Genomic DNA, 72,089 nt, shown 5'->3' on the forward strand with positions numbered 1-72,089 from the left:
TCCCCTTTTGAAAAGAATGATTTGCAAAAAAAGGTCATGAGCATTTTTGGGGCACTTCTTAGAGGCTCCTACAAGGAGAAAGCTGCTACTGAAAGGCTGTTTCCCCACTAATACTTAGCTTCTACTTATAGCGCACAGTCACATAAGAGGAACGGGTTTGTACTGGTCGGTTCTCACCCTTATGGGGCAGCAGGCTGGTCCAATAGGCCGGGCTGGTGCCCCACACGAACAGATCAGATTCTCTTGGACAAGACACCCAAATCTTCTGCGGCATGATGGAGGTTCTCTGGCAGAGAATTTAAAGGGGAAGGATCGGATCCCATCAGCTTTTCCAATCAATCTCGCCTCGTTTCCATCCTTGTCACAGACCCTGTTTTGCACGGCTTTGGCCCTTGGCACCCCACAGTCCCCAGCATGGTCACAACAATGGTCAAAAGAATCCCCACCTTTCTCTTTTGCCTCTGAGATTGCAGCCCTAAGATTCCTGTAGCTAGATGGTCAGAAAGCCACTGAGCTATGTAGCAGATCAGTCGTATCTTCTCTGCCTGCTCAGCAAGAGAGAAGCACTGGAGACACAGAGAAAAAGGAGCACACTTTCTTTTTCTGAGTAAGCAGGATCTTTCCTTTTCCACCCAAATCATTTACATTCCAGTCGTTGACAGATTCTCCCCAAAGACCTGCAGCGGCTCCACCCTCCCCTCTGCCTTTCCCAGAGAAGGCCAAACCACGTTTTCAGGTTGTGCTGCTTTTCACTTTGGGCGTCACCTTTCCCCCTGAAGCTCTCAGGAGCACCTCCGATTTCAGAGGAGCTGAAAAGCCGCCTTGCGTGCATCGACCTGCTTTCTGCAGCCTTTGCTGAGACTTGTGAGATTTAGGATTTTCCTCTCCCCATCCTACAAAGCTGCCTGACAGCAGGAGCTGCCAGATGCACCCTGTCCCAGCGTTTACCACCCCTAGTGCCCTGAAGAACTGGAGACCAAAACTACAAAAAAAGGCAGGCGTGAAAGTGAACTTTTATTGGGGAAAAAAACGGTAGCAAATCACCACGAACCACAAGAGGCCCTCTTGAGATTGCTATTCTCAACCCGCTCTGAAGAGCCCCCCCAAAGGCCCACCACCTCTGTTTCCTTATGACAGGATGTCCCAAGTAAGAACCCTCCCCCTGCAGAATAAGACACTGAAAGAAACAAAGGATGGCTCTCGCTTAGCTCTGCCCAGACGCTATTTGAGACCCAAACAAGATTTACATTTCCTGTCGTTTTATTTTTTTCTCTCCATAAAATTAAATACTCAAAAGGAAGTGCAGTCCTCCGCGGCAGGTCAGGAAGACTTTTGTGTTAAGCACGTGTTGATACTAGAAACAAGAAATTAAACTAAGCTAGGAGTGTCCAGTTGCAGCAGAGTTCACGTACCAGGAACAACCAGGGACAGGGAAGCCTCCCCAAAGCTGCCTCATGAGGAGTGTGGTAAGGCAAGTCCTTGAGTCCCCTGCCAATTAATCAGTCCCCTTGTGTTGGTGGAATCAGGTTGGAGCTTCCAGGAACTGGAGCTGCCTCCTTCTAGAAACAGGATGGGTTTGGAAAAGAAAAAAAAAGAGGGGCGGACGGGGAGTTACCATCATTCGGTGGTCTGCAAAGTTCAGTTTCTGGGATCTTCACCGGCTTCTCCCCCTTCTTCTCCTGCACATTCCGCCGTCCATAACGTGAGGTTGTCCCTGAGAAGCTGCATGATGAGGGTGCTGTCTTTGTAGGAGTCTTCGCTGAGCGTGTGCAGGTCCCCCATGGCCTCGTCGAAGGTGGACTTGGCCAGCTTGATTGCCTCCTCCGGGGCGTTGGCGATCTCATAGTGGAAAACGGAGAAGTTGAGGGCGAGACCCAAGCGGATGGGGTTGGTGGGCTGCATCTCCTTCTTGCTGATGTCCATGGCCTCTTGGTATGCTTTCCGGGCATTGTCAATTATCTGCTTGCGGTCATCCCCAGTGGCCACCTCAGCCAGATAGCGGAAATAGTCACCTTTCATCTTCAGGTAGAACACCTTGCTCTCTGGGTCACTCGCTTTCTTTATGAGGTGCTTGTCGAGGAGACCTAGCACGACATTGCAGACGTTCTTCAGTTCACTTTCGATCTTCTCCCGGTACTCATTGACCAGCTGAGCTTTGTCATCTCCTTCCTCAGTCTTGTGCTCAATGCTGGAAATGACCCTCCAGGCAGACCTCTGACAGCCAACCACGTTCTTGTAGGCAACGGAGAGGAGGTTGCGTTCCTCGTTGGAGAGCTCAGCTCCATCCTCCACCACCGCTTTCATAAAGTCAGCCATGTCCTCATAACGCTCAGCCTGTTCGGCCAGCTTGGCTTTCTGCACTTGGTGGTTCCTTGCCATTTTGGAGGTCCGCAAAAGGGAGAGGTGATGGGGCAAGGAGGCTGGCTATGAGAGGATTCAGGCAGCTGCTCCAAGAGCTGTCAGAGTCTCTGCTGAGTTCAGCTCTTGGGATCGGCTTTTGGCTTGGCGTCTCAGCCTGGAGCAAGAACAAGGCGTGGCGAAGAAGCTCTCAGTGAACCCTCCCTCCCAACTTCCTTTCATTCAGCCTCTCCTTAAAAGGAAAGTTGTAATGATTCACCTTGGAGCAAGAGAGTGAACTGAAAGCTTACCTGGTAAGGATGCACTAACACAGCCTGCTTGGAGACATCTTGGGCAAGAGGTCATCACCAGCCCTAGCACAGGCTTCAATAGAAAAGATGGACCACAGTGGAGAAGCTCCAGCTTCCCTCCAGGGGGCAGTATACATACACCTGTCCTGTACCACTATTGATCCAACTCTTATTGTTGGGATTCTTTACCCTGCACTTCCTTCAAGTCCAGCTTATCTCCTCAAACCCTTTGAAATCTATCTCCCTTTCTAATCATAAAGCCAATCCTGATTGTCTGGACCATATTAGAAGAAGAGTTTGGATTTATACCTTGCCTTTCTCTCAAAGAGGCTTACAAGCTCCTTTCCCTTCCTCTCCCCACAACAGACACCTTGTGAGGTAGGTGGGGCTGAGAGAGTTCAGAGAGAACTGTGACTAGACCAAGGCCACCCAGCCGACTTCATGCATAGCAGCGGGAAAACAAATCCAGTTTGCCAGATAACAGTCCACTGCTCATATGGAGGAGTGGGGAATCAGAGTCCACCGCTCTTCACCGCTACACTATGCTGGCTCTACTTTGGGCTACCAGTGGGCATGTGTGATGTTTGAATAATGTTCAGTTGTGGTGGGGGATTTTTTTTTTACACATAGTAATAAACTATCCCCCTAGCCAAATTTTTCGGATCTCAGAAGCTTAATAGGATAGGTGGGTCCCAGTTAGTACTTAGATGGGAGACTGCCGAGGACATCTAGGGTTGCCAGTCAGAGTCAGGCAATGGCAAACCACCTCTGATTATCTCTTGCCCTGAAAACCCTACAGCAGCACTATAAGTCAGCAAATTTATAAACAGCAAACATATAAACAAACAAACCATAAAGGCCAGGATGAAGAGTTCTGCTTGGTTTACTCCTAGTTACTTGGAGCTCTTGTACTACCTTGGCCAGTGAAGGCTATCTAAATAAATAGGAAGAATCTGATGTCCTGAGCTTAACTTCCACCATCTCCAAACATCTCAGGCTGTGAAGCTGGGAAAGACTTTGGGAAGAGTTTCTGTGTTAGAGAACAGGCAGCAGTGAGCAAGCTGGGCAGACCAGCCATTCAATTCAGCATAGGACCCAGAGTCAAATACCTGTCACCTCTGCTACTCAAAAAAGAGTATGCATCTGACTTGCAAAAGATTACCTTTCTGTTGGACAGCTCCAGTAGTGATGCAAACGATGCAGTCACCAAATTTTTGGATTTGTACATAAAACAGCGCTTTAGGAGCAAATCCTGAACATCAGCCTTCCCTACCTGTACATTTATTTTAGCTTCCCTCTACTTGGTTAAGTGGATCTGTGTATATAATGTTGTTATGCCAATAAAGGTTCCTTGTTGTTGTTGAATTCAGCATAAAGCAGCTTCCAAGATCTATTGCAAAACGTTAGGAAAATAATTCTATCTTCAATGCAGCATGGAGCAAATACCCGCAATAAGGCTGCCTTCACGTAAGACCACCGGCAGCAGCAGAAATCCCAGAGAATTATGAAAGGTTTATTATCAAGCCCTACCTGCCTCTATCTGAGCTGCACTACCAGGTGAACTGAGAATCCCATTCCATCTGGAGCCACCTTTCTTGAACTGTTCTAGTGTATTGCAAGCTCCCTTGGGGAAGCACAGGGCATAGATGTCTTTCTGATTTAAAATACATAGAACTCATGTAGGCTTAGGTCACATGTCTACCTGAACTCTTAATTCTGCTTGCCCCCTCCCTCAGCATCAAAATAATTGCCGCAGAGGGGCCTAACAAACCTTCTCTCTGTGTGCTCGTCTACTCGTGGCAATAATTTGCTTCAGCCTATGCACAGTCACAATGAAGTTTCACTCTCAGAATGAAACTTGTTTCCACTTGCTAAGAGATGATTCCGTCCTTCTGACACTGCCAAAAAAGAAACCACACGAAAAGGCTTTATGACACATTCCTTGTGCTGCTTTGTGGACCATGGTGATGCATCCCAGGTTAGCACAAGGGGAGGGGACGGGTGGGGCTGATAACTCAGCTGCTTCAGTTTGTGAGTGAATTGCTCCACGGGATGACTCACTAATCTTTCTTTCTTAGTGTGGGCAAAATTCTTTAGTCGCTTCTCATTCCGGTGATACACAGCTGGATTCGGAACCTTTCTTCTCAGCCCAAGAAGACTGGGTGGGATGAGCAAGGAGGGGACGCTGGAAGAAAGAAGGCGTTAACGGCGGAGCACGCCCAGACCTTCCCAGAAATTCCAGCTTCGAACACAGATAGCCATCTTCTGTATTCTCAGGGGCTTCACCTTCTCTAGACCATAGGTGTCAAACTCGCAGCCCTCCAGATGTTATGGACTACAGTTCCCATGATGCTGGCAGGGGATTATGGGAACTGTAGTCCATAACATCTGGAGGGCCACGAGTTTGACACCTGTGCTTTAGACTCTGATCCAGAGGCCAGAGATGTATGTTGCCAGACAAGCTTCTCTGTCAACGGGGACCCCCAAACTTAGGCTCCTCTGCATGGGCATTCTTCATGCTGCTTCAATTTCTCTTCACGATTTCTGCATGCATGTTTGTGCCTTTAGTTTTCACTTTATTTGTTTTATTGATGTTTCCCCTGAGACGTTTACCTCAATTTCTTTTCCTGGAAGCCAGTTTTGAGTCCCCCCCCCCCCCCCCGCACAGTGTTTCATTCAGTTTTCTTTGTCCTGACCACTCCCACCCACCTCCAATCCGCTTTCTGGATGACTGGATTGTCGTCATTATCAAACCACGCCCACTTGCTCCCCCCCTCTCCAGCCTGAAGAGGTGTGCTTTCAATTTTGATTTAAAAAAACAACACAACAGCCCTTACATCAATATAAGCAGGCACAAACACACACACACACACAGAGTTTCGGTCTAGCAGGTTCTCTGAATTCCCTACTTTCATTTAGAACAAAAAATAAGTCTCTGCCTTTTTTTCCTTATATCTCTGCAAGAAAAGTGGTTGGGGACTCGTTTTTAAAAAAAGGAAAACTGGTAATTCAGAGAACCTGATAAACCTATCAGTACAATGGTGTATCGATATAACGATAGCTTGTGCCATTTAAAAAAAATTCAGAAGCCTTGGGGTGAGTGTGGGCACGGTGCGGGATGGCTACTTCCAGTGCCGGGGGAAAGTGGCGTCGTTTGAAAGGGGCTGAGCGCTTCATATATACTTCATAAATAGATAGGATGCAGAACTGACCTCTTTTTAGGCTTCCCCCTGCAAAGACCAGCAGGCCTTAACCTTCCGTGGTAGCCAGCTGCAGCCCACTGCCATGGGAATGGTACCCGTTCCCTCCAACAGCTTTGTGTATGTCAGTGGAGGCCTCCTTTCCTCTTCATCCCTGAGCATTTGTTCACTTTCAGTTTTTTAATTGGGCCGTGATCTCAATATATCAATATAAGAATGCACAAAAAATAAAAAGGGGGAGGTGGTCTTGTGACACCACCACTGATGACAGAAAGCCAATTGGCCATGCTGGCGGGGGCTGATGGGAATTGTAGTCATGAATATCTGGAGAGCCGCAGGTTGCAGACCCCTGGTGTAAGGCATGTGTGAAAGAAAATAAACAGACTCCCCAACTGTGAAAATGCAGGGGGACGGCAGACATGCAGAAGGGCTGTGCCCAAAGAGCTGATTCCAATGTCTGTGGACTGACTGCAGAGAAAATCAGAAGTAAGGGGAGTGAGCAGAAAAGCCCCTTGTCAGACTGCAACCACTAATGGAACATTGTGAAGAGGTAGTGGGTATCACAATAAAACAGCTGCCACGGGAAGTCATAACCAATCCCAAAATATCTGCCAAGAGAGCAGAGACTGATGATGAAATTTTGGGACATGATGAGCCAAGCTTCCTCCTATGATGGAGGCAAATGAGTGTTCCTCGTAGGTGCAAAAGGGATGCATTCCCATGTGGAGGGAAACCAAGGTTAGCAATCTAATTTGGGGAAGAAGTGGGCTTCCAGCAACATACAAGCAGGAGCCATGATACCCAGGGGCATTATGTGGGATTTATCAGATTTTTATCCCATCCTTCTTCCAAGTTCAAAGCAGTATTCCCTCATACGTGGTTTTATCCCCCTACTGCACAGGCGTCAAACTCGCAGCCTTCTAGATGTTCATGAACTACAACTCCCATCAGCCCTTGCCAGTATAGCCAATGCTCATGTTGGGAGTGACTGATGGGAACTGTAGTTCATGAAATCTGGAGGGCCGCAAGTTTGAAACCCCTGCCCTACTATAGTCTCACAACAACCTTGCTAAGCAAGCTAGGTTTAGGCAGAGGACTATTTGGCTTATGGACACTAGGCGAACTGCATGGCAGAGCAAGAATTTCAATCCAGGTTTCCATTGTAATCAACAATCCCATTCTCAAGCACAGCGTTGAAGACAGATTTATACATTGTGTGTATATCTCCTTATCAAGCTTTAGACGATTAGCATTCTGATGTGGAATGTCATCCTTAAAACTTGACACCATTTTCCACAGGAGTGAAACTATGGGAAAACTTATTTACTTTCACTTGATCCCAGATTGGTCAGGCCCCACCTGGCACCTCAGGGGACAGCTTGGGCGTTCCAGGGTTATAACATGTGCATGCGCGCACATGCACGCACACACACACACACACACACACAAACAGACATTTCTCCTGAAGGATGTGGTTCTGCTTCAGGGATGGGGCATTTTCCCCAGCAGCAAAACTGCAACCTATTAATTCTTTCCCCAGCTATGAGAACTGCTGTGAGTTGGAATGGGGTGTGAACAGTGGTTCTGTGGCTTGTCACAGGCACCTCTTATGTCTTCATTGTCTCACTGTCCATAGAACTGAGTGTTTTTTTTAAAGGAGACACAGAAATTAAACAAGCTGGAATATGGCCAGTAACAGTAATCCATCACACATGTTTTCATCAATGAAAAAAACTGAATTAATCTGCATTCATTTCCCAATGAACAAATCACAACTGTGCTTTAAAAAGCACCTTTTTCACAATGGTTCAACTGTGTGTATCTGCTTTTTAAAAGGTATTCCTCTTGTAAAGATGGGATATTCCTCCTAATGCATTACAAAGCATACAAGTTGAGTCTGGGTCCTAACCTTGTTTCAGGTCTTAGCACAATTTTCAATTCCGGCATGTACATCGAGCAAGTTGGATTCAGGACCATGATGCACTGAGAGAAAGGGCTTCCATTTTCTCTACACCATTTTCCTAACCTGGAACAGTCCTGGGGAACTTGATCAGGGAAAGTGAGTTTTCCCCAAATAGCACCTCCCTGGGACTGTTTCAGACTGGGGAAATGGCATTGGGGGTCTTAGGATTTGGGCATCTTAGTTGATAGTTCCATGGGAATGTAAACTCAATGCATGGCAGCTGTGAAAAAGGCAAACTCTATGCTGGGGATAATTAGGAAAGGAATTGAGAATAAAACTGCAAAGATTGTCATGCCCTCATATAAAGCCATGGTGCGACCGCACTTGGAGTACTGTGTTCAGTTCTGGTCGCCACATCTCAAAAAGGATATCGAGGAGATAGAAAAATGGCAACGAGGATAATTGAGGGACTAGAGCGCCTTCCTTATGAGGAAAAGCTGCAGCGTTTGGGACTCTTTAGTTTGGAGAGGAGACGTCTGAGGGGGGATAGGATTGAAGTCTATAAAATTATGCATGGGGTAGAAAATGTTGACAGGGAGAAATTTTTCTCTCTTTCTCACAATACTAGAACCAGGGGGCATTCATTGAAAATGCTGGGGGGAAGAATTAGGACTAATAAAAGGAAACACTTCTTCACGCAACGTGTGATTGGTGTTTGGAATATGCTGCCACAGGAGGTGGTGGATGGCCACTTCAACCTGGATAGCAGCTTTAAAAGGGGCTTGGACAGATTTTATGGAGGAGAAGTCGATTTATGGCTACCAATCTCGCATCCTCTTTGATCTGGAGATTGCAAATGCCTGTAACACAGTCCAGGATTAGCTTTCAAAGGGGAGCAACAGCCGCAGAAGGCCATTGCTTTCACATCCTGCAGGTGAGCTCCCAAAGGCACCTGGTGGGCCACTGCGAGTAGCAGAGAGCTGGACTAGATGGACTCTGGTCTGATCCAGCTGGCTTGTTCTTATGTTCTTATGGGGTGGAGGGGGAGGCTGAAGATCCTTCTCCATGCGCACTCTGGTCCTGATCCTAATTGGACACTGCCTGTTCAGGAATTGAGGCACAACCACCATTCATGTGTGACTGTGTTACCTCCTTTGATGCAGTATGAGAGACCCCCACTCAATCTGTATACTCTGTAGTGTGTGAGGAATGGCACATGCAGGGCTATGGGCAGTGTTTGTCAGAACCGGTACTTAAGTTGGTTTGTTTTTTTGTAAATCAGTGCATCTTTCATGGATCAAAAGCTTTTAGTCAACCAATCAAGATGCAGATTGCCGCAGCCTACGTTAGAAATCAATGGCAGAATGAAGCCTAATTATAAGGGATTAAGTTCTCCAAATTCCAATGGGGATTTTCAGTTGTGCTTGCCATGTAGATTTGTAGATTCAATCCCTGGCATCCCGTTTAAAAAGAACCTTTTCAAACCCAAGAAACTCTCTCCCTCCGATTAAACATGCATTTCTGCTGATCATCAAGCTTTTCAGCAAAGCCTTTAAAAAAATCCTATCTGCTTCTCCATTGTTACCTGTCTGTCTCCTAAACCATCCAAAAGACTTACAGGTGATCTAATACAATTGTTCCCTTATCCTGGTTTTGTCTAGCTCATGGTGAGACAGAGGGCAGCTTCATTTGTTCATATGCCAACGCTGGATCCCTGCCAAAGTTGTTTGCAGGGGCTTCCAAAACTAAGAGCACAAAAAGCTACCAGCTAGGTGTAGCTTGCATATTATATGTCACTATTACTCTGCTGATTTAGTGAAACATCTCTCCGGACCTTCCAGAGTCAAATTCTGTGCTAGGAAAACCGAATAGGAAAAGCCAGGGAAAGCTGAATGTATATGAATCATGCAATGCTAAAAGTTGCTTCTGCAGTAGGTTGACAACTAGTTGACAACTAGTCATATGATGAAATTGAATGACACAAGGCACTGATAACTGGATCGCTTAATCAGCCTCCCTTCCGAGATTGCTCCAGACATTACCTCACCCACTTTCCTGTCTGTCTGAGCCATGAGGGCTAGAAACATTTAAAACTCAAATCCAAATGGAAGTCAAGATGCTGATTGCTGCAGCTGAGATCAAACTGAATGCATGTGCAATATACATGCAGACACTCCCCTGCCAAACCTTCAGTATTTTTACCATATTTATACCCGCCTTCTCTCATGTCTCAAGGCAACTTACAATTCCTCAATTAAAACCATGCACAATGCAATTAAACCTCATTCCCCCCCAGCCCATCCCAGAAAACACCCAAAGCGTAAATTTTGTTAAAAGGCTTCATCAATAAAATTGCCTTACAGGGCTTCCCAAAAGCAATTTCTGAAGTCAGTACTTGCACGACTCAGACAGACCACCCCACTAGCTGGGAGCTACTATAGAGAAAGAACATGCTCTAGAGCAGGGGTAGCCAACCTGTGGTGCTCCAGATGTTCATGGACTACAATTTCCAATTGGCCATGCTGGCAGGGGTTGATGGGAATTGTAGTCCATGAACATCTGGAGAACCATAGGTTGGCCATCCCTACTCTAGTGGATGGCAAGCAGGCCCTTTTAAGAAGGTAGTAATCAGAAAGCAGCCGTAAGTACCCCGGATGTATGAGATGAGACAATCCCTCCCGAACTAGGGCTCACGTGTTTTCAATTTTTTGTTTCTCTTGGAGACTGCTAACTTAAAACTGTTAACTGAAAAATCAAATCAAAATAATTCCTTGGTACACAGCCACCAGCTAGGTTTTATGTTTGGATCCTGAGCACCGTCTTCAAATTCCTGTAAGTTCTCAAGGGAGTGTCTTATATCTGAGCAGAGAATCACAGTACACTTAATTATATGCTTGAGCTGTGTCTTTTCATGACAAACACATCTCTTGTGACCCCACCACCAAGAAACATCCACAGGCCACACAAGGAGTCCTGTGCTGGGTCAGTTCTGTTAGTCCAATATTCTTTTCCCGAAAGTGACATGGCAGACGGCTCTTTGTTCATAATTTGTGAACCCCCCCACCCCCACCCCACACAAAAACTCCTGGTATGCTGACTTTGAACATGGAAGTTACATCTATCACAGACAACAATTTTAGGGAATAAATGCATAGGTATTTTTAATTCCAGTGGGACGGCAGTGTGGCAGACTATTAAAGAGGGTAGCAATGACTCAAAGACTAACACAATTTGTTGTAGCATTAGATTTTGTGAGTTGGAGCTCCCTATTTATTTTATTTACTTCATTTCTACTCCATTTTTTGCTCCAATTGGGATGTCATAAAAAGCATTTTGGGGAAGAAGTTCACACCTCTCTCACTCCCAAAATGTTTTCAGGTCTTTTTATTTCTCCCAACCCGTTTTTTTTTTCCAAAAGTCGCTAAACTGGTGATCTTTTCTCCTGAAGATGAGTTAAAGGCGTTTCCTGTTCGCCCTGTGCAAACAGAGCAGGCAGGAAATGTCTTATTTCTCCAGCCTCCTCTCCCCAGCTCTTACTACCACTTTCGCTGCAGTTGCACCTGCTATTTTGGGTGCTGCAGCAGAGATTCTCCCTGAAAGTTTCTTCCGGAGGTTTGCTCTGCTTACAGCTCACCTGATGGCCATTTCACTGTAAAAAGTGGATGACTAAAGTTTGTTTTGCCTAGTAATCTCATGCATGTGTCATTTTTCCTTTTTTGTTGTTGTTTTGAGGGAGCAGTCTGTGAAGCTACGACAACACGATTAGAGAAGCTGCAATATGTGCATGGTTGTGTCATTGTAGCTTTGCAGATAGCTCCCTCAAAACAAAAACAGGAAAAACGACACATGTGTGGGACTGCCAGGCAAAACAACTTTATTCATCTACTTTTTACAGTGAAATGGCCATCAGATGAGCTGAAAGCAGAGGAGACCTCCGTGGGAAGCCTTCAGAGAATCTTTGGTGCAGCACACAAAATGGCGGGCACAACTATGAAACTGACAAGAGTTCCGTCGGGTAGCAGATGGGAAAAAATAACTGTTTTGGCTGGCAACGCTTTTGGCTGGCTGTTTGTGGCTGCCTGTGAGAACCAGAAAAGCCAAAATGGATCTTTTGAAAACGTCTGCAGGACATTTTATTTCTGCTGTGCGGAAAAAGGCCACAAATATTGAATGTTTTACTTGGGTTTCTAATGAAGTAACATTCTCCCTGCCTTCTCTTTTATGTTGTTATTCTACTGTTGTTGTGTTAGCAGTACTTTGAAATTATCTTCCATTTTATTTCCATCTTTATTTTCTCTGTTGAATGCTGCTTAGTTTTTTTAAAAAAAAAAACCTTTTAAAGGTTATAACTTGTATAAAGTAAAACAAATTGACAAAGGGGGTGAGGAAAGGTTTCTTATTTACATAAATGGTAATTGCTCCCATCCTGCCTACCCCTCCCAGTTGTCTTTCCACAATCACACTCTGAACTGCAAGCAATATTTTTCAGCTTATGAAGCACCTCGTCCTATTGCTGTTTAAATAATCCTGCTGCTGTTTGATAATGAGGGAAGGCTTACATTCCCATTCAGCAAGGCAAGCTAGAATGCAAAGCAGCTGGGTGGAGACTTAATACCTGCATTCCAAAAAAAAAAAGTTATATTTAATTGTTATTCCAATAGCAGTGCAAAGGCCCTGATTCCTACTTATCCAAAATATTCCACGGTAGCATTCACTTGGCACTCAGATATATCCAAAATGATACATCAGTGTTACCTGTCGCAGCACGAGAGCAAAGCAGGTTTGGGTTTTTAGGCCTCGTTTGTTCTGATGTGACCTGGTTCCCCCTGGCTAGCCTGATCTCACCAGATCTCACAAGCTAAGATGGGTCAGCCCTGATTAGTACTTGGATGCGAGACCACCTAGGAAGCCCAGGGTTGCTGCGCAGAGGAAGGCAATGACAAACCACCTCTGTTAGTCTCTTGCCTCGAAAATGCCACTGGGTTGCCAAAACTGGCTGCAACATGACAGCCCTTGACACACACACACACACACACACACACATAGATGTAGCCAAGTTTCCTGTTTCAGGGCAACCTTTCCACATTCAACTAGTGTGATGAGGAACTTCCGCCAACTGAACAAGGGCCTTATCGTAGCCCCACTTGAACCAACTGTCACTTACAACACAGGCACCCCGTGCTCTCCAGCTGGTGCACAACGGAAAGAACCATCATGGTGGAATGATGCCTTTCACAAAATCCTCTTTGCTATTCCTATCTTGGATAAGCTTCTGCTGCAAAATTTGAAGATCAGTGTTCAAATACTGGTTGTAGCCCAGGTGGATGCTGGGTGTGTTTAGCAAGCTTCCAGGGGTAATAAGTACATTCTTCTCGGATACTATGTGTGTTGGTTTATGTTTATCTGGCTTTCCGCTTGGCGTCAGGCTCTCTCTGCATGCATGTGAAGAGGAATGGAAGACTATTGAGGCAAGGCCAAGCCAGCAGGGAATGTGGCTCTAACACATCATGCTACATTCCTCTAAAGCTCAACTTGCGTTTGTCACCCCAGCTCTCTCATTTTGCAGTCCAGTCCTGGGGAGAGTCTTATACTGGTTTCTGCCCTGTCATGTGACTCTGAAGGGGCATGACTTCCTCTCAGATGTTTGCAGCTCAGTAGTTGTCAAGTCTGAAAAGGATGAAGATCATGGAGTTAAGAATTCCCCAGCACCACAGCAATCCTTTCCGAAATCTCAGGTGCTGTCTGCCAAAGCAAGTCAAGAACCAGAAGTCTCAAGGACACATATCTGTGCCTTCAAGGTGGGCTACAAAGTCACACGGTACAGTAGGGTGTTGTGGGTTTTCCAGGTTGTATGGCCGTGTTTCAGTAGCATTTTCTCCTGACATTTCGCTTGCATCTGTGGCTGGCATCTTGAAGATTCTTGAAGATGCCAGCCACAGATGCAGGTGATACATCAGGAGAAAATGCTACTGGAACACGGCCATACAACCCAGAAAACCCAACACTCCCTAGTGAGTCTGGCTATGAAAGTCTTCAACAATTTACATGGTACACTATGCAGGATCATACTGTGCGTACACCCCCTTATATATTACATGATACCCTCAATGTTACATTCTAACTGGGGAAGGAAGAGTCACACGTACAGCTGAGTACACAGAAACCAAACAAACATGGAGTAGGATAGGATAAATTTTATTGTTACAAAAGTGAAAGGCATTAATGGATTTCAAACCTTACCAAACGACACTCAAGGAGGCCAGTGGGATCTGGTTTGGTTTTATGTGTAAAGCCTTCTGGCAACTTTCTTGTCATCTGTTCTGCTCCTTAGCCCTCTCCATGAAACATTATTTTCAGTTGGAACAGAAAGGGCAGAGTTCTGAATAGGATCCATTAGATATGTTCTACAAAATAGCATTTTGAGGGAATTGGGGGAAATCTAAAGCAGTCCTATAAACAGATCTTTTTAGCAGTTTAAATGCTGAAAAAGACAAACTTCTAACATACACAAAACCCCAGAGAGTGTGCATCTTCCCTCATAATATAGTCAGTAAAAGCAGCTTGTGTATATTTTTTTAAAGCCAGCATCTTGGCAAAAATCTTGCTTTGCAGGCTGCTGCTGCACACTGATTTGATCTGGCTCCAGCATCCTAGGGCAGGGTGTGGCAACACTATTAAATGTGGCAGGGTTACATACACTGTGCTTTTTTAAAAAAATTAACAGTCTACACATTTGCACCAAGAGAAACTACATTCTGCAAACCAGAATCATGTAAATTGGGCCTATTTCACAATTTATTTTACATAATTTTGCCAGGACATAATACTGCAGGACAATAATGTTGGATCTGGAAAGGGATCACTGGAAATTTAAGTCTGCCAACCTTTCTAGCTTCTCAGTTTCCATTAAGTATTGTGCAAAGTCTTCAGACCTAGAAGGACTAGAAACTTCTCTTTAAAAGAAATGAAAGCTGGCATTTTTGGGAAGTTGCATTTCCCACCCATTACCGCATTCTATATTTCTTCCTTCCTGTGTTCCTACAGAAGTGTGGTGAGCAAACCCATATATAGGCCTGGAAATTAGTTCCCATTCCTAGTTCATCACATGGTACTTAAAACAGATACCAACTTCGACCTAGTGCACAAAGTGGGAACAGCACTGGTGTAAATGCTGCCCTAACAGTGCCCGCTCTGCCATGCCCACAGACACACTGAATCTTGACAACACAAGCGGACAGGATAGGGAAGAGAACAGAAGAAAGAGACAGTCCTAGACTAGCATAGATAACTAAAAACATCTCCTAAGAGCTTCAGAGCTTTGAGACATCTTTGCTGCAGAGTAAGGCTAGATACAACAATTCTCTCCCCGGCCTTGATGTGCTTAGATGCTGGAATCCATTTTCCCAGATCCAGGAGCCGACAAGAAACTCCTGTTATTGCACTCACAGCAGGTGGTTTGTATGGCTTTAAGCTTCAAACCCTACAGGAGGCAGAAGCCTCTCCACTCCAAGCACTGAGGGTTTGAAACAGCTTTTTTCCCTTGTGCATGGTGGCATCTCTCCACCCTCGTTGTGGAAAGGGGAAGAGATGGAGCAATAGAAAAACGAGATAGCCCTGGAGGATAGAGGCACAGGCGGTGGCAATGGCTGTATTTTTCAGAGATTAGCCAGGGCCTCTTGGGATCGCCTTGGGTTTTGCCACGAGGCGCAGAGGGTCCTCAAAAGCTCTTTAGTGCCCTGGACACACTGGATTTTCAAGCAATGGAGGGTGTCGGGATAAAAAAAAAGGAAGAAGAGAAAAGAGGATTAGTTAAGGAGACACCACAGACAGAAAGCAGATGGCAGGTGGAGAACCTGCAGGCAAGCTAGAAAGGAGGAAGTCAGTCTGCAAATCAAGGTAAATCTGGAACAAGTGTTATTCTGACAAGAATCATTCATTATGAAGGCTGTGATGACGTGAAATGTCAGGGGAAAGGGGAAGTGCCAGGTACATCAGAACACCACAGAGAAATTCAAACCAAACCTATCATCTCCTTCCATAACAAATTACTCAACTGTGAGAAACAGTATTAGAAAACTTTCCACTGTCAAGATAGTTGTACTGGACCAAAATACAAAGCTACTGATTACTTCTCCAGTGTATTAATTGTCTTGCATGGCCTACTGTGCAAAATGTATGGAGCAAGGTTTTTTGGACAGAAGGGCGGGAATGGCCCCACAAGGAAGGAGATGCTGGGGAAATAATCAATTGCCTGAAAGTTACAGACATAAACTAGATATGTCAGTCCCTGTATTGCTACCAATTGCTTTCCAAACCCATTAATCCCAATTCGCTTAGCTTTAGCTCTGTTGGTTTCTGCTCCAAGAACAGAAATTGAAAGAGGTTTAATTTGGATCTTCTACCAAGGATGGGGAGTATGTGGGGAAGACCCTGCAAACCATCTGAGGAGTGGCTGAATAACATCTGGCTGAGTTCGTTCCTCCTCTGTTACAGAAACCTAATCCCTGGACATGCCCACAGACACAAGCTAAAAGGCAAAGATCTCTAATCCTTCGTTGTAGCCTGGCAAAATTAAGTCTCACGAAGATCTGTTAGCAGAGGCTGGGAGGAGGGGGCTGGGAGAGGAAAAGACCTACTGTACATCTGGCCTCCCTCCCTGCTACTCCTGCTTGTTGCTGCTTCTCTTCTTGTTGCTGTGCCTTAGTGGTAGAGTATCCACTTGAAATGCAGACGGTCCCAAGTTCAATCCCCAGCATCTCCAGTTAAAGGATCTGGTAGGAGGTGAGGATGGAAGACCTCTGCTGGAGAACCTGGAGAGCTGCTGCCAGTCTGAGCAGACAATATTGACTCTGCTGGATCAAGGGTCTGACTCAGTATACGGCAGCTTCACGTGTTCGTGTGCTATTTGTTTTTTCTTATTTCTGCTTTTTGTACCATAGGCCACCTTTAGGTTCCCAATGGGGAGAAAAGCAGGATATAAACAGACAAGTAATTGGTGGTAGCAACGCAGGACAAAGAGATCCCTCTGTTCAGATATACAGCAGGCACAGCCAACTTCCAGCCATGTCGATCTGTACCACTGAGAATAGGTTTTAAGATGGTACCTTCAAACAACACTGTAAGGTAGGCTGTGAGCACTTTTTGAACTCAGAACTCTGGAGACAGCAATGGTCAGTTATCTCTTCCTCATCGTCGTTTTGATCAGTGGTGGGATCCAAAAATTTTAGTAACAGGTTCCCATGGTGGTGGGATTCAAGCCGTGGCGTAGCACCAATGGGGCTGGGCGGGGCACGATGGGGGTGTGGCCGGGCATTCCTGGGTGGGGCTGTGGCAAAGACGCAGCCGCTGCGTCGGTCCTTGGGTGGGAAATGAATGCATGCAGGCACAGGCTGCCACACACGCCGGTGGTAGCTAGACTGCTTCAAGTTCTGCGCGCTATTGCTGAGAGGAGGGGCGTAACTAAGACAAAAATCACGTGGCAAAATCACCAATTAGTAACCTCCTCTCGGCACACACAAATAATTAGTAACCTACTCTCGGTAACCTGTGAGAACCTGCTGGATCCCACCTCTGGTTTTGATATATCGCAGGTCAGTATAAGAAATGAAATGGGGATTTTGGGGAGTTTGGCAGAGGCCGCAGACAGCACGTGAAGGCCAATCGACCACACAGGAAAAGTTTACAAACTCAGAAATGCAAAAAAATGTGTGTATACTGTTGTATAACATCAACATTTTATCTTTTAATATCACAAATCTACACAATTTCTTTTAAAATTTTAAAATAATTTTTAAAATGCTGGCTTATTCTCTGGTACAAAGGAAAGGCCGAAAAATGTTATGCAGATTTCCAGATTGCAGGGTGGGGTGTGTGCCGTGGCCCTAACCCCAGTGATATGGAAAGGATAACTACAGATTTAGCTGCCTCCTGGCTCTTATGAAACCTGCCTCAGACTAAACTTTTTTTTCACCCCGGCAATGAATACAGAGAGTCCAACCAAGCATTTACCCTGGCCCAGCTTAGCCCTGCCCAGCTCCTTCAGCCAGTGAGGAAGTTCTAATTGTGGTTTATGCAAATCTTCATGAGCAAGAATCACCCTTGCTGTCCTATGCAGATTTCCCTCCTCCCCTTCAGTCACTCATGTTAGGAACAAGGACCAATAAAGGCAAGCTGAAATGAACAGCAAATTGTTAAAGACACACACATTCCACTAAGAGATGGAAGGAGAAGAGCTGCAGAAGTGGATATGGCAGCATGCATTTCCCCTATCAAGACGCACATATAAGCCAGTCCAAAGGAAAAGCACTGTGACTGTTTGAGGTAGCAACCCCATCATGTCCTCCTGGAGGCAAGAAGCAATTCCAATCACAAAAATGCTAATATGCAACATGGTTCCCTGGGGAGGACAGCATTGGGCTGCCCAGTGTTGCTCCTTCCAGAACATTAAGATTTTTAGTCCACCTCGAGGCAGATAACAGTCAGAACCCAGTCAATCTCCTCTTATTCCTCTCTTTGCAATAGTTCCTATCTCTTCTGGCTTTTGTCCATGCAAATTCCATGATCACCAGCATAGCCTTTTGCATGGTCAAAGGGGACCCCTTTTTCACAAATGGAAAAACTGCCTAAGACTAATCCAAACTCTCATTAATCACATAACAGCACAGATAGTCCCAACTTCTAAAAATGAAACTAAGCCTCCATAATACAGACCTTTCAAACTTTGGTTCTAAAACATGGCTGCAATGTGGGAGGGAACAAAATGGACAGTACTGACTGTGGTTACATTTCTATGGTTTATAATGCCAATAAAGGCTTCTGTCTGTCACTTCTATGGTTATAACTATGGCTATATCACTATGCTATTGGTGCGGGGAAGGTTTGGCATCTCCTGTGGTGGATGGGGTTGCACTTCTAAGGGAGCAGGTTTAAAGCTTATCCGCTGAAGTTGGGCCTCCTGTTGACAGCAGTGGCCAGGGGTGTCTTTCAGTAGCTTCAGTAGGGGAGCTAGTTGCCAGGGGGTTGGGGAGAAGACCTTGCCACTCTGGTGTATGCTCTAGTAATATCTAGATTACTGCAATACACTCTTTGTGAGGTCACCCTTGAAGACAGTCTCAAAGTTATAGATGGTACAGGATGCTGTGGCCAGAATGTTGAATGGAGTGGGTTGTACAGTCACTCCAGTCTTGTTGTAACTGGCTTCCCATTTGTCTTGGGACCAAATTCAAGGTGCTGGTATTCATCTTTAAAGCTGTATCTGGCTTGAAGACAGCATAAGAACTGCCTTCTCCTACATCAGGGGTAGGGAACCTGCGGCTCTCCAGATGTTCAGGAACTACAATTCCCATCAGCCGCTGCCAGCATGGCCAATAGGCCATGCTGACAGAGGCTGATGGGAATTGTAGTTCCTGAACATCTGGAGAGCCGCAGGTTCCCTACCCCTGTCCTACATGAACCTCCTCGTTCACTCGGATTAATTTCAAAGGCCCTCCTTCAGGTGTCCCTGACATCTGAAGCTAAATGGGTGCAAATCTGAAAAACGGCCTTCTTGGTCTCGGCCCAAAAACTATGAAACTTCCTGCCCAGGGAGGTTTACCTGTCTCCATCTTCTGCCTTCAGGTGTGTGTTTTTGTTTTGTTCAGCATATTCCCTATAACTGTTACTGGCCCTCCTCCCTGCTTTTGCTGTTATGTGTGTTTCTATATTTTTATTGAACTATTTTATATAAACTTTACTTCAAATGCTGTTTAATGTTTTATCATTTGAAGTTCACTATCTTGGGAACCCTGTTTAAAAAGAGATTTGTACAGGAAAAGAGATTTGTCCTAAACATTAGGAAGAACTTCCTGACAGTAAGGGCTGTTCAACAGTGGAATACACTGCCTCAGAGGCGGATTCCGCATGGGCCAAAAGCAGCAGTGTGAAAACAGTGTAAAAACGGAGAAAAATGGTTTAAAACTATGTAAAAGGGTTTAGAAGAAGAACAAGAAGAGTTTGGATTTATATCCCCCCTTTCTCTCCTGTAGGAAACTCAAAGGGGCTTACAATCTCCTTGCACTTCCCCCCTCACAACAAACACCCTGTGAGGTAGGTGGGGCTGAGTGAGCTCTGAGAAGCTGTGACTAGCCCAAGGTCACCCAGCTGGCGTGTGGGGGAGTGTACATGCTAATCTGAATTCCCCAGATAAGCCTCCACAGCTCAGGCGGCAGAGCGGAGAATCAAACCTGGTTCCTCCAGATTAGATACACGAGCTCTTAACCGCCTATGCCACTGCTGCTCCTATCATCACTGCAAATGTTTACACCATTTTCACACCGCAGTTTTTGGCCCATGCCCAAAAAAGTCTCTTTCTTTGGAGGTTTTTCAACAGAGGCTGGATGGCCATCTGTCAGGAGTGCTTTGATTGTGTGTTCCTTCATAGCAGGGGGGTGGGACTTGATGGCCCTTGTGGCCTCTTCTAACTCTATGTGATTCTATGATTCGGGTGGAAAGGTGGCACAGAAATGTTTTAAATAAAATAAATAAAAGTAAGAACATAAGAACAAGCCAGCTGGATCAGACCAAAGTCCATCTAGTCCAGCTCTCTGCTACTCGCAGTGGCCCACCAGGTGCCTTTGGGAACTCACATGTAGGATGTGAACACAATGGCCTTCTGCGGCTGTTGCTCCTGATCACCTGGTCTGTTAAGGCATTTGCAATCTCAGATCAAGGAGGATCAAGATTGGTAGCCATAAATCGACTTCTCCTCCATAAATCTGTCCAAGCCCCTTTTAAAGCTATCCAGGTTAGTGGGGCCATCCACCACCTCCTGTGGCAGCATATTCCAAAACACCAATCACACGCTAAGTTAGCGTGAAGAAGTGTTTCCTTTTATTAGTCCTAATTCTTCCCCCCAGCATTTTCAATGAATGCCCCCTGGTTCTATAGTATTGTGAGAAAAGAGAGAAAAAATTTCTCTGCTGTCAACATTTTCTACCCCATGCATAATTTTGTAGACTTCAATCATATCCCCCCTCAGCCGCCTCCTCTCCAAACTAAAGAGTCCCAAACACTGCAGCCTCTCCCTCATAGGGAAGGTGCTCCAGTCCCTCAATCAACCTTGTTGCCCTTCTCTGCACTTTTTCTATCTCCTCAATATCCTTTTTGAGATGCAGCGACCAGAACTGGACACAGTACTCCAAGTGTGGTCGCATCTACTAACTGCTTTGTATATATAGGGCATGACAGAAATCTTTTGCAGTTTTATTCTCAATTCCTTTCCTAATTATCCCCAGCATAGAGTTTGCCTCCCTTTTCACAGCTGCCATGCATTGAGTTGACATTCCCATGGAACTATCAACTAAGACGCTTAAATCCCTTTCCTGGTCTGTGACTGATAGCACTGACCCCTGTGAAAAGCGTGTATGTGAAGTTTGGATTTTTTGCCCTCTATGTTGTGCATCACTCTTTACATTTTGCTACATTGAACTGCATTTTGCCATTTCTGAGCCCACTCACCTAATTCTATCAAGGTCCGCTTGGAGCTCTTTGCAATCCTTTTGTGGTTCTCACCACCCTACATAATTTGGTATCATCTGCAAACTTGGCCACCACGCTACTCCACCACCCTCCTACTTCCAGGTCATCATTTATGTGGGGCAAAGGCGGTTATTTCAGCATTCTAACACAGAAGTATAGCTTTTTTAACAAAGTATTCTTGAACATTACTTACCATCAACAGCATACTTACATAGATGAGTAAAAGGGGCTTTGTTTTTGGCAAAATGGAGATGGCAACAAAGTAAGCACAGGAGTGGGAGTGTTGTCAGCTACAGAATAGCTGTAAGACAGTATATTAGGACCACAGTGGTCTTGGATATAGGGTAGCCTACACATCAGTAGGGATCTCATCTTGAGAGCCAGTGTGTGGTGCAGTGTCTAAAGGCCAAGTTGTTGTGAATGGTTTGTAATGTCAGCCTGAGACACACCAAACTGACTCAGGGTGACCTCAGAGGCAAGCTTCTCCCTCTGCCAGTCGCTCTGCCCCCCCCCCTAAGCTCCAAAAAAACAGAGACAATACTGGCCTCTAGAAGTTGCTAGGAAAAGATTATCAGGGGAGAATGTGAAGAACTTTTTTAGGAATTCTACAGCACTATGTACAAGCTATCTTCTAATAATGTGTTTGGTATGTCTTTTATGCACCACTGTGGACTGAGAGGCATACAGCAGTATTTTTTTCAAGATGACGATAGTTCACCACTTCCTTCCCAAATTCTTGGTAGGGCACCTTCTACTGAGATTTTAACTTACACACAAAACCATTCAACTGCAGCTTTGCACCTGACATTTCCTCATCTCTACCCAAGTGTTCTTGTTGTGTCAACTGTTTATAACTCAGTTTTCACAGTTGGAGAGATCGATCGGCCCTGTTCCTCTTTATGCTGGCTGGGATGGCACTTTGACGAGGTGCTCCCGCTTATCAGCCCTCCAAAGTCATAAAGAAGTGGACAGACCTGTCCAAGAAAACTGTTATGCTGCTTCCCCACCTTTCGACCTCGTGACCAGACTAACATTCAAACTTCAATGTGTAATGGCCGGAAAAAATCAGAAGAGGTGAGCTGGGATGAACATTGCAACGAAGTGCTACCACTACATTGAAAACAGTGCCACAGGTGGAATGGTTGTAGTATAACAGAGAGTTTTTTTTTCACCTAAGTAAAGATACTGGAAGGTTCTACAAATATCTTCTCTGCTCTGCGAACCCATGTGAGAAAAATGCTTCCTCCCCGGGCTCCAGCTCAGGCTGGACCCTCAAGGCAACCAGCAGCCTCCCTGTCACAAATTGAGACCAGTCACAAGATCAGTGAGATGGTTGGTTAGGCACACAACTTAATGACAACAGTCACACAGAGACTGGGAGGAGGGTGAGCAGATCCCAGGCTTGAATCAACTATGTGGTGGTGAGAATGTGAGATGATTCACTGGATGAGGGGTGAGGAAGAAAAGAGCTGCAGTTCTTACCAGCTAACCCTCAGAGAGCAGTGCTAACCCATCCTGTGGGGGGAGGGGCTATCCCATCAGGCTGTGCAAGATATGGCAAAGTCCTTGGCAGGTGACATCCTCCTGGAGAAGACACCAGGAGATTATACTCTGTGGCAGCCTTCTGGGCAGAGGGGAAGCAGAATCAAGAGGGGAAAGGGGGGGCTCTCCACCATCGCTCAAAGGCATTTATAATCGGGTAGGGGAGATGCACCAGCTTTAAAAGTTATGGCCATTTTAAAACTCTTGACTTGTAAAACCACTTAAGTTAAGAGGAGCACGGGCATCTCTCATTGATGGATGTTCCTGCAAGCCCAAGAGCAAGATCTAAATAGCGAGAACTGGGTAACAGTCTGAACAGAGAGATATTTCTCCTCCAACTGCCTAACCCCAGAGCTCCCACTTTCACAAAAAAAAATAACTTCAAACGCTTAAAACTGGCATAAAGAAAACGCTTAAACATAAAACCCAAAACAATTGGCTTTTAAAAATAAACATCTTTATTACAAAGTAAAAGCAACAAAAAAGCTGGGTTAAGAATATCTCCTGTCACAAATGTAACACTGGTACAGTCTTCCAGATACTGCCTCAAATTTCCTTTCCCAATCAAGCTTATGAACAATTCGATTAGTGTGTTGGAGGATGGCCTAAGTTTCACTTTCTCCCCTAGTAAGCTTACAGAAGTCTAAAACCCTAGGGAATAAGAAGGTGATCTTGAATACCAGAATTACTAGAAAACAAATACCAAGAGGAAGTCTGGGTCGCCTACCCCTCCTTCCTGCTCCTGGAAAACTGGAATTGGAGAGGGTGATAAGACTATTGTTGTCCCCCCACCCAATCGAAACTGAGAATCTGTTGTCTGAAAGTAAAGCTGTAATCTTTTCAGCAGGTGGTTCCAATGGTCAGCTGAGACTTCATTGACCTTCAACCAACTGGGCAAAACCATTTTTTATGGCAATTGAGGGCACATGGTGGGATGCCAAAATTGAGTCACAGCTGCTAGCACAGAAAGACTGTGGTGACTTCCTTCCTATAGCTTCTTCTGCAACTTGCAGGGGAAAGTGTGAACCCATCACTGAGGAATGTCCTGACTCCACCGCATAGTTTTGGAACTAACTTCTAAAAGGCAATGGTGAATACAAGCACCTGCCCCTCATGTGCTGGGGCTGCCTTTGCAACAGTGCTCCATGGGTTAGAGCAGGGATGTCCAACTTCGTGAGTCCATGAACATCTGGGGCACCAGAGTTGGACACTCTTGAGTTAGAGAGAGCTACCTAGGACACCCACAGAAAGCCTGCATGAGTGTATATGAGGGGTCTGTGCAGTGTCAGTTTAGAGATGCTATCAAAAATCTTTTGCTCACACATATTTCAGGGCAGATCTAAATTTTAGAAAGAAGGGATGGCCTATTCTGCTTTCTCCAGGCTTCAGTGTTCACAATCTTGACTTGCCAGGCGAAGCAGACAATGGAGCCGGAAACGCAGCTAGGAAAGATTAACACAAATTTTCAAAACCAAATGAAAGTATGATCATGGAAATGGCAAGGCAGTTGTGGAGCCTGAAGAAGCAAATCTAGCTCAGGGGTCAGAGGGTTAGACATGACACAGATTTCAGTAGCACTCCTTCCACTGACATCACTCGCTGTTCCACAGGTTAGCTGATGGATCACTAAGATGGAGTGCAAGACTAAAACAGTAAACCTCCACTTTTCCAAAACAGAAGCAGGCAGGGTACTGTGGTGACTTCCTTTTAACAGGACTGGAAAACCAGCTGCTCATCACTCTATGGCTGACCCATGAGGAATGAACATCAGCATGGCGCGATCCAGTGGCGATTGTTGCCCTGGTTTCACTCCCCGTGGTCAGCTAAGGGGTGCAAAATCGGGTCCCCAAGTGACCAGGAAAAACAGCAGTGGGGGCGGAGTCGAAGCTCACTTGACCCCGCCCATGTCGAAGACACATGGGCGGGGTCAGAAGGCACTCAAAGACTCCACGAGGTAGCATCTTCCTGGCTCCTCGGGCCACTCAGCTCTCCCCCCCCTGCCCCCCCCAGCTGGGCTCTCCCAGCCAGCAGCCAGCAGTCCCTTCTGCTCTGCTCCTCTAAGCGAGGCCAGAACAGACTGCAGTTCCCGCCTTGGAGAGGTGCTTTTACGCAAGCACTGAGGGCTGGGGGGTGGGGCTTCGGGAGGTGTGGGCCATGCCCCTGAGCCAGCCCCCCAGGCCTTAGTGCTTATAAAAGCACCTCCAGGCCAGGGACTTTGCAGGCTGTTGTGGCATGCCTGGAGGAGCCCAGCCGACGGGGGCAGGGGGGGGGCAGGGGATGAGGCACAGATCGTGGGGGGGTGGGGACGGGCGACAGCAAGGGGAAGATCTTCGCGCGCCGTGGGAGACAAATTGTCTCCGAGCTTCATTTACCCCTGGTACTCTCTGGTGTGATTGAGAGAGCAGGATTTGGCAGCATGCTTAGGATAACTGATGACTTTCCTCGAAGGCGGAGCTACTGATACATCACATAGCCAAGAAGAGCAGGGCCAAATAGTAAGAAGGAAAAGCAGCCTCCCAAGCGATATGACTTCCAATCACCAAGATTTTGTTCTTCTTTTTTATGTCACCCACTAACTTGGACATACCTTGACTTCTCTGGAATGAGAATGGCATACTCACGCCTGTCTAATCTGTCCCAGTAAGACTGGAGATCCCATTCTGCTTGCTTACAACTATGCAGTTTCGCTTTGCAGCTACCAGGGATACAGTAAAATGGGCCTTCTCCAAACTTTCCCTAGCCTTATCTTTTCTTGTGGGATGCCAAAAGGTCAGCAAATGCTGGCTTACTCATCTTTGTGCATGCAATTAATTGGATACAATAAATTCAATGCTGTGTATTTTTTAAAAAAAAAAATACCTTAAGAAATCTGTAACCACAGGTTTATCTACAGCAAAGTATTTTTAAAAATCCTTAGAAAAAAATTTACAAAATATGTGCAAAAAACACCCAGCAGCTTTTAATTGACACATTTCAGAGTGGCTTCTTAACTACCATCCAATATACATATGGAGGCTCACACTAAATATGGGATGGGATGCACAGTAAAGAGATGTCTCAGTGCTAAGAAACACAATCCCCTGCCTCCTTTGGGCAATATACTAAGAACCCAAACTAAAGCTCCACTTTCTCTAGAGAGAATAAATTCATTTTTTGTACAGCCTATATGGGCCGCCAAGGGGGTATTCTCGATTCTTTCCTCAAACAAACCGCCTGGTCAACAGTCCTCCCACTCCCTATAAAAAATGTGGTTTCTTTTGCTAACCGTGATGCACAAGGGAATGATCTCCCATCTCCAATCATGGAAGTTAAGAACTGTAAATTGCAACCCTTCATTTTCTTCTAACTATTAACCAAAGAATCCCACTGGGTTGTGTTCCCTCTGTTGCCAGAGGCCTGATTCAGGGAAACAAACAAAGCCTACTCTTACACCAACGCGATCTGCAGCAGACCCACTCGTCCACACATGATCATTCTTAGGGAATCCTCTACTTTCTTTGCGAGATTTCTTCCCACCCACTAGCAGGAACAGGAGGTGGCCAGCCAGACTTGCTGCTAGGGCAGGAGTGCCACATCCTACACAGAGCCTCACGCTTTTTTACCCAGCTTCTGAACAAGCACCGAAAATCTTTGCAGTGCTTGCTCAACGGGACTGCAGGGAAGACTAACTCTTAAGACATCCCCCCCTAGAAGAGACATGCATCATTAAAAAACCCTGAAGTTCAGTTCAGGAGGTGGCACTGCTTACTCCCCTTCACCCAACCCTCCCCCATAATGAAGCTTCATATGCAAGTAGCTATGTCCCACTCCAATCAGTCTGTGCAGGCAGTCCAACTTGGGTTACTGGAACAGGCTTTCCAAGAGAATGGGACAGCTCTCAGGAAGCTGAGATTCGCCCCAGCACATGGCTGTCTGTTCAGAAATGCAGAATGAACCCCCACTTTCCTGTAGAAGTGGCAGTCTATTTAGAGGCTTAATCCAGGGGGCAGTCCACAATGTCCAGGTAAGTCCCCCCCTGTATTAAAAAAACCTCCAAACCAAACTACAAATCTCTCTCTCTCTCTCTCTCTCTCTCTCTGTGGAACTCAGAAAATGGTGTAAATGGGAGAGAGGCACCGCTGGAGTGTAGGCATAGGCACAGGACTATGTGGGCACCACACTGCTATGGGATGGATCATACCATGCTGGCATCGGATTTTTGTTCCAAAGGAAGGGGATTTCTCGCCTCTTAGGGAGGGACGAGGTCTCAGCATCTGCCTGCGATAAACCCCTCTTCTGTCTATTAAACTAGCAGAGGGGGGAAAGAGATACAGAAAGGGAGAGGGAATCAGACTGGTAATTAACAAGCAAAGGAGCAGGTAAGGCAACAACAGACACTGCTTTTTTTACCCTGGTTGACAGATGAGGAGCATTATTAGCTGACAAACACACACTTGGGGGAATTCTTTTGTTCTGCAGACATTAATTAAAAGGTGAGTTAATGTGGAATGAACCTGATATTAGCTGGGGTGGGCTTTCTGCAGCCTGTCCAGCTGTGGTCTGGTAGTTTTAGCTCCTATGTTTCTCTCCTCATGGGCGACATACCTCTGAAGATGCCAGCTACATAGATGTGGAAATATGTTAGGAACTGAAACTACCAGACTATGGGCCATACAGCCCAGAAAGCCCTCAGCCACTTGATTCTGGTCATGAAAGCCTTCAACAATACATAAAACTCATATTAATGTTTTCGAGAGCTTTTGGCTCAGTGGGTAGAGCCTTCGTTTGAAGGAAGTTCCAAATTCAACCCCAGCATCTCCCACTTCAAAGGATCAGGCAGCAGATGAAGACTTGTGACCCTGGTAGCTGCCACCACTGTCAGAGTATACTAGGCTGGACTTTGACAGACCAAGGGTCACAGAAAGCAGCATCATGGGATTCAAGACAAGTGCTGTGGCAACAGCCTTACTGGCAGGTGAACTTCTCCATCCATCACCTCACCGGGGATGACATTCTAGTTCCTAACAGCAGTCCCTCTAATCCTTTCCCAGTGCTGGTGGAATGTTACAGACAGTGGGCAGCAGAACTGAGCTGCACTGGGAGAGCTCTCCCCATTAGACGCCCCTTTATCTGTGCAGCACCAATACGGTAGCCACACAAGCATACGGGAACCACGGACCAATGAGGCTTACGGGCTCCCCCCAGCTAAATGTGGCTCAGTTGTCATTTCGGTGGTAATACAGCAACTGGTCCAAATTCTTATCAGATAATGCTAGCATATTCCCCGCCACCAGATTCAGTCACAGGACTACACACTAGCTTGCCCTTGACACAGCCTTCAGAAATAAGTGCTCCCTGACAAGGTGGCTCAAACTCTATTCAGACAAACATTTTAGCTGGCATTCTTGCAATGACTGTAATGAGCTTTTCTGTACCTAGAAAATTACAGCTAAAACGGACTTCTGAGTAAACTTGTGAAGAACTCAGCGGCCTGCCACAAAAGATCAGATGGACTACCCCTGCCAACGAGCTTTTCTGCAGGTATGCTTTCAGAGATCATCCCATACAATGCCAAAGTGTCTCATGCTGGCATGCGAAGCCCTAATTTTGTCCAAGCCTGCAACCTCTAGGGCCATGTGGAATATGAAGGGTTTATAATTTAAGGCAGCGAAGATAGTTCAAACTTAGATCTGAAAACTTAAGAAATCTATATACAAAACAGACATGCAGGATTCTCTGGAAATGTTACCGATGCGGAATCATGTCAATGCCCCTAATAGGCATCCAGCACTTCAGACTACTGTTGAAACCTAATCAAAGTCGGCCAGTTTCCAAGTCCAGCTCTGCTATACTATGCAGAGCTGAATGTTGGCTTCAGGCTGTAGATGTTTCTTGCCGTTAAGAAGGACAGATGTTGCTTAGTGTATTTTTTAATGGGATGGGGTCAAAAGGATTTGGATTTTTGTTTTTTACTGTAGGCCTCAACCAATCTTATGTCACTTCTGCATTTTTCAAGATTTCATTTTTTTTTTGTTACGGTCCCCCACCCGTAAGCTTAGTTCTATTCCCACTCTCTTCCCACTGCTCTTGCCTTTACAGATCCTGGGCTATCAATGTGTTTTCCAGCATCTCCAAATCAGGGAAGAGGAAGCCAACACTGGTCTTAAGCCACAAGGGCACTTTGTACATCTAACACTCACTTTTAGGAGCATGTGCCCTTGGTCTGAATGATGGGTCTACTACCTACGAGAGCACTTTTCTTTTGCTCGTTCTTCATCAAAAGTAGCATGGAACAACTCCAGGAGGCAACTGTTGCAGAAGAGAGGCAAAATCCACCTCCATGGTACTTGTGAACTAGGCAGATTTTGTTAGCAATGTCTTTTTCAGCTTCTGAAATAATTGTCCTGCACATGAGGACAGGCCTTGCCTTTGAAGCAGCTTTCCCTATCAGGAGAGTGGAAAACAGCTGCTAGTGAGTGTCAAACATGATTCAAAATTATATTCTGAGTATCCAGCTGTAAAGTTCATTCAGATGACCTTACCTGGGATAGAATGGTCCACAGAGCACTGCAAAGCAGTTGGTGAGGACGCTTTTATGGCTGTAGGGATTGGCAAATTCAGAGCCTCCTTTATTTGACCATGCCCCTTTGAGCTACAATCCAAAAAGAAAGAACCTGGTTAGGAAAGGCCATGGGAGGGAGAAGTCAATGAGAATCCTTTGCTACATTGGCTAAGGTGAGTGTTCTGGAATTACCTCTGACATATTTACATAACTCTGGCTTACAAGGACCTAATAATCATGACAGTGCACAGCAATTCAACAATGGAAGACTTTCTACAGCAGGGAAAAACTGTCCTCAGAATACAAAGCAGCCTTGCTTGCAAGAGGCTCAGCTGTTTCTGAGCCAATGACAGGGTTGGAAGCAACTGCTTCTTTTTGCGATACAAACATCTTCCTTCCCCTTCCTCTAACACACACCTCTCCTGAATAATCTTCCCTGATCCCAACACAATCATATCCTCCTCACCCAAAAGGATCCCATTATGTCACATGGCTTGTTTTTCATTGATCCTCGGTGCCCAGATTCAACAGGATATTACCCCTCAGTGCCCAGATTCAACATATTTAGATTTGTATAGCTATGAACTATTACTGAATGTAAGGCCCACTCAAGAAACAGTGATGAGAGTCTTTAATATCTGTTGAGGCAGATTCATACATTCATTTGGGCAAGCTTCAGAATTCAATATTAGGAAAAAACCTGGAAGCAACTGTGAATTAAATGGTCCTGTAAGCCTTCTTTACCATGAAACTGCCCAGAAGAACAGCAGTCACCTCACTATATAACTTCCACCTAAAGTAAGAACATTTCCCTGTTTCCAACCCCCTTCTGTAGTTACTGACCATGGCTTAGCTACTAACTACTGTAGTTATTTTAGCTCTTAGATTTTAGCATGTTTTTAATGTTTTAATATATTGAGTTTTATTGTTCATTGTTTTAGTCTCCTGACTTTAAACTGCTTCGAATGCTTTCAACAGAAAAGTCACTAACAGCACAATCCAGGTTGGGGGGTGGGGGAGGAGACAGTACACCACTTGGCCAGAGACGGTGCTGCAAAGGTAGCACTGCACCACCTCAAATGGAGCTCTGGGCAGCATAGCAAGCAATGGGGAGTGGGGGGGGGAACCTGCTGCTGCCCGTATTACCTTTATAGGAAATAATGATTTAGGCCACATGTTGGCTTGAGCACCGAGAGAAATTATCAATAAATTTTGGATTAGAGTAAAGCTGAATAGAGCCTGACATACAAGATCATGGCCGCTCTCCCTCCTCGCTCTGCTGTCCAAAACTCTTTCCCAGGCTTCGACGAGGTGAAGGGTGGGGCTTATCATGCATGGTGGGCTGCTCAAGCATGCAAGATTGTGAGCTGCTCTCCCCTGCTGGCAAGCTTGGACTGGCAGCGGAGGTGGGTATGGAGGGGCAAAGCTGCATGGTGTGGGACTGCTCAGCCTGGCATGCCAGATGGTGGCTGCTCCCACCCCACCTTCCTCTGTTGTTGAAGCCCTTTGCAGGATCAGACCCGCTTTCTCCCTGCTCTCACCCACCTCCTCGGCCTCTCCCAAGACCAGGAGGGATTGGGGAAGATGAAGATGATAAGGGGAGATCTGAGGTGTTGTGCTGCTGGGCTTAGCCCAGCTCATCATTCAGATCTCTCTTTCTCCCTCACCCCACCCAAAAGCCGATGTGCTGAGATCCATGTTTGGTTTTGGCTGAGCTTCCAGGTATTCGGTTCTGCCGAATTAAAACCCAATTAAAACCTGTGAAGAGTTTTTTTTCAGGTTTTTTCAGATTCCAGATTTCCACCTAATCACCAAGCCTAGCCATGTGTTACAGTGGCGTAAGTTATTGGCCTGCATTGGGGGGTGTTCCTCGGGCCGGAAACCAGGTGAAGGAACAACCAAGATCCAGCTCTGCCCTGAGAAGCAGCTGCTGCCCTGCTCCCAACTGTGCTGGAGTCCACCTTTAGTCTGGTGCAGCTCTGTAGTGGCAGGCTCTTCTGGGTCGGATCACCACACAGCTTCACACTGCCTGCCTGCCTCTATGTTTGTTTCCCCAACTGGGCATTAGCTTTACTCACTTACACTCGGTGGAATGGCAAATGTGCAAAGTGGCTCCCATGTCGGTAGCTTCTGCCCCTCCACTCCCTCCCACCCACCCAATTGGGCATTGAAATTCATATATAAAAGCACAAACAAGACTTCACAAGATCTGAAAGGGAGGTTTTACTCTTGTAAAAGTCACTTGAGTAAAATCATGCTCAACGTTCAGAAGAATGGTGAGAGATGCATTAATTGCTTTTAAAATCTGTGAAATTGCCCCCCAGATAGCACATGGCAGCAATCTTTTAAATGAGTAGAAATACTTTTGATGCAAGCACTTGCAAAAAAAAATTTTAAAAAACTGTGAGGGTGGCACCCCTCTTCTTTTTTTTCCCCTTACAAGGTGAGAGAATGGTGCAATACTGAGGGAGACATGTAAACACAAAATAAATACTTTGTTTCCTTTTTGACCTGCTTATTCATGTATGCAGATTCAGGCTGATTTACTAACTAGAAATTGTGCAATTTAATCAACTAAGTTTTCTTTAATCAGGTGGCACTTACTTGCTGGAAAACATTTGTGGCTAGGAGTCACCAACTGGAGGTGTAGGAATGTTTTGGTTATAGATGCATTGTAATTTGTTTTGTAAAAAAAGCACTGCCAAATCTAACCATCCATTTCACTGCAGAAGCAGGTCTTTTCCTCTGTTCCATACATGTGGCAGCCTAAGAATACCCATTCCATCCAGAAATCAAATCCAATTCCCTACATTGCTACAGCAGTGTACTCTTTTATTTATTTATTTATTTATTGGTTCCATCTTTTATACGCCGCCCTCCCCTTCAAAGGGGCTCAGGGCGGCTTACATCACACAAAAGCGGATAACAGGATAAAATACTAAAAATTCCCATAACAAAAAAAAAAAGTTAAAAGCAAGCGTTCCTAATTCATACTCAGGTTAAAACAGATGCATGCGTTCAGCCATTAACTCCTCAGCTCCCTTAAGAGGGGAACAGCTTGGATCTTAGTTGTTAATGGGCACTAAAGTAATTTGTTTAAAGCTTACTGGAAATGGACCTATGGACCTATGGGAAGTAGAGGCAAAAATCCATACTCCCACATCTTCATTTGGTTTAGTCAAGGGTTTGAAGGCAACTAAGTGAGTGTGAAAACCCTGAGAGAGAGCCAAAAATAGACCAGGACTGAGAAAAAAGCAGATCACCAGTTCCAACACGGTGAGAGGAGAGTCAAGGAAAAAACATAGGTGTGTGTAATCAGTGGAAATTAATTTTTTCCTGTGTCCCCAAGAGACAAAGTTTCCCCCTTCCTTAGTCTTCCATGCCAGACATAACCAGTTAACTGGAATAAAGACATATTCTACCAAGGGTTAATGTCTAGGGTCTCCAATTAAAATGATGCTGGGATGGCGGGCTGAAGACAATCTTAGTTAGACTCGGCCATTTTTGAGAACAGGTAAGTCTGAGGATGCTCAGCAAATGGGCGGTGTATGCCTCCCATGCAGAGCAATTCTTTATTAGTCTAAGCCTTGAGGCAGGTTGAAGTTTTTATCAAAGGAAAGGAGCCTCTCAAAAAAAATAACCTGCATGACCCAGGGAGCAAAGGTCTTCTACAGACCCTGCAAGGACATGCCATCTACCTCCTGTGTCTGAACAGCTATAAGAGCTTGACTGTTTCCTTCCTTGGGAACACACAGTCAAAGTGGTTTTAATACCCACTATTCTCAACATTTATGTAGTCTCAAAGCAGCTTATAATCACCTCTTTCCCCTCCCCACAATAGATGCCCTAGGAGGTAGGGAGAGCTGAGAAGAGTTGTGAGAGAACTGAGACTAACACAAGGTCATCCAGCAGGCTTCATGTGGAGGAGCCGGAAAACTGCCTTGTTCTCCAAATTAGAGTCCTCTGCTTTTGACCACTACACCACACCGTCTCTCACAGGAGCACTTTCAAATCTATTAGCTATTTTTCAGAAAAAAATGGGGGTTGTCAGGAGAAATAAAAGAGATGACAAAAGATACTGAAAGGATATCTGGCTGGTGTTGCCTTCAATGTAGTGATAAAGTCACTTTCCTGGGAGCCTGCAAAGCAAAGAACAAAATAAACTGAAGGAGACTTTTGTTCCTCTCTCCAGCTAGGCAAAATGGCAATGTTAAGGCAGCACTGATGATACAGTGACAACACAAGCACCCAGGATCCTTTCTCATACCCAGGAATTCAAGAGGACAGAAATAAAGACAAATTTTGCACTAACCTCAGCCAATTTGCCCCCCATTGTTGTTAACAGCCCTTCAGACACCTATCTCTTCTTTCCAGGTTTTCAAAATTTCCAGATGCAAAATGGTTTTCAAAGACACTGCCATTTTTTTTTTGCAATGTGCTTCATCCAGATTCCTCACTGGAGATCTTTTGAACAGAAAGTTTTCCCTTGGTGAAACAATTCACTACTCTACACGTGCAAGGTAAAGATGGGTGATGACATCAGGCAAAGATGAACGCTTCGTCAGGAAGGAGAGAGAGAGGATGAAGGCATAGAAGAATCGATAGTCAAGGCGCCTCACTCCAGAAAGTGCCACCCACCCAAGGGCTAAGTGGGTGATCAAACCGCTCTGGGAAAAATAAAAGCAAACAAATGATAGTGTAAAAAAGTGGCTTATGTGCTACATCAGTCAAAACAGAGTTCTCAGGGTCTCGGAAGAGCAGATGCCAATCTTAGAATGAGAGCCTTCTTTCTAATAATACACAGAGTAAAAAAAAAAGAAAAATAAAAGGCAGAGGGAGATGCCAGCCATTTTAATTCTTCTGATTTGGTCTGAAAGCAATGGGTGCCTCTTGGGCCCTCCTCCCGTAATGGTCATATCAGTTTGGGGGGAAAGTATATATTTGGATTAGATTAATGGCCCTCTCAGGAAGACCTCCTTGGAGTATCTGGCTAATGGTCACAATTTTGAGATGCAACACTGAATGTGATGTGGCAACCTCTCCCCTCCCCCACATTCCTATCTCTAATTTTTTCCAGCTAAGCAACAAGAACATCTGGTTGTCCTGGGACGCGAATGACTTCCAAAGAGATGGTAAACGTGTTAAGTCTGCTGTGGCAAACAAAACAGAAGTTCAGTGATACCTTTAAAGACTAAGACATTACTCTTTACTTCAACGCTTGAACTTTTATAGGAGTCACACTAAGCCACAGTGCACATGACAGAGGCCCACTCCAACTTTGCAACAGTCTGGAAAAGGTGCTAAGTTGTAGGAGTGGGGAGAGATGACAGAATAAATTTGGTCAAGTAAATCAACCTTTCAACTGGTCTGCCCAGGAAAACCGACCAAAATGAATTTTCTTTTGACACCTCAGGGCCAACGTTTCCTGCAAAACATTCCAAGATGTGTTTCAGGAAGTCATAAAAAGAGATGCAACCGACGTGCAATTTAGCTATAAAAGGCGGCTGTGGTGGAAGGATCATGACTGCAGCAATGGAAATAGAAAAGTTCCCTCCTCTCCACCTGTCAAGCTCCCCAGATCAGAAATGTTCCCTAACCAAGTTGCTTTTAAGCTCTGGAAGGAAAAGAGGGATGGAGAATTTTTAATGGAAAATCCCCCAGAAAAGGGAAGCGATAACCCCCTTTCCAATGCCAGGGCTTCATTCTCAGATTCCCTCCTCTCCCATCAGTGCTGCTTCTAAGGGTTACCTTCTGATATCACACATTCCCAATCACAGAACTCCAACACTGTGTTTCATTTTAATCCTAATACAGATCCCAAGCTTAACAACTTCATAATTTTTGCAATTTCTTCTTTCTTTTTGTCACTCGCAATACATTTTCATCATTCTTGAATTGCCCTGTGTTCCAAAGAAAAAAGCTATCCAACAAATTCAATTAAGAGCTCATGTTACAGAAATACCATCGCCATGAGTACAAGGTCTTTTTGCACCCACCCCTTCCCTCAGCTTCCTTTGGACTGCAAACAGATAAAAAGATGGCACTTCATTTAACTTTGGGAAATTCTGGAGACTAGAATTAGATGACATGAAGATCCCTTCCCATTACAAGAAATGTTTTGAAAGAAAGCCTCAGGGAGGGGATGAAGGGCTACGCAGTAGCTTTTCTTCCACATCCCGCCTTTTAAATCTTTCGCTGGAGACTGCACTGTTAGCAAAAAAAAAAGACCCACTTTTGGCAATCCAGATACACATTCTCCTTTTGTTGGCCAAGGAAAAAACAACATTGTAAGAAGAGACTGCAGGGTTCCACGTGATCCACCTATTATCTTGCCCCTTCCTGCAAGCAGTACAGGGTGACAGACAGGGTTTCTCAGGATCATTTTTTCCTCACAACCACCCAAGAGGTAGGTTAAGCCTGAGAGAGAATGACTGGCTCAAGGATACCTCTGAGATTCATGGCTGAGTGGGGTTTGAATTCAAGCCTTCCCAATCCTAATCCAACATCCTAGCCATGACACCGCGCTGGTCCTAAACTACAGAAAACAGAAGAGTAACAACAGCAGGAGGGACTACCTGAACACAACCAGCCCAATTAAGAGCCCATTGTAACTAGGGCATAAGCATTTGATGCAGTGTAATTACCACTTTTCTCCAAGAAACACAATGAGGGCCGGAAACCAGGTTTACACTAAAAGGGGAACAGAGCCATCAACCTTCCTGATCAAAATCAAAAATCACTCCCAGTGAAGATGTACGCTTGGGAGAGAGAGATGACTGCTTCCCCCCTCAGCAAAGAGGCAGCATAGCACCAACAAACTAGTGGTGAAGTCAGACTAGGATCTCAGGTTTGGAATCCCCACTCTGCCAAGGAAGAAGGAGAGTGGGAGAATGTGTCTATCAGGGCTGAGGATTCCCAGCAAGTTTCAAGATAGAGTTAAGATTTGAAAATGGATCTAATTTATTACGATATTTTATTAAATTTATATCTGGCCTTTTCCCAACCAAAGCCGGGCTCAGGGCAGCTGTCAGTGCCTCGCCTGACAGTCAAACTCATCTAGGACTCTAAGCGAAGAAAGGAAGGGAATGAAACAAGCCTGTAGCTCAAATACATCTTAACTGTTTAAGCAATTAAGCCTGTAGCACATAGATGTCTTAATAGTTTATGCAAGAAGGACAAGAAGATGTCTGGAGGAGACATGAGACATTCTTTAAGGATCTGAAGCACCAATCAGTTCTTGTCGGCTTTCTAACCCTTCAGCTGGAAGTCAAAATGCTTCCCTGTCACATTAAAGCTAAAACCTGTTATGCTGCTCTCTTGAAGTGATTCTTTTAAGTATTCTGTGCCTTCTACCTTTTATGTATCCTTCACTCTGGGAGCAATATTATAATCATGCCAATCCAGGCAGCCACAGACAAGGAATAGCAGCCTGAAGGTCCTCCATCACATCCATTACCCACTGGAACACCTTTGACAGGGTGCCAGCCCTGCCCTGAACATGGCAATTCTGTGCCAAGTCAGTATATTAACAACATTGTGTGCAATCCATCATCTGGAGTTAGTTCTTGGGTCAATTACTATATTTGCACTCTGCAAATTGCAGGACTACATATGCAACTCTGTTGACCTAGAAAGGGAAAATTGGTATTGAATTCTTGGATTCTTGAAGGTTTACACACTAGAAGTACTTCTTTTCACAGACTCCAACATCCTGCATTAATATCTCAAAAAAGCAAGCAAGAAGCATCCCAAATCCAGGAATCTATTTCAAGAAGCTGATGTCTCTCCAAGGCTCCCACTTCCAAAGCAATGTATTTTGGCTAGGATTTTATAGCTAAGGCATATTCCATCTCAGTACCCTCACAAAAGAAAGCTACACCATTACAAAAATCTCAGGAATGGAGGGAACTTGCTACTTTCCTCCTATATTTTCCACCACTACCATAGGTCTTTGCCTCACACCTAGGAACACCACCCGTGGCCACTTGTTGCACCCTGCACAAACCTGTTCAGCTACTCTGCCCCCACACACATGTCTACCCAATTCATCCCTAAATCAACGCTCTTCAGTCGGGCATTGTTCCTACACCCGCTAACATTCTGGATGATGAAACCCATATTATACACACTGAGCAATTCCACATACACACACACACACAAAATGCATTTGATTTCAGAGGGAAGATGACATTCATTGATTCATCCACAGCCTCATGGAAACTTAAAGACTAACAAACCTTGGTTCTACTAAGACTAAGCCTCCTCCAATTTGAAAAAAAGGAGGACAATTGGGGTGACAAAACAGGAAGGCAACCGATTCTGGGCAACAAATAGGCAACGATGAAACAGACAAACTAGGAGACTGATTGCTCAGATAATGTAGTTCAAGCACCTGCCCTGTCCTAGTCTGGGTTTCAAACTGCACCAAACAACACTTCCCATACAGCATGGGTGTTGAACTGGCCTGAAGGGATTAGCAGTTCTATCATCCCCTGCCAGCATGATGCTGGCAGGGGATGATGGGAACTGTAGTCCATAACATCTGGAGGGGCGCGAGTTCGACACCTATGTGTTAAAGTATTCTATTTCAGAAGTGTTATTTATTTCATTTATAACTCACCTTTCTGGCTAATATGGATCCAAAGCAGCTTACGTCATTCTCTGCTCCTCCACCCTGTGCGGTAGGTTAGGCTGAGAATGCGAGACTGGCCTAATGTCACCCAACAAGGAGTCCAAGGCAGGATGAGGATTCACACTAAGGACTCCCAGATCCTGGTGAAATATTCTAACCGCACCACACTGGCTCTGCAGTGTGCAGTGGTTAGTGTTTCAGAATAGGACTGGGAAAGACAGGATCCAATCAACATTCTTCTGTTAAGTTCACTGCATGACTTCAGGACAGTCATTCTCTCGCAGCCTGATCCACTTCACATAATTGTTTTAAGGATAAAATGAGAATAGGAGAACTGTGTAACACCCTGATTTCTTTGAAGGGGAAGGGGGGGGGGGATAAAAGTATTATATTTGACAGAAAGCTTGGATTAAAACAGCTAGGAAGGGATTAAAACGTAGTAGATATCCAAACAAACAAGTCAATAAAAGGCAGCAAATTCCAAATAATACACTAGGGCTTCAGTATAAGCAGAGATCCACTGAAAAGCACAACAAACACAGCTCTTCTCGGGAGTATCACAACCTGATCAGCAGAAGCCCAGAACTAAAGAGATGTATACACAATAGAATAACTATTTATAGTTCAAGTCCCTTCACAAATGTTAAGACAATAATCCTCACAACTGCACTGTAAGATGGGCCAGTTTTTGTATGCGGAGGGCTAAGTAAAGCTTATCTAAGGCCACCTAGTGAACTTTGTGGCCTAAAGATCTGAATCAGTGGCCTTTCAGATCAGAGTTCATTTTCTCTTGGCCACCAATCTTTTCTCCACCCCCTTTCAGCACCCAGAGGTCTGAATTTATATGAACAAACACAGAAGAAAAGCCAGTAAACACTGATATGGTTGGCAGCAACCCTCCTGAGGCTGTAGCGGCTGGAAAAAGAGCCACGCAACCAAGGGAAGTGCTATGACTTACATCAGGGGTGGCCAACCTATGACACTTCAGATGTTCATGGACTACAATTCCCAATTGGCCATGCTGGCAGGGGGTGATGGGAATTGTAGTCCATGAACATCTGGAGTGCCATAGGTTGGCCACTCCTGATTTACATTATGCATATCCATGTGAGCACAAGCCCAGGTAAGGGTGGGAACATTCAGCAAGGGAAAAAAACATGTTAAGGAGTTCTTAGTTTCTATTATTAAGGCACTCATTTCATTGTACTTCTTTCAAGCAACCTGCCTTGCACCCAAGCTCTCTTGCACTCACACATTCCCTCAGTCTAACCTACCTCACAAGACTGTTGTGAGGATAATACTGAAAGAAGGGGAAAAGATGATAAAAGCCACCTTGGTTACCCATTGGGAAAAAAACCCAGGGTACAAATATCTAAACAACCCAAAATCAGGGATGACCTATAGTGACTGCTTAAAGTGATGAAGTCCAAGAAACTCTGCCTTCAACTCAGCATGTACATCAAGAGGCCTTACACTGAATTTTCAAAATTAAAATAAAGGTGTAGCACAGTGGTTCTGAACCTGTGGGTCGGGACCCCTTTGGGGGTCGAACGACCCTTTCACAGGGTCACCTAAGACTCTCTGCATCAGTGTTCTCCATCTGTAAAATGGATAAATGTTAGGGTTGGGGGTGACCACAACATGAAGAACTGTATTAAAGGGTCACAGCATTAGAAAGGTTGAGAACCACTGGTGTAGCAGAACCAAGTCAGTTATCAAAATGAAACTAATACACCAATGCTACCGGCAGAAATAAATTTAAAGGGCCAATTTTAACAAAATGCTGAAAAATTATATAAGATCAAATGTGTACGGATACAAATAAAATACAAAACCACATTGAACGGAACCAACTGTCCCACGTAAACAGCAAACTACATGCAAACAAACAAGAAACAAGTGTCAATACAATATATTGGAAGAATCACTCTGAAAGGAACTGCAAGGGCAAGCATTAATGTGTCACTATGAAGTGGCCAAGCCTTAGTGAAATGCATGATTAAGATCTTTGGACAGTACTTTAGGACTCAGTTCTTTTCTAAGTGATTCATCCAATATATTGTATTGACAACTGCTTGTTGTTTGTTTACATACAGTTTGCTGTTTACATTGGGCAGTTGATTCTGTTGAATGTGGTTTTGTATTTTGTTTGTATCCATACACATTTTCACCTTATATTTTTCAGCACTTTATTAAAAGTGGCATTTTAACTTAATTTCTGCCAGTAGCATTGGTGTAGTAGGTTTTGTTTTGTTAACTGAAGTCTTACACTGAGTCAGATTATTGGTCTATCGCAGTTGGTTCTGTCTACACTGAGTTGCAGTGGCTCCCCAAAGGTCTCAGGACCTTACACCCGGATTCTACCTGACTCGGTTAACAGGAGATGCCAGGGATTGAACCTGGGACTTTCAGAACACAAACCAAATGCTCTGCCACTAAGCCACAGCTGACCCTCAGGGTAGTGGAAAGTTTTTTTACAGAGCAAATTGTACAATGCTGATGGGCCATAGGAAATCTCACCTTGAACTTACCTACACAGTTGTCACAGACACTGCAATGAGAGGTTCTGGGAGGCCGGAACATTTTGCAAGTGTAGCAGTATTTCAATTTCACCATGTATTTGTTTATAACAACTTCCATGGTGCGGGCAGGTGGCCGATAAGTGGAGGTGCCCAGGTTATCTGCAAAAGCAAAAATCCATTTAGTTTCTTCTCTCAGTTGAGTCCCAGGACCAGACAAAACTTGGCAACCTTCTTGCTAAGTTCTTGTAAGACATGCAGTAAGTTCTTGTAAGACGTGCAGTATTCTCTGTCCCCCGACAGAGAATACTGCACGTCATTTGGACTGGAGATGCAAAACCCAGGAAAAAAGGGGGCGGGGACAGAATGGGGAAGACCTATAAAATATTTTCTCTTTGGAATGATGGAAAAGCTTTTCAAGATGAGGTTTTACTCAACACATGCAGCATGTTTTTTATGTAAAATAATCTACAAAATTAAGTAGGATTATCACTATGCATACTATACATTTTAGGGACATTTACTGTTTAGAGCTGAACAATTCCATCAATAATTAACATGCTATAATGGATTTGGTCATAATGCATTATAAAAGAATTCAGTTTTCCCTGATTATACAGTCCGATACCCAAACATGCTGATAGTTCTGTTTTGACTGCAGGAGACTGCTCATGTCTGAAGAATACACTCACTTCTGTCTACTACAAAATTTATTTTCCAGTTGGGTCCAGAAGTAAATAGGAAATCAGTGTAAGTACATTGGAATAAGCCAATGTGCGATTCTGTTCTTACACCTAACTCAACTGCACCTGGATAGCCTGTATTTTATTTTGTTCCTTACCCTTTCAACCCTATTCTAAGCAAGCTTCCTCATTGTCCTGTAAGTGGCAGTCCCATTCCTTTCAATCTGTAACTGACAACTACATGTAGAAGATGCTGCTTTAGACTTTGATATGAATATTAATAGCAGTAAACTCTATTTATGCCAGAAAACTGTTCAAATCCCCTGCAAACTCCAGATAATGCATTTGAAAAATTAAGAACAGTAGCAGTTGTAAATGATGAAAAGGGTTTTGACTCTCAGAGACTCAGGACCTGAGAATCGTGTTGGTCTGTAAGATGTTACTGGACTCAAATCTAGACCTTAAGAATAGCAGGTACATGGAACTTCAGCCACAAAGCAGGGGAAAGAGAAAGAGGCTACACACACACTCAGAAGCAAGATTCCACTGAATCCAATGCACACTCCAAGTAAGGATGTCAAGTCTTGGACTGGCACTTGAGATTCCTCAGCAACTGAAACTGAACCATGCTAATTTTCAAATAAATCAGACTTTCATCTCCCATATATCTGGTTCATTGGATCCACAATCTTTAACTTGCATTGTTATTCAAATTTCTAACAAAATTCATCCAAGACATTAACAGAAACTACAAGTACAAGTACAAAAGCAGATTCTTGGTCTCCCCGAAAGCACTTCTTGTGCAACAGCCTAGTAAGTCTGTGTGGAAAAGTTACTATCCCAGAAAAATGCCAGCTGGTTTATGTATACTGGTCTCAGAACCAAACTTTTTTTTTTATTTTATTTATTTATTAAACTTTTATACCGCCCCATCCTCTAGGGGCTTCATAAAGTTTCTCTACCTGATCACCTCAAAACGGTTTTCAGACATTATAAGCAAACACACAGCAATTATTTGCAATCAAAGGCCATACTGTAAAACATGATGTCTGGGCCACCTCCACACTGTGATCAGAATAAAGAGAGAGAATGCTCTGCTGTCTCAGAGACTAGGACACAGAGTAATGGATTCAAGGTGCAGGACAAGAGATTCCACCGAAACATTAGGAAGAACTTTCTGACTGTCAGGGCTGTTTGACAGTGGAAAGTGGTAGACTCTCCTTCTTCTCCAGGGAAACTATCATCTTGAGATCAGTTGTAGTTCCAGATCTCCAAGGAATTAAAAGTCAATACTTCCAAGGCAGGAAGAGTTCAGACCTCATTGGACTCCACATTGTAGAACTGGAAGGATTACGGCAATATGTGAATGCACACACTTCCACTGCTTTTATAAATTAATATTTCTTTTCTCCCTTGATAATTCTGCAGCTAGTCGCTCCTCACTGAGCTGCAACTACAAAGCTAAGAGAGTGACACATGCTTTAGTGGCAAAAGTCACAAGAAAACATGAGCTTTGCGGCATGGTAGCGGAAGTGGAACTGACAACGATATCTAGTTGAGTCATCTGAGAAGCTGGTCATGTTACCTGTGACAGGTTAGTTTTTAAAAAGGAAGCTAGGTGCTTTGAAGAAAGCACACTGAAGGCTGATATTCATCACTTTTAAGATCCTCAGGTCCTAACGCGCTGCTTCGCTCCCTAACATAGAAAAGTGGACCACAGGCCCCCTAGGCCAAAGGAACATTACTATAACATTGCTACTCTTTCAGAGCTTCACAGTGGGGAACACACCTTGTGCCAAACAAAAGATCAGCACTCCCTGTCACAAAGTTGCTGTGGTTTTGGACATCTTTTAACCTTCCCCTTCTGCTCTAGCATGGAGCACTCAGGCTCTGACACACAGGAAACAGGGTGAGAGGCAGCAAAAGCAACTTCAAGAGGATAAAGCTGCTGCTCAGTGCCAAAACAGTTTCCACCAGAGAGCTTACAATATCAGAGGTCTTCTAACAGCCCAATCCAGAGCCCAAAGACAGTACTGCTTCCACACCACCACAACACTTCGAAAAGGACTTCAGGCAGCACAGGAAGAAGACGAAGAAGAGTTTGGATTTATATCCCCCCCTTCTCTCCTGTAGGAGACTCAAAGGGGCTTACAATCTCCTTGCCCTTCCCCCCTCACAACAAACACCCTGTGAGGTAGGTGGGGCTAAGAGAGCTCCGAGAAGCTGTGACTAGCCCAAGTTCACCCAGCTGACGTGTGTGGGAGTGCACAGGCTAATCTGAATTCCCCAGATAAGCCCCCACAGCTCAGGCGGCAGAGCAAGGAATCAAACCCAGTTCCTCCAGATTAGATACACGAGCTCTTAACCTCCTACACCACTGCTGCAAAAAAAAACAAAAAAAAAACCCCTGACCGCCTGAAAAAACCCATTGCTTATAACAACTTATGTCACACTTTCATGTGGCATAAATCTGCGGTCGGGGGTGGGGGTGGGGGGTTTCCTGGGCTGAAAGTCCAGTGGAAGCCAACTAAAGAAATAAGGATGCAAATGAGGATTCAGAATACCATCGGATAGCTATTGCATTTGACAAAACATACACATATTATCATAAGCACAGATCATGAGGACTAGAGCCTCACCAATCCATTTCTCCAGGTCCGCAGCTTCACTGGGGGTGGCTCTGGGCAGGATACCAGGGTCCCTGAAGCTGGTTTGCAGTAAACAGCTGATGACAAAAAAGAACAGGATGCCAGCAATGACAGGAATGGCCAGGGTCAGCTTATGAGCCAGGAAGGGGCAGCTGAAAAGAAAACAACACATGTTAATAAGGTCTCTGTTCACTGCAAAAGATCGTCATCTAGCGGCTAGTTTCTCCTTGGTGACCCCTTTGTGAAGGTTCCCTCCTTCTCATGTTCTGCAGATCTTTAAAGAGAATGTGATGAATATATTTGGACAGCAGTTGCAGCTACCCTATGCAAACAATCATTTGTAGCCTAACTTTGTAAATTGATTGGATCCTGTTGGGCTGTCCCTGGTGACATCTCCTTCTCCACCAGTGCAAGCTAACAGCAAAGGAAGGAAAAGGCAGCAGTTTTTCCCAGCTTCCTCTCCTCAGCACTGCCCCCCAAAATGGACTGCATTTTACTCAAGAACCTTCATACAGCATTTTAAGAGAAGCAACAAATTGCTGGGGAAGAAAGGAGAAGAGAGACAGTTCTGTACCACCAGCTCCTTTCACAAACTTCTCAACAGGATTCAATCTGTGGCGTATTTCTTGGTAAATCTTTCCTTGCCTCTATTGTGATATTATTTCTTTTTACGTTCTCCAAAGATTTTTGTGATCTACAAGCTGGATATAAGTTTGCTTCCCCCCTCAAGATCCTCTAAGCTTTAAGTGAATCCTTCTCAGAATACCCATCCCACAATACAATTTTTAAAGGTACCTCAGTTACATAGCAGATGAGCTAATAATATTTTGTCTAATATTGCAGCAGATGTGACTGCTACCATGATAATAAATTTACTAAGAGTGTACACACTTTGTTTTTAACATAAAGAGTGCTGTACATTCTTTATCTGATTTCTACCAAGGATAATCTTGTAAAGTAAGCCCTGATTCTGTTCTACAGAGAGTGGGAAATAACATGTGCTGCCTCTTCAGAGACCAACTCAAGGCAGGTCCCACACTCAAACAGTGCTATAAAGACAACAGTGTAAAAACAAGCCATCAAAAGCTAGGATATAAAAACAGCATAAAACACTGAGCAGCCTAAATCCATATTCACAAGCCAGTCCTAAGTCTAGAAGCAGACCATAAAAACAGCTTTTAAAACATGGACTCTTACATCTAAAAGTATTGGTCAGAAGAAACTTTTTGACCTGGTGCTTAAAGAAAAGTAGAACAGGTGCTAAGTGAACCTCGAAGAGGACGGCACCCCAAAAGTGAGGAGATACCAACACTGAAGAAGCCACAACTCTGATTGCAGCTCACCTCCTGTCTGCAGAGGGGAGCACAGCTTGAGAAGAGCATTTTAACTTGTAGACTGGACAATACAGGAAAAGGTGGTTCCTTTGCTCTTCCTTCTCCCCCACCTCCATACCTCCCCAGACAAAGGCTAGGCAGTGATGATATGGCCATGGTGAAACCTTATCTATTGTTCTGGACTGCAACGGTTCACAATTACTTGGCACTTAATATATCTATTAGAGAAAGTTTAACTTTGCACAGCACTTCCACTTGCTGCCGAAACAGCAGCAACTCAAGGATGAAATCTTCAGCAAAATAGCCTCCCACCCCACTCCCCCAAACAACCATTCAAAGTCACAGTCTCTAAAGTGTACAGGAGGATCACGCAAAATAAGGAAGCAACATCAAAATCGGAACATTTTTAAAAGAACAGGAGCTCCATCGAAATCCAGAGTTAGCAACTGTTTTTAAATCCTAAAAGTTTTTATGTTTTTAAATCCTAAAAGTTTTTATGTTTTTAAATCCTAAAAGTTTTATATGTTCCCATGACAGCCACATTTGGGATACAGGGAAACTTAATTGTGGAGAGCCTGTTGCTGGGTCTCGATAGTTGTCGGGGTAACCATGGAATTCTTTTTGAAAGGAGAAGGGGGCGAGCAGCTGATCTGAGTCTAGAAGTGGGAGTGAGCTGTGTGTCGTGATGGAAATTAATACTATTTCTGTCCTGTTCTTTTAAGGAGAGAACAAGCTCATGAGGGGTGGATTTATTCAGCAGAAAGTTACTGGGCTGTAGAAGAGACAGGGACTAAGTGGATGCTCATGCAGCTTACGGCAAAAATACCAAAAAGATTTGTCAACTGACCAGAAAAAAGTGGCCTTAGGCACTCTTGTCCTTTTAAGCAGCTGTTTAATCTATAGAAATCACCAGATAGAAGCTATTCACAGCATGGAGATGAGTGTTATCAGCTGCCAGTATCATATTATTAGAGGAATAACTACAAAGGATGGTTGAAAGAGTAGCAAACCAGAGCACTGACCAGGGGAAATTCAGAACAGCTTTCCTCCCTCTTGAAATGTTTAGGGACACTAGAAGCGTAAGTGTTAACCATATTTACTTGAAAATACGACCTATTGGTTTTAATGAAACTTACTTTCAAATAGTTTTGTCCATTCTTGTTTATATAAAGGGGCTCAGGGCTGTTTTATTTATTAAATCCTGCCACTCCCTTATGGCTCAAGCTAGTTTGTGAAGACCCCTAAACTCACTGCCTCAGATCCAGAATATATAGTTCAAACAGACAAATCGAGGTTGCTGAGATTGTTGCTTTTGAATCTCAGCATAATAATTGGGGAGAAAGAGAAAGTTGAACAACCCCAAGCCACACTACAAGATACCACACCACACAAGCACCTTCATTGCTTTGTGTTCTCCAGTCTGTGCAACCAGGAAGAAGGATGCAGAGGTTCCTCCCTGCACATCCAAACCACCAGGAACTGTGAAACAAAGGGCAGAGAGGAGGTGGCTAAAACTGTTCCGAGAGTACCATATGTCCTTCACCACTGCAGAAGCCTGTCTGCTTGGTCCCTTTCCCTCAGACTGGAGCAGCAGAGGACAGAGTCCCAATTATTCCAGAAAGGAAGAACTCGATCTCGCATCAACATTTGATCTACCTCTCGTGGAAGAGATTCCAGAGCCAGTTTAAGGGGGTGATGACAAGTCACCAGAAACAAAATATTTTTTTTAGAATACAGTGTTCAGATTGAAAGGATTTATGAGGTGCATTGTGCAAACAATGAAGATTACAAGCAACCAGAGTGGTACAGCTGGTTGCACAAGCAGATACTACAGGCCCACCACAGGAAGAAGATGACAGCATGTACTATGCAGATCAACAGGAAGGTGCAGTGACGGGGGGGCGGGGGGGGGGTCAGAACTGCTCCTGACAACAGGGGAGACACAAATGCCACAACAGTCACTGCCTACCATTCAGATTGCTTAAACATGCAATGTGTCACCTCAGTCATAGATCTCTGGTAATGCAGATGCAACCTATCACTTTGCTTTCCAGGTTAAAGCGGTCCTGCTCACAGCACAGGAAACTGCTATCAGGAACTGCAAGCACTGAATCCAAGGGTCTCGATCCTACAAGCCCAAGATTAAATAACGACCAAAGATAAGACAAGCTGGACATGCGAGTGAGCTAACAGCTGTTTACATTAGGAAAATGCCAAACATTGACCCCTCCTTCCCATTCTGCAAAAGGATTTTACTATTAAAAGCACCAGTAATCACAAAGACTCCAACACACACATGCAAGCTGACCGTAAACTTCCGGATGTCTGCACACAAGAGGATTAAAAGAATCTGATGCATCTCCCAAGCTCAGCTGGAAAAGCAGACCAGATCAACCTCAATGTTGTCTCTAGTGCTGTTCCTGGACTTTCCTTTGAGGAGGGACATGCAGTAAGCCTTTGATATTCATCCCTTAAAATTCTTACTCCACATCATCCTTCTCAGTTCCCTTCCTGGGAGGTGCTAATCTCAGCTGGCAGCTGCAGCCCCACTGGTCAGAGTATGCATACAACAAAGGATGCAAAATTTAACTGGGACTTTCTGTCTTTCTGAAAAAAAGCTTTCCATGATGATTGCAAAGGATCAGCTGTGTTAGGCTATCGTATATCATGCCAAAATAAAACACTGGACTTCTGAAATTATTTTTCTGGGAAAAGATCAGACGCCTGGTTGATTGTCAATGCATCTAGTATAGAATGCTTACAATTAGTCTTAGATGTCTGCTAGACAGAAACAGCCTCATCATAGGGCAACCATATGAAGACTGAAGGAAATGCCTGGCATGTGGCCACTGTCTGGTCCTTCTGATGCTGCCAAACAATTCTAGCAGTTCAGTCATACAGTAGAGGCTAATGCACACCATGAGCTGGCACATCACACATTACTTGCAATGTGGCACAAGAGGTTTCAAGTGTTAACACTGTTCAGAGTGCTGAAACAGGCCATGATACCACGTGGATCTTCAAACTTTCAAGTAATGTATGAGCACATGCCCAGAAGGAAGGGCATGAGATATGAGAAGTCTCATATCTAGCAAGGAACACACAGAGGCGCCCTTTGGTCACCAAGCTAGATGCATCATTTCCAGGGTGCTATAGATATGAAAGATTTGGAGATACTCACAAGTTGGCAATTTAAACTTAGCTGTTTGAATACTTGCATCATTGGCTGAGGTCATCGAAACCACCAACTTCTCGATAAGATGCAAGTCAGCTTTCTCCAACTCACATCATCTCAGTCCATTATTAGTTCACATAGGAGGAAGAGGAAGTATTTCACCAACCCCTTTCCTTCCATTTTCTGCAAAAGAGCCCTCTCTTCTTCCTACCCCCCAGAACCCCAAAAGCCTTGAGTAGGGTATACATAAATTGCAGGGCTCTTCTGTCATGAGGTTTGAGGAATTTGTGAACCTTAAGAAATGGATGAAGTTCTCATGTCCAGAAAGCAAGGGCCCCTAAGGATGGCTGGATCCCATCTCCAAGGTGAAATGCTAGGGCTCCTGTAGCCCAAAGACTATTTAGTTGGATGCCTTAGGGAGAAACAGACTCAATGATGGCCAAAGTCTTAAACTTCCCTTGAGGGGTGGCTAATAAAGGACAAACTGAAGAGAGGAAGTTGAGAAAGAGGATACAGGACAGAAGGTGAAACTATGGGCTTACTTTTCCTGAAAATGGGCCCCTAAGTCTGGGCAGTGAGACGCTGAATGAGGCTGAACTTTCGAACAGTCCAATTTTGAAAGGAGAGGAAATAAGAGAGAAAGGTGAGCCCTGGCAAACAGCTGAATCAAGGGTCACAAGCAGCCCCCTCTCATGTTGGTTAGTCCTCAGCACAGTCTATTCAGAGGTATACTACCTCTGAACATGGAGGTTCCCATACAGCTGAGCAACTACAATCATAAGCATTTGCCCCTTTCCCCACACTTCAAATAAACGGAGTTGAGAGACTAGAGTTGCATCACCAAGACAAAATATTAAGGAGCCACAGGCATTCCTGGGGGGGGGGGGGGGGACCTGATATTTCCTTTCTTTTCAGAGGGTAAAAACCTCTTCACCATATTGTGTCTCTTCTGTTTGATCTTTCTAGCAGTTTTGAAACTTCCATACTGCACTACTGTTTTTTTTTCAAACTTGTGAATTGCTTTTCTTCTGCTATATATTGCCAAGAAGAGTAGTTTTTAAATCATAATTAAAGCAAAAGTTCATTTGTATTTTGTTACTTAAGACAAGCAAAGTCCTATTTCACTGTGCCTTTTCCTGTCTAATCCAAACCTGACCATTCTGAAACTGACACTGCACTCCTGTTTTATTTATTCTTTGTGGTTCTGCATGCTTGTCTCCTTGTTATTAAATTGATGCTTCAGTTATTGTTGTATTATTTACACATCAATGTCCATAGCAGTTTGCAGAACACAGGAATGCAAGTTCCTACTTCTCAAAAAAATGTAAACAAAAGAGACAATAGAGATGGGAGGCAAGGATAACCAAGGGCAGGATGCATATCAGCTATACCTAAAATTGAAGACACACCTGCACTGTAAAACTCAAGAGTTTTAAACCCACACACACAGCATCAATCAATCAATCTAGAAACCCACATGAACTCATGAAGCTGCCTTATATCATGTCAGACCCTTGGTTTATTAAGATCATCCTTGACTACTCTGACCTCCAAGGGTCTCAGGTGCAGACATTTCACATCATGCACTACCTGATCCTTTTAAACTAGCAATGCCGGGGACTGAATGAGAGACCCTCTCTGCATGCAAAGCAAATGCTCTACTACTGAGCCATGGCTCCTCCCCCATAAAAATTAGGGAAATCCAGGTAGTATCCCAGATTCCCATCTCCTCCATCTTCTCCCAGCAACCTTGTAAGGCAGGTTGAGAGAGAATGGCAGAACCAAGGTTCACGGTAAAGTCAGAATCTGAACCCAACACTCTCCATTATCTCATTGCAACATTCTTACACAGTGGTAAGCACAACAGGTTTAATTAAGCAAGGGAGAAAAGCCCAGTCCTCCACATGGCAATTCATGCTTCTCCACCTATTTGATCCAGAACCCGAACATTTTGGGAGCTTGTCACTATTTTTATTCTGCGGCATTGCGTTCTTACACATTTGCTATGATAAACGCACTAATTATGTTATTATAACCCTTACTAACAATTTTATATTTCAATAATACCCCATAGCAATTAGTACTGACATTTCTGTGCCTATTTTATTCTATTTTCTTACAATCAGGCCAACTTTTAATGATTATGTTGTTATTTGTACAGCATCACCAGTACCCACGGCGTTCTGAAGACTTGTGAGAATCACTAAGGTTAAGGAGGATACAAACACTGATGACACAGTCGGACTATAGAAAGACATAACAAGCTTATTGTCGGATTAGGCACTAAATAAATAAACGCCCCTGCTCGCTATGACGCTCCCCGGGTGACCTGTGGCGGGCCACGTTCTCGCACAGCCTCGCCTACCTCACAGGGCTGTTGTAATGAGAAAATAAGAGACGAATGTTGTAAGCCGCCTTGGGGATGGAAGCTGGGGATAAGTATGGAAATACAATTTTAAAAATGAAGGCGAGAGAAGCCCACCCTCCGCGGCTCACTCACTCGAAGGCGAAGAAGAAGCCGCTGGTGACCACGATGAGGCCGAGCGTGAGAAGGAAGACGCCGCTGTGCCGCGCCAGCATGAGGCGGCCGCCGCAATAGAAGCGGTTGCGCCCGGGGAAGACCTCCCATTTGCGGCGTTGGCGGCCGGCGGTGGTCGGGGTGGGGGCGGCGGCGTTGGCGGCCCCCACGGAGACCGTCCCCGAGGGCTCCGCCGAGGAGGAAGAAGGCGGCGCTGCCGGGGTGCCTGGCGGGATCTGCCGGTACTCGCAGTCCTTCATGGCGATGATGGCGGCGGCCCTCCCGCAGACCCCACCGGAGCGGCACCGCCAGGACCGCCCGGCAGGCGAGAAGGCGGGCAGCAGGCCGGGCTGCGTCGCCCCGCCCCGGCCCACCGGTGGAGGCAGCCAACGGGAACCGGCGCCACCCGGCCCCCTCGCCCTCCGCTGCTGCCGCCGCCGCGGACGCCTGAGGCCTCCCGCCGCAGCGCCACCTCAGCATCGCAGGCCGCGGGTCCCCATTGCAGCTGCTCCCGCCAAATTCTCCTGGGAGAAAAAGTGGGGACCAGACACGTTTCCCGTTTCCCTCCCGCGAACGTCCAAGAAGAGGCTGCCCGACAGAACCCGACACTTTCCTTCCTCACAAAGGGTTAGGTTAGGGCAGTGATGGCGGACCTTTTCGAGACTGAGTGCCCAAACTGCAACCCAAAACCCACTTATTTATCGCAAAGGGCCAATATAGCAATTTAACCTGAATACTGAGGTTCTAGTTTATAAAAAACGGTTGGCTCTGAGGTGCGCGGTCCTCAGGAGTAAGCTTGGTGAAGCAACCATGCAACTCTTCGAATGGGTGAATCATGACCATAGGAGGGTTTACTCAGAAGCAAGCCCCATTGCCAGCAACTGAGCTTACTCCCAGGTAAAGGATTGTGCCCAGGCCAGCCTAGGAGCAGCAGTGGCGTAGTGGTTAAGAGCGGGTGCATTCTAATCTGGAGGAACCGGGTTTGATTCCCCGCTCCTCCGCCTGAGCTGTGGAGGCTTATCTGGGGAATTCAGATTAACCTGTGCACCCCCACACACGCCAGCTGGGTGACCTTGGGCTAGTCACAGCTTCTCAGAGCTCTGTCAGCCCCACCTACATCACAAGGTGTTTGTTGTGAGGGGGGAAGGGCAAGGAGATTGTAAGCCCCTTTGAGTCTCCTACAGGAGAGAAAGGGGGGATATAAATCCAAATTCGTCATCTTCTAGGCGTGTGTGTGTGGGGGGGGTGATTTTCCACCCTGCCCACATGATGAACTGTGGGCGTGCATGCCCACAGAGAAGGCTCTGAGTGCCACCTCTGGCACCCATGCCATAGGTTCGCCACCACTGGGTTAGGGGATGAAGGGGAAGCTTGGATGAGGAGGGAAAGAGCCCATTCATTATGCTGCCCCCTCTGAACTGAGGAAAGGTGGGCACGCAGGGTTTCAGGCAGTTCTCATACTTGGGTCACATCATGGGACGACGAGACACCCTGGAAAAGATAACAATGCTAGGGAAAGCTGAAGGCAATCGGGAAAGAGGAAGGCCCAACATGGATGGACTGATTCAATCGAGGAAGCCAAAGCCTTCAGCCTGCAAGACCTGAACAATGCTGTCAATGATAGGACGTTTTGGAGGGCATTAATTAATAAGTAGATCAACTGTAATAGCAGATCTCAGGTGCCACCTGGAGATGGGAAGACTAATTCCAGGAGGTTATTCGTGGTTAGATCAATTGTAATACCGAGTTTCCCTGAAAATAAGACAGGATCTTATATTAATTTTTCTCCAAAAAATACATTAGGGCTTATTTTCAGGGGACGTCTTATTTTTTTCCCCATGATTTTGTTCCCCCACCACCATGTGACCAGATCAGCTGTGCAGGGGAATCTGTAACTAGGACTTATTTTTGGAGTAGGGCGTCTATTTCAAGCCCCCTCCAAAAATCCCGAAAAATCATGCTAGGGCTTATTTTCGGGGAAACGGTAGCAATGGCAAGACAAACTCCAGGTGGCACCTGGAGATTGGCAGGGCTAACTTGGAACCATCTTCACTACACATAATAACACACACATACATCATTTGCAAACGTAGATACTCTTATCTAGTACAGTTTTTTAAAATCCCACCCTTCCTCTGAGCTTGGGGAGCCATGCCTCACTCTGTCTTCCATTTCTCACAATACTAGAACCAGGGGGCATTCATTGAAAATGCTGGGGGGAAGAATTAGGACTAATAAAAGGAAACACTTCTTCACGCAACGTGTGATTGGTGTTTGGAATATGCTGCCACAGGAGGTGGTGATGGCCACTAACCAGGATAGCTTTAAAAAGGGCTTGGACAGATTTATGGAGGAGAAGTCAATCTATGGCTACCAATCTTGATCCTCCTTGATCTCAGATTGCAAATGCCTTAGCAGACCAGGTGCTCAGGAGCAGCAGCAGCAGCAGAAGGCCATTGCTTTCACCTCCTGCATGTGAGCTCCCAAAGGCACCTGGTGGGCCACTGCGAGTAGCAGAATGCTGGACTAGATGGACTCTGGTCTGATCCAACAGGCTAGTTCTTGTGTTCTTATGTTCTTATGTTCATTCTAGTAATAACCCTGGGAGAAAGGTGAGGTTTAAGACTGGGAGAGACTGGATCAAGTTTAATCATATGTGGGGATTTATAATAATTATTATTAATCATCATCCTCATTTGTAGTCCATTTTTCTCACAGGACCCAAGGCAGGTAAAAAGTATGCTAAAAACACTTTTCAATCAATCAGTATGCAGATGACAAAATATGACAACAGCAGGCAATCATTAAAATGGTTACAATCAATTTTCGCCCAATCTTTAGATAGTTTAACTCACAGACTGGTGCCACAATCAGAAAATACATTTTTTCTACAAACCTGAAAAGTGCCTCAGCTTTCCAGGAAAATCTGAATTAAACAAAAATTATTGGCGTTTTTAAAGCCCAATAGAAGCAGCACCTGTAGCTTTAAGAAACAAATGCCCTCAGTGGCTGTTGCTAGGCAAAGACATCATTTTTTGCCAGCATTCCAGGCTTGGTTTCTATCAGAAAAAAGGCAAGGTACAGGGCCATTCCAAGGCTGTTTTGGAAGGAGGACCCACAGTGATCAGTCAACCAGTAACCTCAGGGCAGATTGATCCTATGCAAATTTGCAGGACTCACCCAAGCATGGCTGCTTGCTACTGTTCAACAGCAGTCACTGCACGATTCTCAGTACAGTGTAGTAGTTAGAGCTTCAGACTAGGATCTGGGAGATCCAGGTTCAGATCCCTCCTGTGCCATGGAAGTTGGCTAGGTGACCTCAGACCAGGCAAGCATACTCAGCCTCACCTACCTCACAGGGTTGTTGTGAGGATAAAATGGACAGGAGAGGAATGATGTAAGCTGCTGTTGATCCCTATTGTGGAGAAAGGTGGAGTAACAAACTATAAATAGTAAATATAACTGAAGATTAGGGTTGTGTAATAGGCATGTTGGGTGGAAAAGAGAAAGCAGGCCAGCAAAATTGGGGTTGCCAGGAAGAGGGAAAGAGAAAATAGTGTGGGAAAGGGATACAGGGGAAAATTAGGAGCACTCCACAGGTCCTAGTCCCCCCCTCTCCACAGAATAACTGGGCATGGACCAATGGCTGGGACTGCACAACTCAGACAGACTTTTCCCAGGGAGAGGGTGCCAGGGAAAAGGAAGGAGGGAAAGCTGGAGTCAGGTGGGCAAATAAAACTAGGTTGGCTGGTGAGTGGGAAGGAGAGAGGGGGAATCTGTAGGGGCATTCAGGGAAGGGGAAGAGGAAACAGTAAGGGAGAAGAAAATGAAATGTCCCATCAAGTAGTTGCAAATTCCCCACTTGTTTTAACCTAACAGCAAATGTTCCTAGTAAAACAAAATGATGCAATTGGGCTGGGAAAGGAGAGAATAAAACAGAATGCATGCAAATATACCTCATGAATGCAACAGGACAGTGTAGGAAAGTCTTTATCCCTAAGAAAATCTCCTTTATTACATTGCAGCTTTGTTCATTCTACAAGGAAGCCTTCCTGAACAATTCTGTTTTGCAAAATAATAGACACATGAGGACTTTCTAATAGCTATCCCAGATCCATCTCTCCACCCAATACACACCCTGATTCTATTGCAGTGATTCATAATAGAGGGACAATTACAAACAATGTGTGTGGAAGGGTACTCAGGCTTTGGGCAGTCCTACTTCCTCCCTTGACTGGAGAATGGTTCAGGCTAACCTGATCTCAGAAGCTAAGTCCTGGTTAGTATTTGGATGGGAGACCAATTCTAGGATCACTCCACACAGCCAAGCAATGTGGGAACCAATATATGCTTTGAAAATCCACAGGGTCACTTTCCACCAGAAAAGCCCCCTTGCAATAGCTTCTGACAGCTAAAGGAAAAGTTATTTTATTCTGTCATGCCTTAGACAGCTCTCTGTATTTTTGTCCAGTTCTGACACCCAGTACAGATGTTATTTATTGGAGGTACTTGCTGCTTGAATGTTTATATTTTGTAATCCAGGGGTCCCCAGCCCTTTCAAGCCTGGGGACACTTTTGGAATCCTGACGTAGTGTGGTAGGCACAGTCACAAAATGGCTGCCAGAAAATGGCTGCCTCAAGAGGTCAGCCAGCCACAAAATGGCTGCCAAAGATTATCTTCAGTCACTCAGTGAAGATCCTTGTTCTGTGGTGGCAGCTGCTGCCAAAGCAACATTTTAAAAAATGTTAATCAGATGTTAATCACAGCTAATCAAACATCCAAATGTAATTCGGAAGCTTTGCTGGACAGAAGTCTCAACCAGGCCCAGCAACTCTCTACAAACCCTTGGTGGATGCCAGAAAATGTATTGGTAAGCACCTCGACATTGGGGACCTCACTGTAATCCATCTTAAATCTCAGTTAGAAAGACAGGACAAACATGAAGGAAATAAATACTAGCCACCCTGTCCTGGAAATAAACCCCTGGGTTCCTCTTCAAGACCTTTTTGAAAAATGGCACTCAACTCAATAAACAGGAATCCAACCATTGAAGAAGCTGACTGATGGGCATCAGGTACAAACTTTTGCGAATCAGATCTCACTTTCTTCCAAGGCTTTTAACTTATGCTGAAGTCTTTAACTTAGACTTGTTCATTATTGTGCAACAAAAATTGCTGCCCTTCTGGAATTATAATCTGGCAACAGGGTCATACTGAATGCAAGCCTAGAATATTTGTTCTATATATATCATAAATATACCTACATAAATAATAGTTGCCTTGTCTAGAGTGCTTTTCTGACTTTTATTTGCAGCTGGGTGGGGGGCTTTCTTCAGTGTGGACTAAAGGTTAAGAAACAACTCTAACATATTCATTTAAGTATTTCTGTCTTGCTTCTCCACTAGAGACTCATACACTTACAGAAATAAAAATAAAATGTACACAAAGAGAAAGAATGTATATATAACTCTTAACTTCTGGGCTGGTCTTGGATTCACTTGGCTGGCTCATTCAGGGCCACGGGCTGAAAGCCAAGAGTCCCTTGGATTGTGCCTCTAAACACGCACTAATCTAAATAGGTTATCAGAGTGGAAACTGAGCCCAGATCTCAATCAGGTAGAGGTAGCAAGCATATTCCCAGGAACTCCACTTTCCAGTCTGCCTCTACAGTACTGCTGCTACCGGTAGATACAGAAAAGAAAAGGCAACCTGATCCACTCAATTGTCAATCAGGAGACCAGAACTGCACCTTCCCACTTCAAGTAAGAATTGTACCTTTCAACTGTGTGATGAACAATCTCTAGTTCCGCCCTCCAGGAATTCCAACAAATCCTTGCCTATAGGGCACAAAGGCAGCATCAGCTAATGAAAGGCTATGGAACCTCTGGGAGGGAGAGATTAAGTGAAGGGAAAGGCTGTCATTGCCTTGGATAGGGCTTGGGAAAGCTGCAAAGGGAGAAAAAAACTACTAGATTCGTTAGGCTTTGCTCAGTGAAGGAAAATAACTCAGACGTCCATAGGATAGGTCCATAGGGCTCAAGAGCCAATAGAGAGGCTAGAACAGAGCAAGAACAGGTAATCCATGCCACCTGAAGAGAAATAACAGATTAGGGACTTGTGAGGGAAATACCCCAAGAGTTAGGCTACATATTTCGATAGGCTGAGATTCTTGGGTATAAGAAGTTCCAAATGAAATAATTTGTTCCTTTTTCTGACAGAAACACCCTATCTATTCAGTAAAGCTGTACCTGCACAAAATTGTAACTGCTTTACCAAAGAGTTCTGCTATCCCTTACTGTTAATAACCAGTAACCAATAACATATTCCTTTCCTAATCCACCAAATCACTAAAACCAGCCTTTCTAAAGACGAGACAAACTTTATTTTGTGTGTTGTGAAAGGAAGATGTTGGTGTGAATCACTCCAGGAGGATGGAAGTAGCAAAAATCAGATCCCTATTCCACATCCCCAGGCTTCCTCTGCAATAGCAGCAAGTATTCCAGCTCAGTTATTTGTTAATATTGCCTAACTGATCACTTGCAACCCATGCCATTACAAAAACCAATTAGTTCACAGCACTGGAAAGTGTAGTGGGGTAAGTGGGGAGCTGAGAAAGCACTTGGTCATCACTATCAGTTAGATAAACTGCCAGGAACTTGATTTCCACTGCAAACCATCCATTGATTGGCGGTTACAAAATACTCCCATTTTAGCATTCATATAGCACTTGCAGTGTTTCAGAGGCTTCATATATCTTTGAGAAGGGCAGAAGGTGAGATCCAAAAGCTGCTGAGACATTGAATTCCTTCATTTTTAACAAATTCTTGTCCTAAACAATGTCGTATTAGCAAAGTGGTAAAGGGGGAGAGTTTCATGTAGTATTCCAAGAAAACCCATTTATTTATAGGCTTCCGTTCTCTCATGTGCTTTTAAAATATTTATGTTAAGCCATTCAGGGATTAAGTGGCAATGATACAGTGACAGAGTTCTAATGTATAAATCAATATGAAAGGAGGGAGGATTCTGTGTGCAAAAGGTACCAATTTTAATTGCTGGCATCTCTAGGAATGCAGGTAGCAGGACTGAAGATTGCACCTTGGTTGGAGAGTCTGAAAAACTGTTGCCCATTAGAACAAGGTGGCCCAAGTTTGTATAAATAGCTGGGAAGTCTACTTAAGTCTTAAGACAATGTCTGAAACAGATTCTATGTGACAACTAAATTGAGCATAGGGCAGGCCCTAATCTATCCTTCAGGACAATCTGCAAGAGTTGTTACTGTGTGAAACTGAATTGTAAAGTATGGATATGCAAATAAATAATATGATGGGGTATTCTACCAATCTGCATGGAGGATGCCTTAGCAAATGGGCCCACTTAAGTACAACTGAGAAAAGATCATTCGTTGCTTAAACGATAACGCTTGCTTACTAAACAGAGTGCTTAATGGATTCAGGTCAGTGGTGTATCTGCCCAGGGACAAGCGGTATCCCCTGTCCCTGGGCGCAACTAATCTGGTCACATGGGGGGGCACGCAAAATCAGCCTCCTCCTATGACCAGATGCCTTCACGAAGAAGATGAGGCAGCAGGAAGTCCTGCTCTCGTCGCCTTTGGGCTCCCTCATCCCCACCCACGCCATGTGAGCAACAACATGGGTGTGGCAGAGGGAGCCCAAAAATGATGAGGTAGCTGTGGCGTCCTGCCCCCCAGACGGCTTCTGCCCTTCCCAGGCCCTGGGGAGGGCAGGAGAGGGCCTCCAGGGACCCAAGGGCGGGGCACTGCCCCTTTAGTCCCCTTCCCCCCTTCAGGCCCCCTGCAGCCTGGCCTCTACAGAGCAGAAGCCATTGCCAGCCTCTGGAGATGTGCTTTTAAAAGCATGGCGGCATGGCCCCACCCCCAAGCCTTCATGCTTTTAAAAGCACGTCTCCAGAGGCTGCCAGTGGCTTCTGCTCTTCCCAGGCTATGGGAAGGGCAGAAGCCAGGTTGCAGGGAGCTGGGGGGGTGCTCAGGGGGCCCTACCCCGCCCCCAGGCACATGGGGTGGCACCCAGAGAAGGCTTGTCTCTAGGCATCATTTCCCTCCCATATGTCTCTGATTCAGATAATAAATTAGAAAACAACTTGAATTGCTAAACATAGGTAATAAGTTAAAATAAAACTGGACTGGCTGAATCAGATTAAAATACAATTACATGAACTGGGTTGAGATTAATGAAGGCAACATTATTCAAACTCTGCCCCCCAATATAAAACAAAAGGTTTATTTGCGGACTATACTACATAAACCTATCACCTGGCCCTTCTTCCAGATATTGTAAAGTATTGTTTTACCATGGAATGTTACCAAACAATTGTCTTGAGTTTAACTTAAGGGAAGCAACTATCTATTTATGCTTTGCCCTCATAAAAAGGACTACTTTAGATCAAGTGGAACAAAGCATTCATTACCCCTTCAAAGAAAAAATGTTCACACCCAGTCTGAAAACAGATCTGAGGAAACCAGTACAGAATTCTTGCCGTACAGAAGGCAATAGAAGTGGCTGGCTTCATTAGCAAAATTGTTAAAAGATATGGTCAAAATAGTGTCAAATGGTTTTGACTTCTGAATTATACTCACTCAAAGACAGTCCACATGAACAGGCTCTCGGGATGTGTGACAAAAAGGAAAGCTGGTATGTGGAAATTATTTCCTTGCATTGGTGACAATGAAGATCTCTATGTGCTCTGTGCATACCCACTCTGCATATCTTGTAACATTCCAGGTAGTGACCCCATAGGTAGGCAGATCTTACCATCCCTACAAGTATTATTTTCTAGGGTCAAATATTTCCCATCGCAGTCCACAGATATTCAGCATTCATATACAAGAGACACTCTGAGACATCACAGGTGTGGGAATTAACTCTGTTTTGGAGCACCTTCCTTATGAGGAGAGGCTGCAGCATTTGGGACTCCTTAGTTTGGAGAGAAGACGTCTGAGGGGGGATGTGATTGAAGTCTATAAAATTATGCATGGGGTAGAAAATGTTGACAGAGAGAAATTTTTCTCTCTTTCTCACAATACTAGAACCAGGGGGCATACATTGAAAATGCTGGGGGGAAGAATTAGGACTAATAAAACACTTCTTCACGCAACGTGTGATTGGTGTTTGGAATATGCTGCCACAGGAGGTGGCCACTAACCTGGATAGCTTTAAAAGGGGCTTGGACAGCTTTATGGAGGAGAAGTCGATTTATGGCTACCAATCTTGATCCTCTTTGATCTGAGATTGCAAATGCCTTAGCAGACCAGGTGCTCAGGAGCAGCAGCCACAGAAGGCCATTGCTTTCACATCCTGCATGTGAGCTCCCAAAGGCACCTGGTGGGCCACTGCGAGTAGCAGAGAGCTGGACTAGATGGACTCTGGTCTAATCCAGCTGGCTTGTTCTTTTGTTCAGTTCCATCTTGAGTTCTGTTCCTTGGTCACACCAGAGTGCGACTGGTGTTGGAAATCGGCTTGCTGTACATATTAGACCAACCAGCACATATTAGACCAAGCACAACCAACTCAGAAAAGATTTTACTAGGCTCTTCTGTAGTCATCTATGGCTGGTTTCACACAGGCGGTACAAAAAAAGTCACTGGAGCTATGGTAGGGTTAGGGTTATGGTAGCTCCAGTGAACACAGTGTAGGAACTAGCAGGGTTGGTGCTTGCATGTCTGGTTCCTGGGCTGCTGGCTCCTGTGGTTGCCCCAACTCTCTTTTCCCCTCCATCACATTAGCACAGAGCTGCCAACAATCTCCCTCAGAGTCTCCTCACTGCCCGGGAACCCCTCTTCTCAGCTGACCCACAGTGTTCAAATCACCATGGCTCAGTTGTAAAACAAAAATGTTTAAAGGGCTGAAAGGGAGGAAGGAAACATGGAACTTAATTGAACTCCACTCCCTAGACTGGCTGCAGGCAGAGCTACCGCACCCAAGTTCCATCTGTAGCCGCCCTGTACTTCCCTGTTTGGATTGATCTGGTTAAAAAAGAAAGCACCATGAGGTCCAAGAGTTGTGCTTGGAATGAGAAAACTGTCATGTGGTGGCTTCTCAAGAATGTGGGGCCAGGCTGCCCTCCAGGCAAGGAAGCAACTTTTTTTTTACACATAACATTTTTCTGTACCATTTTTTGTATTTAGCAAAAGCTATCATTCAAGAACTTTCCCACAAGGTTGCCAACATATGTATGTGTGTGTGTAAAATTCCGTCATGTTACAGTTGACCCCATAAAGTTTACAAGGCAAGCGAAGTTCACAGGTGATTGGCCACTGCCTACCTGCGGAGGCCCAAGGTCACCCAGCAGGCTTCATGTGTAGGAATGGGAACCAAAGAACAGTACACTTCTCCTATCTGGGATGGCCATCCTCTTCCACCGAGTGCACAGCTTTGGAAGGGATGCACATGGAATAGTGAGGGAGATGGAGGACACCCACCTAGCCAGCCAGAATCAGCCCTGGCTATCAACAGGGTGACAGATGTTGCAGCTGGATCGCCCTCACATCCAAGGTGGAAACCAAGCCCAATTCTCCATATTAGAGTCCACAGCTCTTAACTGATAGACCACACTGGTAACATATAGTGGTGATTAAGTACGCCCAATCTGTATCTACTTGTTTTAATGCAACATGGAAGATCAATGCTTTCTAAAACACATCGCTCAGCTCCAAACTAAAAGATGTACACTGTGACAATCATTTTGTCCTCCCAAAGAAGCTAGCTGGCAGATCAAGTGCTCATGTCCAAGGAAAGAAGTTACAGTGAAGAACCAGACCTAGCAACCAGTAAGAAAGAGCGTATATCAGAATCCACTGGGTAAGAACAGTGCTCTGCCTCCAGTTCCTCAGTAGTCTTAGCACAGGGTTTTCATTTTGGTTCCAGGCAGAAAAAGAGTTTTCCATGCAGGGCTCATCCAAATGGGCCGCAGCATCCAATGTAGATGGATCCCTGTTTTGCAACAAAGGTTCATGAGTATAAAGCAGATGGGCAGAGAACCAGTACAGGACTGGAGAGGAAGAGCCCAAAAATCTTGTGAGAACCTGTTTTAAAGAAGAAAAAGAAAGTGACTACTACTCACTCGTTTGTGAGCCCAAGAACCTTCAAATAATTCCAAGATCCCTTAGAGAAAAAAAGCCTTACCTAATTTTCAGTTAAGAATAATGGAAATGAACCTCACAGACAACACAGCATAATTTTCTGAGAAGTAAGGATGGGGTGGGCTGCAGAATTTGAGGTTCAGTATGCTCCTTTAGTTTTCAGTATGTATAATCATGTAATTATATAGTACATTTCTACACCCTTCCTTTCCTCCAAGTAATTCAGGATAGTATATACAGCTCCTGGACATTTTGTCGTTGGCTCTGCCTCTTGTGGCAGCTATGTTGCGATTGCACCCACAACCCTTTATCAGAATTTCAGAGCTGCTTGCAAGCCCAAAATGACTGGGGATCCCTGCTCTGCCCACTATACTATGACAGCCATCAATACCGCTTTATGGGGCTACAGACATGAAGCTGCAAGTAAATAAACTGATGCATATTATTGTTGTTCTGCAGAGCTCTGTCCTGTCTCTACTCCCTGTATTGAAATTTAACATGAGATCTTTGGATCCAGGGCTTTATGTAACATTAAAGTACACTCTGACAGTTCTTTATGACCAATAAACAGATTTGCTCTTCAGCAGGTTCCTGTTAATATAGGAGATACCTGTTAATGTAAAAGATCAGTCACTAAAAATAAAAACGTAATCTCGGCATGAAACAAGCACACAAATCAAAGAGGTATGCTTCTTAGCAAAGCAAGAGCGGCTGGCAGATCCCTGCTACGTGCAAAGAGGATGATAAACCTACTTTTGTCTCTGCATAGCCTGTGAAGCAGCTGTTGGGAGCTGTGTTCACAATTTGCAACCGCTTAAGACTACCTAGCCCATCTGGCTTTGCATTAGGTAGATTCTGTCCTTATGATCAGCAACCATCAAGCCACCACATTTACACTTCATGATGAGACCTTTAAGAAGATGCCACCTCTTACCTGTATGTGAATGCAAAAGGTGCCAAACATCAACAGAGCCATGGCATGGACGATATAAACAAATACTCCAGGAGAGCAAAACCCAGCAGGAGGTTTTGAGGGAGATTCTGCCGTTGTTCTTCCAGTCTCTCTCCTTGCCAGACCAACCGTTAGGCAGTACCAGGGATTTGCAGCAACATAGGACCAGGCCGCCCAACATCCCAGCACAATAGTTGGTGCAGCTAGTAGGAAATTGGGAATTTGTTTGGCCTCATAATACTTGAGAAAGCCCACATTCCAGTAAGCATCCTGAATGTAGGCATAAACCATAGGATAATCCCAAGAGCACCATGATGGTTTTGCGCCATTCAAAAAGGCCAAGTGGTACCCCAAATCCACAGCTAGCTGCAGCAGCGGTCTTGGCACAACATATTCAGAGCCAATGTTGCCACTGCAGAACCAGAAGTAAGCATAGAACTGAAATAAAGCAAAAGGAAGGAGAACGGAGGCACACATTAAGGCCAGACACACTATTAGAGTTGGAAGTTGACCTAAGATCAACAGCAGTGCAACTCCACTCCCTGCCTGAAGCCGAGAGACAAAGCATTTTGCCTGGGCATAAACGAGGAACCCAGCATTGATCACCCCGTTGGAACGCACACCGCTGGCCAGTGAAAAGAGGAGGGTGCTGGTCCACAAGCGCCCTTTCTCTAGCTGCCACATGGCACCAAATGCCAGGAGGGCGAACATGCTCTCTGAATAAGCAGCTGCCATGAAAACATTGGCAGGAGTGATGCAGAAGAGGATGGCCGACAGGAAGGCCTGCCTGCGGCACCGCAGGACAACACAGCCCAACTCGTATAGGACCCACGAAGCCAGGACAGAGAACAGGGTGTTCAACAGAGCCGCAGAAAGGAGCAGCCGGCTTCGGATGCATAGAAAACCCTGGAGAGGCCACAGGACTGTCCTCGCAGCTGCACGTAGACTCAAGGGAAACAGGGGGAAGAAGGCACAGTTATGCTCGTATATGTAGCCGTGCTCGGCTATGAAGAGGAAGTGCTCTGCGTCCCAACGTGACAGGCCACCCAACAGCCATTCCACGAGCTGGTCACAGAACCCAGGCTCAGACATACGGGGTGGGCGGAAGGCATCTGCAGCATGGTCTGGGATCAGAATGTTGAAGAAGGCCTGGGAGGGAGAAGAGAAAACGGTAGTTTAAAAATATACTTCATTCCCGTCCTGTTCATTTAAACAGCATGGACTAATGTTCCTCCTGGTGGGTGATGTGAAGTTGGCGTGTAACTGTTACATACAACAGTTAGCAATGCCTTATTTTTATATCTCAACAGCAATGCCTTATTATATCTCAACAGAGACCCAAAGCAAAGAACCTGCCCACTCTCACATTTTACCTTCAAAAAAACCACCTGAAAGGTAGGTTAGGCTAAGGCAGGGGTAGGGAACCTGCGGCTCTCCAGATGTTCAGGAACTACAATTCCCATCAGCCTCTGTCAGCATGGCCAATTGGCCATGCTGGTAGGGGCTGATGGGAATTGTAGTTCCTGAACATCTGGAGAGCCGCAGGTTCCCTACCCCTGGGCTAAGGGAAGGTCCAGAGTGACCCAAACCCATCTATCATTAATAGAAAAACCTGGTAAAAGCTGTGATTTTCAATTCCCCAGGAGATCATCTGCCAAACAGAAATCATTTAACTTGTTGAGTGGTCCTAAGACTCACAACGTCCTTCTAGGAGGTTTTCTGTTGTGCAATCTCAAAGATCATGTGCTGGCACTGGAATAGAAGGGAGAGAGAGCCCTTGCATTACTCAAACTTAAATCCAACAAAGGCAGCATAACAAAAATATAACTTCAGTGACTGACTCGTTTAGTTGGCTGAAGGATATGGCACCGGTGGAACAGCAGCAGCTGTTCAGCCTGAATGATGAGGATTGCAAGAAGTTTTCATTTGCCCTGTCGATTGGAGGCATTTAGGCACAATGCCCCAGATAAAGTCCTGCTTATCTACCCAACAGCCTTTCAAGGACTCCCCCTGACAACTACAGCTGCTATTAGGAAGCTGCTCGCAGAGCCAAGCCATTTTAAAACTGCACTCCTTGCCTGTCTGAGGATGGCCTTGTGATCTGCAATAGCCCCAGCGTTCAGCTGCCTGCAGCCGACTCTGATCCCTGATCTCAGCCTTGTTCTTACTCTCTTCTCCTTCCCATCCATCTCTTACTTCACTGTAATTGGAGACAAGCCCTACAGCACTACCCTAAGAATGCTTTCCTGGGAGTAAGTCCCACTGAATAGACCCAAGCAGGATTCTAAGCAGACTGGCTTAGGATAGCTTTCTTAGTTAGCCTTACATCAGGTATGCAGCCTATGACTCAGTACAGAACAAAATACAGCACTTTAAAAAAAAAGGAAACACAGATTTTTAAGTTAAGGAGAGAGGGGGAATGCTACAATACCAAATATATGAAGGGAACAGAAGGCAAATATTTTTCTACAGAAGTGAAGGGCTTCTTAGAAAAATTCTGTAGAAAGGGAAATGATAATGGTGAACAGTTGACAGGAATCCAACAGCAAACCTTGCACAGATGTACACAAGAACACAATTTGAACAAGAACACAATATTACAGACAACATTTTGAAAACTTTCATCAGTATCTGACAAAGCTTATATCCTAAAAAATTGTAATGGTCTTCAAGGAGTTTTGGACTCAAATTTTATTTTACTACTATATCTTTTTCAACATAAAGATGACACTAGATTTGAGAATTCATCTGCCATTTCCTGGACCAATTTTGTTCCAGAATGCTCTGCTTGGATCCTGGTGCCTAGCTAGTTCTGTCCCTAAGGCATTCTAGAGCAAAGACAGCCAGGAACTGTTGGATTAATTCTAGATCTGGTGTCATCTTTATGTTGAAAAAGGTATACAGACTAACATGGCAGTCAGAAAATAAATATATGCCAGTGCATTAATTCATGTGTTAAGTATCAGGAAATGCTAAATGGTATACTTTGTTAAACAAAAGAGCTGTTTTATGCTGAGTGTTTATTGATCTCTTACTTTTGTTTATTGATCTCTTACTTAATTTTTAAGTGTTTTGGCTCTTTAGTCATAAAAGGTTGCTGACCCTGGCTTATCTACACCTTACCTCAGTTTCCTCATATCCAACTGCCATAAATTCCTGACAAGCAATTCCAAGTCTCTTTCCTTTCCCTTACTAGCCTAAAGACCCAGTTTGAGCCCTAGACAACAGAAATGCTCTAAAACCAAGTTGCCATCATAAATTTCACACCATTAATAATGTTGGCCAGTTGGTCATCTTGTAACCATTATGAGTAAGAAAACAGGAGAAAAATGAAGGAGAAGAAAACACCATAAGTCGTTTTAGGTCCACACTGGAGGTATAAACTAAGTAAATAAAATTAAATATGCATTTTAATAAAATAAATAATAAGATATATGTATTTTAGGGTTCCTTCAAATTTATAAGCTTGTGGGCATTTTTGGTATTTTGAGAAAAGGTACCATCACAAAATGGCTGCCACTGGGGGCAATACAAAATGGCAGCAGGTTCCAAGTCAAACATCTTCCTACGATGGAGGTAGCTGTTTCCAAATGCGTGCTCTCTGCAGACAGAAAGGTGATGTCCCTGAACTCTTCTGAAGCAACTCCTGCACCAAATAGGTGGAAGAAAGCCAGGACTGGTCCTTTAACATTAGGGAGGAGAAAGTTTGGGGCAAACAAACAGGCAAGCCCCAGGAAATATACTAGCGGGCCCCACAGTAAGAATCACTGGCTTGAAGACAGAAGGATGTGGGGAGAAGGGGAAATGGCTGGACAGGGAATTTGTACAAGGCTCACTAAGCTCAGCTTCCTGGACACCAAGAAGTTTTACAGGTCACTATATAAATCAGTGTTTCACCCATATCCAATAGCTGAGGCACACTTTCTTCCAAACTGACTGGAGGTACAAATTAAGACTAGAGGCACCCAGGTGGTTTATTTTGAGGGTATGTGAGAGTAAAGAATTGCCAGCCCTCAAAGGATTGGACCCCCAGTGTTTCTGCATGAGTCCACGTTCTGATTGGAGAGAAGTGAGCTCTAGATCTATACGTCTGGCTTCACCCTGACATTAATCTGGGTCACAAACACTTGCCTGAAGCACCAGCGTTCCAGCTCTACAAAGCACTGCAAAGCGAACCACCTCTCGACGATGAGCATCTCCTCCATTTGTTACCTGCATTTTGATAACAAATGACCATCAAGTAGGTCACTGATGTCTTTCAGGCAGCGAAGCCCATTCACAGAAGCTGAGACCTGAAGCAGAACAAAAGGGTAATGAACAAACACCGCTAAATCTTGCATGTCACTTTTTTAAAAGTTAGAAATTCTTAACAAGGCCTACCCCTCTCTCTGGTGTAAATGAACACACTTATAACAGAAAATCTCAAACTAGCCAACCAGTTCATTTTTGCTGACAGCAGTGTCAGATGGGTAGCCCTGTTTCTCTTTATCAACAGATTAAAGCAGGAAGCCAAAGGCACCTCAAAGACTAACAAAATTTCATCTCCCATCAGCTTTTGTGAATCAGAGCTATTTCTCCAGATGCATGAGGTATAGATCTATCAGGCCAATTTATATGCACAACAGGAAACTTACCTCTGTAACGTTTCCTCACGACCTCTACACATTTCCCATACAGTCGATTAACCTCCGCCTTCTTCTCAGTTTCAGATGGCAGCTTTGCCTGTAAATTGACAGAGCAATTTGGGAGAAGACAGACTCTCAGATATAATAGGACATCATCACAGAAGAGCAGTCATATTCCCTCCCGTCCCACCATCTCTTTTCAATACTCAAAAATGCCTTTGCTACCACGCTGCAGAGTAGGTTGGGTAATCCAGTGAATTACTTAAGTGTACAAGGAATTGAACCCAGTTTTCCACATCTGAGCTGATCAACAGTCAACAACAACAACACAAAGAAAAAGAAGTGGCTGGTTTCTCCCACCAAAGCCAAAAGACAGCCCAAATGTCAGCTTCTGGGCATGACTGAAGCCTTGGAATTGGCATTCTCAGAACAAGAGAATGTAACAGAAAGAGACCACAGGGAGGGGCAGAATGGTCAAGCAGAGCCTTCCAGGCTGGCTAAAATATTGCAGAAAAAGCTTTGAAGAGCCTTTTTCCTCACACACACAAGGATGTTGGAAGTAGTATTTTAATCTATCAAGTAATGCTGTATTATATAACTATAGAATGGAAATGTTCTTAAAGTTTTGGCAAAACTCTTTTGTAACAAGGCTGAATCTAGACATCAGTGGCTTCTACACTCCAAACTGTGCTAACAACCCCTTCTGTCCTTTGACCAGACAAACTCTCCTTTGGCTAAGAAAGAAAAGGTTAAAATACTGTTATCAGATACCAATAAAAATCTAACGTATTCTGTTGCCAAGTTTGCCTGGATATCAAGTAAAATCAGGAAGGCCCGACAGAGCACTACTGGCTCTGCCAGCTAATCCTTATTATTAATTATTAGACTGATCTTCCACTCATTATCTTGAGCTGATGTTCTGAGTTCCTGAGGCCTATTATCTGCATTTTGTTAACTGTTTTAATCTGTATATTTGTAATATCTGTAAATTTTATGATTTTAATCCTTTTGGATCTTGCTGGTCAATGACCGTAAATAAACTATGATGATGGTGCTAACAACCATCATTTGCAACTGGATTCCAATGTGTCCCCCCGGGAAAATCCAGGAGCAAATTGTTGCTCCTGAGTAAGCAACAGCCAATGGCATATGGATGCAGCGCCTAGTTTCTAAACAAAGCGAGTGGAGCCAAGGTGGTAAGTTGTAGAGCAGAGAAGACCCATACCTGTGTGGATTGTCTGCAGTTGGAAGGATATATATACAATCAGAGGCCTGGTCAATGTCTGGATAAACATCTCTGAAGAACATTATGCCTTAAGTGGGAGGCAGACAGAATATATATGCAAGAAAGTAAACAAATGCGTGACTCGTACAAATGCTGCAGAGGGATAGTTTTCCAAAGAGAAAACCGTACAGAAGTGACACAAACGCAGAAATACAATGCATGATCTAATCAGGTGAAGTCATTAAGTCTACTGATTAGTGGCGAATCCAGGCATATCCGCCCTCGATAGACAGACTGTCTTGGCATAAAAGCCACAGTCAGGACAATTGCTCTTTTGCAGCAAGATAGCCACCCATAGCAGTTCTTATTCAAGCAGCATGGTCCTCGGCTTATCATCATATATAATTAAAAAGTGGGTGGCCCCCGCCAATCACACCAGCAACAAAATCAGACCACCCACAGACATGGTAAGCATTTCTATATATCCTTGGGGACTCCCCCAAGTATGCAGAAAAACAGAACTTCTGCTAACCCAAGGGTAAAGAAAGAAAGGCTTGGTGATAACCTAACAAGCTCCTAACAAGCTCCTAACCTAACAGAATTGCTAAGAGCAGTTGAGAGGCAGGAAATGGAGCAGCTGGCCTACCCAGCAGCCTAAGCACTTACGGAGATGTGGATGGGGGGAAGAAATTTCCAACCCCACCCCCCACCCCGGTTCCTTGAGGGAGGCTTCTAGCTTTTATATGGATGTCAGCCAAAAACATTTGATTCTGGTAGAGAAACAGAACAATAGAATACTATTTAGATTTTTTAAAAAAAGATTCAAGGGCAAGAGAGCAATTAGGGTGCCCATCCCACTAGGGTTCCTCTGCACACCTTTTTACTTTCTCTGGAAAAAGCAAACAGCTGCCATTCACTTTTATGGGAGGAAACAGTATAAAGTTTCCATCTATTTTCTGTGCAGAACAACAGGACATGGTGTTCCTTTACTTCACTTATACCCTGCTTTTCTCCTGAACGGGTCACCATCCAAAACAACTTAAATTGTTCTCTCCTCCTCCACTATATCTTCACAATAACCCTATGAGGTAGACTAGGCTAGAGTGACTGGCCCAAGGTATCCTAGTGAGCTTCCACAGCAGAGAGGGGTTTGAATCTGGATCTCCCAGATCCTGTTCTGATATTCTAACCACTACACGATTGCACAGTAAAGAGGGTTACAGAACCCTAACCCTAAAACAACAGGGAGAGGGGGCCCCGGCATCTGGACATGGCCCACCCACCCTAGCAGGGAGGGGGGCGGGAAGGAATGCGAGGGAAGGGGAGTGAGGGAGGGGTGGCATGAAAGGGAGGAGGGGGAGAAGGTCTGGCATCTGGACATGGGGATTGAGCAGAGAAAGGGGGAGGGAAGGGAGGGGTGGCATGCAAGGGAGGGGAGGGAGAGGTTGCACAGTAAAGAGGTTATAGAAAAGACAAAGTGTTGAGGGATTCTGATTATCGGTTAAAAGAGGGAAGGAAGGAGAGTGGAGGATAAATCAGACTACCCAATTCTCCAAGAGCTTAGAGAATCCTGGAGGGGAGATTTCAGTGGCTGGCCCCCCCCCCCCCCCCCCATTAATCAGAAGTCCCTAGCTTGCAAACTTTAATTCTACAGCCAGTGGAGGAGAGGATAAAACCTGGGAGAGAGCAAAAGAGTGTGCGTTGAGTGTGTGAAAGAAAGTACACATGTGACAGCATGCACATGCCCCAGCACAGGAAGCCAAAACAGCCAGAGCTGTCCCCGCTGACAACAAAGCACACCCTTTCTCAGGAGGAAGTTAAAGCCGTCCAGAAATGGCAGCCGACCATGGTGTCAGCTTAAAAAAGCCCACAACCTAGCAGGCCTGCTTTTGCACAAAAAGTACAACTAAGTATGCCTGCAGAGTGATCGTGTCAAAAGAGGCAGAAAACCTTCTTAGGTCTAAAATAACATAAAAACCTGGTACAAATCTAAAACCTAGCAACAATTCAAATTTCTAGCCAGCTAGCTGGTTTCAAACATGAACGATTCCTGTTTTCTCAATCCCCATTTTTTCCCTACCTGCTGTTAACAATTGCATGCGAGTTTATAAGCCAAATGACAGGTTTGATTTTTTTCCCCCTGACAATTTGAAATAAAAATAGGAAATGGTTTTCATGCTCTGCGTTGCGGATTGGTTGCCGCCAGAGGGCAGCAGGCACCCACTGTGTTAATTCTTCCCCACGCCTTCTACTGCTGTGGTCATCACATTATGAGCACGTTGTTGGATTCTTAGATAAAATCCAAAGCAATGTACACACAGGATTCAGCTGTAAAGCAATGATTTAGACACCTCTCCATGTATTGATGGCTTTCCTGAGAATAAGACAGGATCACTGCTGAGTAAAAAAAAAGAAAACCTTTTCAGAAACACCTCTGCTACAATTTGAACCATTAATACTTCCACCCTCTGATACTTCCTACCACATTCCTTTCGATTTGGAGAAATGAAGAGAAATGCAACTTGTTTTATCTCTATTTCCAGCCACGTTCATTTCCTGAACCTTTACAGTCCTTTTGTGACACAGTCTCTACAGAGAGGGTTATTTGCTTAAAAGCATTTTCCATTCAAATACATACACATTATGTTTAGATGGATATAATCCTACTAGTTTTAGGCTACGGATTACTTTAGCTTTCTTTCTTTAAAAAAAACTGTACTGAGATTTAATTTCTCTGCAATTTGGAAGAGACTTTTCCCTGCTCAAGGCTTTCAGATTGGGCCCAAGCCTCACAACTGTTGTACATTCAGAGCAATGAGCTGTGGTCCATTTTGGTTAGGTGGAAAATGCTGATGTGCTTGTTGCAATAGGCTGAATAGCATTCTGCTGTTTTGACCATTTCCAGGAACCACTGAGGTTGCCTGAAAGGGAAGAAAGGGAGGCTACAACATAAAACCAACAAACAAAATTAGGCCCAAAATGTATTTATTTTCATTGGTGTTTTTACAGTTTACCTTTCTCACTGCAACTCAAGGCAGAATACACAGATTCGAATATAATCAGTGAAACGGGCATTCAGTAATATTACATTAATCATGCCAAATTCATTCATAAAAATATCCTGGGCTCCAAGTGCTGCCATTCTGAACAGCAAGACTCATTCTCCATGTTCTTGCACTGTTTTTTTCCTGTTTTGCCATGACTTTTCTGTAGTTACTAAGAACATATTCCATCCTATCCAGCCATAATAGATTATAGGGGACGACAGATATTTATTTTGGCTTATTTTTCTTTTCTGTGGCCAAATCCTACA

General features: G+C 44.7%; 3 protein-coding genes across 7 annotated transcripts in view; all 3 read right to left on the minus strand.

The window, feature by feature from the left end:
* Positions 1-1,001: 1,001 nt before the first annotated feature.
* On the minus strand, positions 1,002-2,506 carry SFN (stratifin). The gene has a single exon (XM_048502236.1). The coding sequence runs from the start codon at positions 2,377-2,379 to the stop codon at positions 1,639-1,641; it is 741 nt and encodes a 246-aa protein (XP_048358193.1). The 5' UTR covers positions 2,380-2,506; the 3' UTR covers positions 1,002-1,638.
* An 11,424-nt stretch (positions 2,507-13,930) lies between these two features.
* On the minus strand, positions 13,931-51,302 carry ZDHHC18 (zinc finger DHHC-type palmitoyltransferase 18). The gene is given in 11 exon segments (XM_048502106.1): positions 13,931-15,496; positions 26,989-27,009; positions 27,011-27,095; positions 29,330-29,439; positions 32,511-32,625; positions 33,440-33,488; positions 33,863-33,968; positions 33,970-34,016; positions 40,513-40,662; positions 43,823-43,983; positions 50,841-51,302. Coding segments are annotated over 11 exon segments (1,212 nt in total). The 5' UTR covers positions 51,119-51,302; the 3' UTR covers positions 13,931-15,406.
* Positions 51,303-61,480: 10,178 nt separating this feature from the next.
* Positions 61,481-72,089, minus strand: part of PIGV (phosphatidylinositol glycan anchor biosynthesis class V) — a 14,354-nt gene continuing 3,745 nt past the window's right edge. For 4 of the 5 annotated variants that reach the window (XM_048502197.1, XM_048502196.1, XM_048502198.1 and 1 more), the window contains exons 2-5: positions 67,561-67,648; positions 67,058-67,218; positions 62,909-64,075; positions 61,481-61,917 (exon numbers count right to left, since the gene is read on the minus strand). In XM_048502197.1, coding sequence (XP_048358154.1) covers positions 61,615-61,917; positions 62,909-64,075; positions 67,058-67,144 — 1,557 coding nt within the window. In that variant the 5' untranslated portion in view covers positions 67,145-67,218; positions 67,561-67,648 and the 3' untranslated portion in view covers positions 61,481-61,614. Of the gene's footprint in view, positions 61,918-62,908; positions 64,076-67,057; positions 67,219-67,560; positions 67,649-70,856; positions 70,877-72,089 lie in introns of those variants that run through there. The other variant, XM_048502201.1, reaches the window with a different exon arrangement.

This window comes from Sphaerodactylus townsendi, linkage group LG06, assembly GCF_021028975.2.
Source record: "Sphaerodactylus townsendi isolate TG3544 linkage group LG06, MPM_Stown_v2.3, whole genome shotgun sequence".
NCBI lineage: Eukaryota > Metazoa > Chordata > Lepidosauria > Squamata > Sphaerodactylidae > Sphaerodactylus > Sphaerodactylus townsendi.

Bases quoted from the DNA above. Each gene is read 5' to 3' on its own strand.
- SFN (XM_048502236.1), bottom strand. From the start codon at position 2,379: ATGGCAAGGAACCACCAAGTGCAGAAAGCCAAGCTGGCCGAACAGGCT.